Source organism: Hydra vulgaris, chromosome 08, assembly GCF_038396675.1.
Source record: "Hydra vulgaris chromosome 08, alternate assembly HydraT2T_AEP".
NCBI classification, from domain to species: Eukaryota; Metazoa; Cnidaria; class Hydrozoa; order Anthoathecata; family Hydridae; genus Hydra; species Hydra vulgaris.
Genome location: NC_088927.1, coordinates 47,461,615 through 47,533,703, shown reverse-complemented (window position 1 = coordinate 47,533,703; position 72,089 = coordinate 47,461,615). Strand labels below are relative to the sequence as shown.

The 72,089-nt window shown below is 28.0% G+C and overlaps 3 protein-coding genes and 2 long non-coding RNA genes across 7 annotated transcripts in view; 2 read left to right on the top strand and 3 right to left on the bottom strand.

Annotated features, from left to right (window-relative positions):
- Positions 1-5,968, bottom strand: part of LOC105847299 (latent-transforming growth factor beta-binding protein 2) — a 102,586-nt gene extending 96,618 nt beyond the window's left edge. The window contains exon 1 of one of the 2 annotated variants that reach the window (XM_065803835.1): positions 5,849-5,968. Coding sequence is in view for 1 of the 2 variants with exons in the window: in XM_065803834.1 (XP_065659906.1) it covers positions 5,849-5,878 (30 nt within the window). In the remaining variant the exon portion in view is untranslated. The remainder of the gene's footprint in view (positions 1-5,848) is intronic. The other variant, XM_065803834.1, reaches the window with a different exon arrangement.
- Positions 5,969-31,650: 25,682 nt separating this feature from the next.
- Positions 31,651-32,817, top strand: LOC136083377 (uncharacterized). Its single transcript, XM_065802772.1, has one exon. The coding sequence runs from the start codon at positions 31,651-31,653 to the stop codon at positions 32,815-32,817; it is 1,167 nt and encodes a 388-aa protein (XP_065658844.1).
- Positions 32,818-40,749: 7,932 nt separating this feature from the next.
- On the bottom strand, positions 40,750-41,487 carry LOC136083376 (uncharacterized). Its single transcript, XM_065802771.1, has 2 exons — positions 41,231-41,487; positions 40,750-41,170 (listed from the first exon to the last, which is right to left on the bottom strand). Exons 1-2 carry the CDS (start codon positions 41,485-41,487, stop codon positions 40,750-40,752), a joined length of 678 nt encoding a protein of 225 aa, XP_065658843.1.
- A 1,779-nt stretch (positions 41,488-43,266) lies between these two features.
- LOC136083908 (uncharacterized) lies at positions 43,267-55,818 on the bottom strand. Of its 2 annotated transcripts, XR_010640189.1 has the most exons (3): positions 54,349-55,818; positions 54,058-54,184; positions 43,267-43,552 (listed from the first exon to the last, which is right to left on the bottom strand). It is a non-coding gene; the product is annotated as an uncharacterized LOC136083908 (long non-coding RNA). The 2 variants fall into 2 exon arrangements; XR_010640190.1 differs by lacking the exon at positions 54,058-54,184 and having other exon boundaries at positions 55,357-55,776.
- Positions 55,819-59,664: 3,846 nt separating this feature from the next.
- Positions 59,665-67,256, top strand: LOC136084345 (uncharacterized). The gene is made up of 2 exons (XR_010640500.1): positions 59,665-59,740; positions 67,076-67,256. It is a non-coding gene; the product is annotated as an uncharacterized LOC136084345 (long non-coding RNA).
- The last annotated feature ends 4,833 nt before the right edge of the window (positions 67,257-72,089 follow it).

Sequence of the window (72,089 nt, the reverse complement as noted above, 5' to 3'; positions counted from 1 at the left end):
TGAACCAAGTTCTTTCTTTAGGATCTTAAAAACGCAAGCTTTTTCTTCATTGACTTCTTTAAAGTGCGGCAAATTTATATCAACGTTTGAAATTTTATTTGCATTTAATATTATTTGATTTATTCTACTATATTAACGGTTGATGCGGTATAATTAGGTTGCAGCGTGTTTCAAGTTGATTAAACCATAGTAAGTAAAAATTGGCAAGATCATTGAGACATAAATTAATTTAGCAGCGTTTATTGTTAGCAGGTTTTGTGTTTTATCTAGTAAACTAATACGCCCACTAATCTTATTACATTTAAAATTAAAATCGTTGTTAAGTGAAAGGGTTGGATCTAGATGGATTCCTAAATATTTGTATGTTTGTATGTTTGTATGTCAAGTATAAAATATAGTTATATTGTTGAAGGTAGTTCAACTTATTACTTGGGAAACCATAAGTAGTAGTATTGTTATTGACTAAATTGACTAAAAGTTGACTAATCGAAAGTCGTAATTAGTCGGCTTTGTAATATTAAATAGTCGATTAGTTCGATTATGGACTTCTTACTAATTGACTAAAAGTCGATTTAGTCGAGTAAATATTTTGAAATCCTAATATCTTTTCATTCGAATAAACTTTTAAATCTTTAGTTTTTATTTTTTCGTTTTATCTAATTCATAGCATGTTAGCATTGTTTATACCTAATTAAACTTTCGATTATGTATTTTATTCAAGTTTTTTTTTTGTTTACTCGATGATTGTGATTTTCATAAATACTTTCATACAGAGCCGCTGCAAGCTTGCTCAGGCCCCTAGGGCAAAATTAAGTTGTGAAGTTTTAAAATCTAAATGTCATTAATGTACACAATTACGTTGTGTGGATTAATATGATCGTAATGACTTTTTTAATTAAAATATGATCATAATGACTTTTTTAATATATAACAAGTATTTGAGGCGATCCCTAAATCATTGGGGTCTGGGAATAGATTGTCCCGTTGTTGGAGCAACCCTTTTCTCCTCCATTATTATTTGAATGGTTTGATATTAAAAAATAGATTGCGAATTTAAATTAGTTTATTATTTTTATCACAATTTATTTTAAGAAAATAAATTATTCCTATACTTCGACTAAATCAATTTTTAGTCGAATTAGTCAATTTCAATAATGTATTAGTCAATTTTAGTCAATTTAGTCGACAGTCGAACTATTTAATAGTCATAACAACACTAATAAGTTGTCTGAAAAATTAAAAGCAGGAAATATCATGTGTTGTGTAAAGAGGCTGTTTTTGTAAATGTTTCAGAACTCGTACTTCGTAGAATTTTTTAGGTTAAAAAATTTAGTACTATAATTAGACCACTATATATTAGGAAGGTTAAAATCATTAATAATCAGACTGCCATTGTAGGACTTCAAAGTTAAACTTTGAGCGAAATTAAAAGATTCAGCAGTATTGTTCATCAAATTAGCATCATTTGGTTTAAATATACACCCAATGAGTATACATTCGTTGTTAATTTTTACAGATAACCAAACATGTTAAAGAGGATTTATATATACTTGATTAACTTCATTAAAACTAAATAAGTCAGCAATGTAGATAATTACACCACCATTTCGGCGCTCGTCTTGGCACCCGTCTTGGCGATCTAACAATATATAAGTTGTACGTATCAATATTTGGAAACTCAGTTTCCTATACAGCAGTAACAGAATAACTAAATGTTCTACCATGACCTACTATATTTACTATATTTTGTAATTTTAGTAGGCCGTGGTTTACCAATTGCAATTAATTCTTTTATGATTATGGGTTGTTCCATTAATATAGTAAACATTAGCTGAATTTGTTTTTGGTTGAGACAAATATCAAAATACTTAAAGAGACAATATAGAATTGAATATAATCAATTTAGCAAATGCTGCAAATTGGAAAAACTGATTGAAAAAAACAAAAACAAAAACCGCAAGAAGCTACCATAAATTGGTTAAACAAGGTGCTAATCCTAAAAATACACTCGAGTTTTATATAGTGCTAAAATTGGAGAAAAATCGAAGACAGAAATGTACAAGGTTTTACGAATAAAGAAGTTATTTTAAATATATTAATATATTGAGTGCATGCTAACAAAAACTTAAAAAATTATTGTTTATACTACAAGCACTTAATGCAGTAAGAGCAATACTCACAAATAAACTATCACGTTCTTTCTAATTGAAACCCCAATCTAATTAAAAAGGGGCAAAGGAGAGTTTCTATGAACAGTGCTTTAACTGCATGAGAGCAGTTAATGAAAGTCATTTAAATGAATTAAAAAAGGGTTTAAAATTACAGGTATAATGAAGAACAAGGAAAAATCTTCAAAATGTTTATGATATGGTATAATAAACACTGAATCCAGAACGCAAATTCTTGCCTACAGTAGTCTCTCGCTTAACTGCGCACCCAATTAGTTGCGTATCCCAGTTAATTGTGCGTTTAGGCCCAAAATATCTGTGTTTCACTTTTTTACTGAGTTTTTTGTTGAAAGTGTAATTAGATCAGAAAACGTAACTATTATTTTTCTGTGTTAAGTTAAAAACTAGTTTTTATCATAAATATTTTGAGATAATGATTTTATCAGAAATCAAAAACTTGCTGCCTAGATATTCTCTGTTAATGCCTACTGAAAGCTTAGTAACTACAAGAGGTAAAAAAAAATCTAAAGAAAGAGTGACTTTAGTCGTTTGCTCCAACGCAACAGGATCTCACAAAATACCCTGTTCTATGATTGGAAAAGCTGCACGACCTGTTTGTATAGTCAGTAGAACATGGCCTATGCCGTATTTTTGAAAGAAAAATGCATGGATTGATGTCTGTATATGTTGGAAATGGTTCAATGAAGTCTTTTATCCTGAAGTTAAACGCAAAACTGGCTTGCCTGTTCTTTTATTATTAGACAATGCACCTGGTAATTTTGAGGCGTTTGAGCGAAATCTTGTAAAAGTTGTTTTCTTCCCTCCAAATTGCACAAATTGGAAGCAACCATGTGATATGGGGATTATTGCGGCTCTCAAAAAGCGATATAAATATTTATATCTCTCAGACATATTGTCATGTTACAGCCTCAATGTTAATACAAAGGAATGTCTGAAAGAAAGTAGTCTTTTGTGCAAAAGAGGTGCAGCAGGAGTTGAATACGGGAAGCCCGCACATCTTCTTGACGCTGCTAAGTATGTCGATTTGGCTTGGAAATCAATTCAACCTTCATCTCTCAAAAAATACTTCAACAAAGCAGAATTATTTCAGTTTTCCAGTCCCGTTAACACTGAACTATTCTCTGAGGAGGCTGATTTCGCATCTTTTAATATGCTCTTGCTGCTGAACGAAATTGAAGGAATAGGGAATATGATTAGTTCGGAAGATATCAGCAATTTTGAATCAATTGACTGTGAAGATTCCCCAACGTATATTGAAGCAATCAAGGAAGATGTTGAAGATTATTTGTCTCTCGAAGAAAATAATGATAATGCAGTTGCTATGGATAACAATTCTGATAAAGAAGAAGCTAATAATGATGAGATAGACAATGGCACAGATTTCTTAGGTACTGAATTTATTCATTTATCTCTGATCGATATTGGCAAGCAACTAAAATCTCAAAAAGTTAAAGCAATTTTAAAAGACGACAACGATAAATTTACGAATAGCTACGAACAACTATCATCAAACATACGGCTAGTAATTATAAAAATTAAACGAGAAAAGCTACAGAATGCATATCAGCCTACAACTCATGACTTTTTCTGTCATGCATAATATATTTCTTAATAAAGATTTTTTATATAGTTAATAATTTAGTTTGCTAAACTTTTTTCTTATCTTTTTCTTATTTGCGCACTCCTAGTTAATTGCGCACCGCAGTGTCTGTTTCAATTTGCACAATTAAGCGAGAGACTACTGTAAATCCACCGTGAAAAAGATTTGCTAATATTAACTATATTAACTATATTAAATTTATATTAGTTTATATTAACTACAGAACATGAAGTACAAGATTATAATTATCTACTCAATATTATAAATTCTTAGATACAAAGTTAACAAAGAAAAGTGTTGCGAGACATCAATATCAACAGTTAACATTTTTAGGGATGTTTATTACTTAAACTTTGTTTTATTTTTTCATCTCTGAAAAAAATTGTTTTATTATTTTCTTTGCTAATTTGAAATTTATTTGATAATGGTTCAAAAATTTATAAAAATAAATTTGAAAATGATGAAAGTGTTTTAAAAACTAAATTTACTTTTTAAAATGTAGTTCTAATGCTTTTGCTCATTAAAAGTACAACATTTAGGTCTTGTTTTTGTAACAATAAATACTTATTTTGCTATTTATTCTGGTGTTCGTCGTTATAGAATTTTCCACTAAATATAAATACAAATCTAAATCCCTATTAGCATAATAAGTATTATAATACAATACAATATATACAAATACAATACACTAACTAAAGTTATTATATACTTATTATTATATATTGGGCGTGTTTTATAAATATATGTACAAAACACACTTGCAACGTTTCTTCTGACGCATTTAAAATTGTAAAACTTAACTACAAAACAAATAAGAATATATAATTTACAGGAAAAACATTATTACTAATTAAAGTTTTGTAATTTAAACTGAAGTCTTTCTAATATTGCTCATTGCCAAATATATTTTTTAAACTTAACTCTTCATTATAAATGACAATCTTGTGTTTTAAGAAAAGAATATGGGTTTCAACTTATTTATAAAATAAACTATACAATCAAATGTCAGTGCATATTGATATATTATGAACTTGCTGTTTCATATTGTCTTATGTCTCAGCTATTTATTTGTATAGTATAAAACTTATTCAAACTTATGTGGATATACAAAAGACCAAAATTCAAATACCAGAATTTCTGGTACGCATTCATTTTGCGGTCCAAACACCGGTAACTAAATTTTATATTTGTCTGATGTCATTAGGTATTTTGCAACCTTTACGAGCCTTTTTTAGACTATAAAATAGTGCAAAACAGTCAAAAAACTATTAAGATATAAACATGTTTGGAAAAGTTTATATTTATATTTACATATAAAAAGCGATTTCGTTTGTAGGTAAATTGATATAAAAAACAAAAGAACAAATCTATAAAAATTAATAGAAACTGCAAGATGTTGTAATTACTTGTATAATTTTAATATCACGGCACTATACTTTAATATCACGGTATTATACCTTAATATCACGGTATTATACTTTAATATCATGTTATTATACATTGTATATTATAAAACGACAAAGAATGCATTTTTAAAATTGTTTGATTGAGTTAATTTAAATATTATCAAAATATATTTAGCACTCAAAAGAAATTTATGTATATTTTAAGTTGAGAACACTCTAATTTTTTGATTATTTTACAGTTTAAAAAAAAAAGGGTCAAAAAATGAAAAGGATGGTTTAAAAAGTATGAAAATAAAAAAAAAGATCGCAACTTGACGGCAAGAATATCATGTATTTTCTTTATGTCCCATTCGTTTCAGTTATTTATATGTATTCAGTTATGTTAATATTTTATTAACATCCAACTTACAATGAGAAAAAAGCTGAAAACTTTTAATAAATAGAGAAAACTTTAATAAGTGTTGTTATTTTAATCTCTAAATTTAGGTTTTTAAACATTACGAACTTTAAAAATTTAAAAAGTATTTAAATTAATATATATTTAAAAAACTTCAAATCAAAAAAAAAAAAAAAAAAAATACAAGTTTTATAAAAAATACAAAATTTATTAGAAATAATGGTAGATCCAAAAAATATTTCCATAAGAAACTTACGAAAAGGACAAATGTTTCCAAGATAATCATGTGAAAATGCAAAATGTATTATATATCTCAAATGTGTCTTTAGAACTAGTCTGGAAAAGAGTTGTTTTGAGGAAAATTAATAAACGTATCAACTTTAAGAATTTTTTTAAAATAGAAAACTGGTTTTAAAGTATAAATTATGAAGTAGAAAATAATTTATTTAAACTTTATTTCTTTTTATTTAAGCTGCTTGTCGGTGAATTTCGGTTTTTGTGAATTTTGTTAAAACGATATGAAATGTTCAAGGTTGTGCACTACAAAATAAATAATTTACAGAAAAAGGATTTTGCAAAAAAATAGAGTGCTATCATTTAATACCATTATCGTTTTGTGCGTAAAAGCTCATCTTTAATGCTTTTATTTACGGGATCACTTAGTAATTAAATCAAAATTCAACACTGCTAGAGTATATCTCGGAAATTCTTTTTGCTTAGATGTCACTAAAAGAAAATAATTTCCTTTGCTGAAACGCTTTTATGTATAAACATTTTTTAAATTGTCTTAAATAAATCAAAAATGGTTTGTTTAAAACATTTGTTTAAACAAAAGTTTGTTTGTCAGATTTGTAAAGATTATGTTATCACGATCATCTTTTTAACTAGTAACGTGTGACCAAGTACAAGTTGCTACGTCTGAAGTCGCCATAAAGAATTAGATTTTCCAAGCAAATGCAAAGTGAAAATAACTGACTTTATGAAGTCAGCTAACTTCTAAGTATCTGATACCTTATCAAAGAGCTAAAAACTTATTTTCCGACAATAAAAACGGATTTTGCTCTTCTTGTTAAACTGGTAATTTATTTACTATTATAGCAAGAGGATTTTATTGTGAACAGAGGCGATTCTAGAAGATAAAAGTTTTTATTGTAAACAGAGGCGTATCTAAAAGCAAAAAGATTTTATTGTGAACAGGGGCTATTCTAGAAACAAAAAGTTTTTATTGTGAACAAAGGTGATTCTAGAAGGAAAAAGTTAATATTGTGAAAACAGGCGACTCTAGAATCAAAAAGTTTGTATTGTTAACAAGGGCGATTTTAGAATCAAAAATTTTTATTGTTAACTGAGGCGATTCAAGTATGAAAAAGTTTTTATTGTGAAAACAGGCAATTTTAGAATCAAAAAGTTTTTATTGTTAACAAAGGCGATTCTATAATCAGAAAGTTTTTATTGTGAACAGAGGCGATTCTAGAAGCAAAAAATTTTTATTGTGAACAGAGGCGATTCTAGAATCAAAAAGTTTTTATTGTGAACAAAGGAAATTCTAGTAGTAAAAGGCTTTTATTGTGAACAGAGGAATATCTAGAAGCAAAAAGTTTTTATTGTGAACAGAGGCTAGTCTAGTAGGAAAAAGTTTTTATAGTGAAAACAGGCGTTTTTAGAATCAAAAAGTTTTTATTGTGAGCAGAGGCTATTCTGGAAAAAAAAAGTTTTTATTGTACACAGAGGAGATTCTAAAAGCAAAAAGTTTTTATTGTGAAAAGAGGCGAGTCTAGTAGGAAAAAGTTATTATTGTAAAAACAGGCAATTCTAGAATTAAAACAATATTATTCTGAGCAGAGGCTACTCTGGAAGCAAAAAGTTTTTATTGTGAACTGAGGCGAATCTAGAAGCAAAAAGTTTTTATTGTGAACAGAAGCGAGACTAGAAGCAAAAAGTTTTTATTGTGAGCAGAGGCAAATCTAGAAGCAAAAAGTTTTTATTGTAAAACAGAGGCGATTCTAATAGGAATAAGTTTTTGTTGTGAACAGAAACGATTCTAGTAGTAAAAAGTTTTTATTGTAAACAGAGGAAATTTTAGAAGCGAAAAGTTTTTATTGCGAACAGAGGCGATTCTAATGAAAAATTTTTTTTATTGTAAACAGAGGCAATTCTTGTAGCAAAAAGTTTTTATTGTGAATAGAGGCGATTCTAGAAGCAAAAAGTTTTTATTGTTAACAGAGGCTATTCTACAAGCAAAAAGTTTTTATTGTGAACAGAGGCGAATCTAGAAGCAAAAAGTGTTTGTTGTAAACAAAGGCGAGTCTAGAAGCAAAAGTTTATATTGTGAACAGAGGCAATTCTAGTAGGAAAAAGTTTTAATTGTGAACAGAGGGGATTCTAGTAGTGAAATGTTTTTTTTGTGAACAGAGGCAATACTAGAAACGAAAAGTTTTTATTGCGAACAGAGGCGATTCTAATGGTAAAAAGTTTTTATTGTGAACAGAATCGATTCTAAAAGCAAAAAGTTTCTATTGTAAACAGAGGCGATTCTAGTAGGAAAAAGTTTTTATTGTGAACAGAGGCGATTCTATTAGTAAAAAATTTTTATTGTAAGCAGAGGCTATTTTAGAAACAAAAAAATTTTACTGTAAAACATAGGCGATTCTAGAAGTAATAAGTTTTTGTTGTGAACAGAGACGACTCCAGTAGTAAAAAAATTTCATTGTGAAGAGAGGCGATTTTAAAAGCAAAAAATTTTTATTGTGAGCATAGGCTATTCTGAAAGCAAAAAGATTTTATTGTGAACAGAGGAAATTCTAGAGGCAAAAAATTTGTATTGTAAACAAAAGCTATTCTACTAGTAAAACGATTTTATTGTAAACAGAGACGATTCTAGAATCAAAAAGTTTTAATTGTAAACAGAGGCGATTATAGTAGGAAAATTTTTTATTGTGAAAACAAGCGATTCTAGAAACAGTAAGTTTTTAATGCGAAAAGAGGCCATTCTAATGGTAAAAAGATTTTATTGAGATCAGAGGCGATTTTAGAAGCAATAAGTTTTTATTGTGAACAGAGGCTATTCTAGAGGCAAAAAGTTTTTATTGTAAACAGAGGCGAGTTTTAAAGCAAAAATTTTCTATTGTGAACAGAGGCAATTCTAGAAGCAAAAAGTATTTATTGTGAATAGATGCGATTCTAGTAGTAAAAAGTTTTTATTGTGAACAGAGGCAATTCAAGAAGGGATAAGTTTTTATTGCGAACAGAGGCGATTCAAATGGTAAAAAGTTTTTATTGTAAACAGAGGCGATTATAGTAGGAAAATTTTTTATTGTGAAAACAAGCGATTCTATAAGCAAAAATTTTTATTGTGAATAGAGGTTATTCTAGAAGCAAAAAGTTTCTATTGCAAACAGAGACGATTCTAGAAGCAAAAAATTTTTATTGTAAACAGAGGCGAGTCTAGAAGCATAATGTTGCTATTGTGAACAGAAGCGATGCTAGAAGCAACAAGTATTTATTGTAAACATACGTAAATCTAAAGGTAAAAAGTTCTTATTCTAAAAAGAGGCAATTCAAAACGCGAAAAGTTTTTATTGTGAACAGAGGCAATTCAAGAAGGGATAAGTTTTTATTGCGAACAAAGGCGATTCAAATGGAAAAAAGTTTTTATTGTAAACAGAGGCGATTCTATAAGCAAAAATTTTTATTGTAAATAGAGGCTATTCTAGAAGCAAAAAATTACAATTGAAAACAGAGGCGATTCTAGAAGTAAAAAGTTTTTATTGTAAACATAAGCGTGTCTAGAAGCAAAAAGATTCTATTGTGAACATTGGCGATTCTAGAAGTAAAAAGTTTTTATTGTGAACAGAGGCGATTCTAGAAGCAAAAAGTTTTTATTGTGAACAGAGGCGAAACTAGAAGCAAACAGTTTTTATAGTGAACAGAGGCTATTCTAGAAGAAAAAAGTTTTTTTTGTGAACAGAGGCGTTTCTAGAAGCAAAAAGTTTTCATTGGGAACTAAGGCGATTCTAGAATCATAAAGTTTTTATTGTGAACAGAGGCGATTCTAGAATCATAAAGTTTTTATTGTGAATAGAGGCGATTCTAGTAAAAAACGTTTTTATTGTGAACAGAGGCGATTCTAGTAGTAAAATGTTTTTATTGTGAACAGAGGCGAAACTAGAAGCAAACAGTTTTTATAGTGAACAGAGGCTATTCTAGAAGAAAAAAGTTTTTTTTGTGAACAGAGGCGTTTCTAGAAGCAAAAAGTTTTCATTGGGAACTAAGGCGATTCTAGAATCATAAAGTTTTTATTGTGAACAGAGGCGACTCTAGAAGCATAAAGGTTTTACGGTGAACAGAGGTGATTCTAGAGGCAAAAAGTTTTTATCGTGAAGAAAGGCTATTCTTAAGCAAAATTTTTTATTTCAAACAGAGGCAAGTCTAGAAGCAAAAAGGTTCTATTGTAAACAGAGGCGATTCTAGTAGGAAAAAGATTTTATTGCAAACAGGGGCGATTCTAAACGTAAAAAGTTTTTATTGTGAACAGAAGCGATTCTAGAAGCAAAAACTTTTATTGTGAACAGAGGCTGTTCAAGAAGCAAAAAGTTTCTATTGTAAACAGAAGCAATTGTAGAAGCAAAAAAAATTTATTGTAAACAGACGCGAGTCTAGAAGCAAAAAGTTTTTATTGTGAACATCGGCGATTCTAAAAGCAAAAAGTTTTTATTGTGAACAGCGGCGATTCTAGTAGTAAAAAATTTTTATTGTGAACAGAGGTGATTCTAGAAGCAAAAAATAATTATTGTGAACAGAGGCGATTCTAGAAGCAAAATTTTTTATTTTAATTAGAGGAGATTCTAGTGGTTAAGAGTTTTTATTGCAAATAGAGGCGATTTTAGAATCAAAAAATTTTTATTTTTAACGGAGGCGATTCTAGAAGCAAAAAGTTTTTATTGTGAACAGAGGCGATTCTATAAGTATAAAGTTTTTATTGTAAACAGAGGCGATTCTAGTAGGAAAAGTATTTATTGTAAACAGAGGCGATACAATTAGGAAAATTTTTTTATTATGAACAGAGGCGATTCTAGTAGTAAAAAATTTTTATTGTTAGCAGAGGCTATTCTAGAAACAAAAAGTTTTTATTGTAAAACTGAGGCGATTCTAGTAGTAATAAGTTTTTGTTGTGAACAGAGATGATTCTAGTAGTAAAAAAATTGTATTGTGAACAAAGGCGATTCTAGAAGCAAAAAGTTTTTATTGTGGGTAGAGGCGATTCTAGAAGCAAAAAGTTTTTATTGTGAACAGAGGCGATTTTAGTAGTAAAAATTTTTTATTGTGAACAGAGGCGATTCTAGAAGCAAGAAGTTTTCATTAAAAACAGAGGCGATTCTAGTAGAAAAAAATTTTATAATGAACAGAGGCGATTCTAGATGCAAAAAGTTTTTATTGTGAACAGGGGCGAATCTAGAAAAAAAAAGTTTTATTTGTGAACAGAGGCGATTCTTGTAGTAAAAAGATTTTAATGTGAACAAAGGCAATTCTAGAATCATAAATTTTTTTTGCGATTTTTTGCCTTTATTTAGGCGATTCTAGAAGCAAAAAGCTCTTATTGTGAACAAAGCCGATTCTATTAGTAAAAAGTTTTTATTGTGAACATAGACGATTCTAGAAGTAAAATATTTTTATTGTGAACAGAGGCGATTTTAGTAGGAAAAAATTCTTATTGTGTACAAAGGCGATTCTTGTAGTAAAAAGTTTTTATTGTGAACATAGACGATTCGAGAAGCAAAAAGTTTTTATTGTTAACAGAGGCGATTCCAGTAGGAAAAAATTCTTATTGTAAACATAGGCGATCCTAGAAGTAAAATGTTTTTATTGTGAACATAGACGATTCTAAAAGCAAAAAGTTTTTATTGTGAACAGAGGCGGTTCTAGAAGCAAAAAGTTTTTATTGTAAACAGAGGCGGTTCTAGAAACAAAAAGTTTTTATTGTGAACAGGGGCGAATCTAGAAATAAAAAGTTTTTATTGTGAACAGAGGCGGTTCTAGAAGCAAAAAGTTTTTATTGTAAACAGAGGCGGTTCTAGAAACAAAAAGTTTTTATTGTGAACAGGGGCGAATCTAGAAATAAAAAGTTTTTATTGTGAACAGAGGCGATTCTTGTAGTAAAAAGATTTTAATGTGAACAGAAGCAATTATTAAATCAAAAATTTTTTATTGTAAACAGAGGCGATTCTAAAATCATAAAGTTTTTAATGTAAACAGAGGCGATTCTAGAAGCAAAAAGTTTTTATTGTGAACAGTTGCAATTCTAGAAGCAAAAAGTTTTTATTGTAAACAGAGGCGATTCTAAAAGCAAAAATTTTTTTATTGTGAACAGAGGCGATTATAGTGGGAAAAATTTTTTATTGTGAACAGAGGCGATTCTAGAAGCAAAAAGCTTTTATTGTGAACAGTGGCGATACTAGTAGGAAAAAGTTTTTATTGTAAACAGAGGCGATTCTAGTAGTAAAAAGTTTTTATTGTGAGCAGAGGCTATTTTAGAAAGAAAAAGTTTTTATTGTAAAACAGAGGCGATTCTAGTATTAATAAGTTTTTGTTGTGAACAGAGATGATTCTAGTAGTAAAAACTTTTTATTGTGAACAGAGGCGATTCTAGACGCAAAAAGTTTTTATTGTGAGCATAGGCTATTCTGAAAGCAAAAAGATTTTATTGTGAACAGAGAATATTCTAAAAGCAATTAGTTTTTATCGTAAACAAAGGCTATTCTATTAGTAAAATGTTTTTATTGTAAACAGAGGCGGTTCTAAAATCAAAAAGCTTTTATTGTGAGCAGACGCGAATCTCAAAGCAAAATGTTTTCATTGTGAACAGAGGTGATTCTAGAAGCAAAAAGATTTGATTGTGAACAGAGGCGATTCTAGAAGCAAAAAATTTTATTGTGATTAGAGGAGTTTATAGTGGTTAAAAGTTTTTATTGTGAATAGAGGCGATTTTAAAATCAAAATTTTTTTATTTCGAACAGAGACGATTCCAGAAGTAAAAAGTTTTTATTGTGAACAGAGGCGATTCTAGAAACAAAAAGTTCTTATTGTGAATAGAGGCGACTCTAGAATCATAATGTTTTTATTGTGAAAAAAGGCGATTCTAGAAGCAAAAAATTTTTTTTGTAAACAGAGGCGATTCTAGAAGTAAAAATTTTTTATTATGAACAGAGGCGATTCTAAAATCATAAAGTTTTTATTGTGAACAGCGGCAAAACTAGAAGCAAAAAGTTTATATTGTGAAAAGAGGCGTTTCTAGAAGCAAAAGGTTTTTATTGGGAACAAAGGTGATTCTACACTCATAAAGCTTTTTATTGTGAACAGAGGCGACTCTGAAAGCAGAAAGGTTTTATGGTGAGCAGAGGCGAATCTAGAAGCAAAAAGTTTTTATTGTGAATAGAGGCGTTTCTTTAAGCAAAATTTTTAATTGTAAACAGAGGCAAGTCTAGAAACAAAAAGTTTCTATTTTGAGCAGAGGCGATTCTAGTATGAAAAAAACTTTACTGCGAACAGAGGCGATTCTAAAGGTAAAAAGTTTTTATTGTGAACAAAGGCGATTCTAGAAGCAAAAATTTTTATTTTGAACAGAGGCTATTCTAGAAGCAAAAAGTTTTTATTGCGAACAGAGGCGAATCTAAAAGCAACAAGTTTTTATTGTGAACAGTGATGATTCTAGAAGAAAAAAGTTTTATTGTGAACAGAGGCGATTCTAAAAGCAAAAAGATTTTATTGTGAAGAGAGGCGATTCTAGAATCATAATGTTTTTATTGTAAACAGAGGCGATCCTAGAAGCAAAAAGTTTTTATTATAAAAAGAGGCGATTCTAGATCAAAATGTTTTTATTGTGAACAGAGGGGATTCAAGAAGCAAAAATTATTTATTGTGAACAGAGGTAATTCTGGAAGCAAATAGTTTTGATTGTGAACAGCGGCGATTCTAGAAGTAAAAAATTTTTATTGTGAACAGAGGCGATTCTAGAAGCAAAAAGTTTTTATTGTAAACAAAGGCGATGCTAGTAGAAAAAGTTTTTATTGTGAACAGGGGCGATTTTAGATACAAATAAATTTTATTGTGAACATAGGCGATTCTAAAAGCAAAAAGTTTTTATAGTGGACAGAGGCGATTCTAGAATCATAAAGTTTTTATTGTGAATAGAGGCGATTCTAGTAAGAAAAGTTTTTATTGTGAACAGAGGCGTTACTTGAAGGAAAAAGTTTTTATTGTGAACAGAGGCGATTCTAGTAGTAAAAAGTTTTTGTTGTGAACAGAGGCGATTCTGAAAGCAAAAATTTTAATTTTGAAGAGAGGCGATTCTAGAATCATAATGTTTTTATTGTAAACAAAGGCGATTCTAGAAGCAAAAATTTTTTATTATGAAAAGAGGCGATTCTAAATCAAAAAGTTTTTATTGTGAACAGAGGGGATTTAAGAAGCAAAAATTATTTATTGTGAACAGAGGTAATTCTGGAAGCAAAAAGTTTTTATTGTGAACAGCCGCGATTCTAGAAGTAAAATTTTTTATTGTGAACAGAGGCGATTCTAGAAGCAAAAAGTTTTTATTGTGAATAAAGGCGATGCTAGTAGAAAAAGTTTTAATGTGAACAGAGGTGATTTTAGATGGAAAAAGTTTTTATTGGGAACATAGGCGATTCTAGAAGCAAAATGTTTTTATTGTGAACAGAGGCGATTCAAGAAGCAAAAAGTTTTTATTGTGGACAGAGGCGACTCTAGAATCATAAAGTTTTTATTGTGAACAGAGGCGATTCTAGTAAGAAACGTTTTTATTGTGAACAGAGGCGATTCTAGTAGTAAAAAGTTTTTATTGTGAACAGAGACATTTCTAGAAGTAAAACATTTTTCTTGAAAACAGAGTCGATTATAAAAGCAAAATGTTGTTGTCGTGAGCATAGGCTTTTCTGAAAGCAAAAAGATTTTATTGCGAAAAAAGGATATTCTAGAAGTAAAAAGTTTTTATTGAACACAAAGGCTATTTAAGTAGTAAAATGTTTTCATTGTAAACAAAGGCGTTTCTAGAATCAAAAAGCTTTTATTGTGAACAGACGCGAATCTCGAAGCAAAAAGTTTTTATTGTGAACTAATGGGATTCTAAAAGCAAAAAGATTTTTTTGTTATTAGAGGTGACTCGAGAAGCAAAAAACTATAATTTAAAACAGTGGCAATCCTAGAAGTAAAAAATTTTATATTGTGATTAGAGGAGATTCTAGTGGTTAAAAGTTTTTTTTGTGAATAAAGGCTATTCTAGAATTAAAAATTTTTTTTTTGAGCAGAGGCGATTCTAAAATCAAAAATTTTTTATTGTGAACAGAAGCGATTCTAGAAGCAAAATGTTTTTATTGGGAACAGAGGCGATTTTAGAATCAAAAATTTTTTATTGTGAACATTGGCTATGCTAGAAGCAAAAAGGTTTGTTTGTGAACAGAGGCGAATCTAGTAGTAAAAAGTTTTTATTGTGAACAGAGGCTATTCTAGAAGCAAAAAGTTTTTTTTGTGAACAGAGACGATTCTAGAAGTAAAAAGTTTTTATTGTGAACAAAGGCGATTCTAGAAGTTAAAATTATTTATTGTGAACAGTGTAAATTCTAGAAGCAAAAAGTTTCTATTGTGATTTGAGTTGATTCTAGAAACAAAAAGTTTTTATTGTGAACAGAGGTGACTCTAGTAGCAAAAAGTTTTATTGCGATTATAGGCGATTCTAGTTGTAAAATATTCTTATTTCCAACAGAGGCGATTTTAGAATCGAAAAATTTTTATTTTAAACAGAGAAGAGTTTTGAAGCAAAAAGTTTTTATTGTGAACAAAGGCGATTCTAGAAGCAAAAAGTTTTTATTGTGAACAAAGGCGATTCTAGAATCAAAAAAGTTTTATTGTTAACAGAGGCTATTCTAGAAGTAAAAAGTTTTTTTGTAAACAGAGGATTTTCTTGAAGCAAAAAGTTTTTATTGTGAACAGATAAGAGTCTAGTAGGAAAAAGTTTTTATTGTGAAAACATGCGAATCTATAATCAAAAAGTTTTTATTGTGAGAAGATCTAATTTTGGAAGGAATAAGTTTTTATTGCGAACAGAGGCGATTCTAATGGTAAAAACATTTTATTGTGATGAGAGTCAATTATAAAAGGAAAAGGTTTCCATTGTAAACAAAGGCGATTATAGTAGAAAAAAGTTTTTATTGTAAACAGTGGCGATTCTATAATCAAAAAGTTTTTATTGTGATTAGAGGCGAATCTAGAAGCAGAAAGGTTTTACGGTGAACAGAGGCGATTCTAAAAGCAAAAAGTTTTTAATGTGAACAGAGGCTATTCTTAAGGCAAAAAAAATTTATATTGACCAGAGGCGACTCTTTAGGCAAAAAGTTTATATTGTAAACAGAAGCAAGTCTAAAAGCAAAAAGTTTTTATTGTGAACAGAGGCGTCACTAGAAGCAGAAAGGTTTTACGTTGAACAAAGGTGATTCTAGAAGCAAAAAGTTTTTATTGAATACAGAGGCTATACTTGAGAAAAAAAGTTTTTATTGTAAGCAAAGGCGATTCTTTGACCAAAAAGGTTTTATTGAAAACAGAGGCAAGTCTAGAAGCAATAAGTTTTTATTGTGAACAGAGGCGATTTTTGAAGGAAAAAGATTTTATTGTAAACAGAGGCAATTCTAATAGTAAATAGTTTTCATTGTTACCAGAGACAACTCAAGAAGCGAAAAGTTTTTATTGCGAGTAGAGGCAATTCTATCGGTAAAAAGTTTTTATTTTAAACAGAGGCTTTTCTAGAAGCAAAAAGTTTTCATTGTGAACAGAGGCGATTCTAGAAGGAAAAAGTTTCTATTGTGAACAAAGGCGATTCTAGAAGTAAAAAGTTTTTATTGTGAACAGAGGCGAATCTAGAAGCAAAAAGTTTCTATTGCGAACAGAGGCGATTTTAGAAGCAAAAAGGTTTTATTATGAACAGAAGCGAATCTAGAATCATAAAGTTTTTGTTGTGAACAGAGGCGATTCTAGAAGCAAAAAGATTTTATTGTGAAAAGAGGCGATTCTAGAAGCAAAAAGTTTTTATTGCGAACAGAGGCGTTTCTAGAAGCCAAATATGTTTATTGTAAACAAAGGTGATTCTAGAATTAAAAAGTTTTTATTGTGAACAGAGGCAATTTTAGAATCAAAAAATTTTTATTTTGATCAAAGGCGATTTTAGAAGCAAAAAGTTTTTATTGTGAACAGAGGCAATTTTAGAAGCAAAAAGTTTTTATTGTAAACAGAGGCGATTCTAGAAGCAAAAAGTTTTTATTGTGATAAGAGGTGATTCTTGAAGTAAAAAGTTTTTATTGCGAACAGAGGTGATTATAGAAGCAAAAAGTTTTTATTGCGATTAGAGGCGATTCTAGTTGTAAAAAGTTTTTATTATGAACAGAGGCGATTATAGAATCAAAAAATTTTTTTGTTGAACAGAGGCGACTCTAGAAGCAAAAGGTTTTTATTGTGAACAGAGGCTATTCTTTAAGCAAAAAGTTTTTATTATGAACAGAGACGAGTCTAGTAGTAAAAAGTTTTTATTGTGAAAACATGCGAATCTATAATCAAAAAGTTTTTATTGTGAGCAGATCCAATTCTGGAAGCAAAAAGTTTTTATTGCGAACAGAGGCGATTCTGATTGTAAAAACATTTTATTGTGATGAGAGTCGATTATAGAAGGAAAAAGTTTCCATTGTAAACAGAAGCGTTTATAGTCGAAAAAAGTTTTTATTGTGAACAGTGGCGAATCTATATTCAAAAACTTTTTATTGAGATTAGAGGTGACTCTAGAGGCAAAAAGGTTTTACCGTAAATAGAGGCAATTCTAGTAACAAAAATTTTTAATTTTGAACAGAGGCTATTCTAGAGACAATAAGTTTATATTGTGATTAGAGGCGACTCTTTAGTCAAAAAGTTTTTATTGTATACAGTGGCAAGTCTTGAAGCAAAAAGTTGTTATTGTGAACAGATGCGTTTCTAGTAGTAAAAATTTTTTATTGTGAACAGAGAGGATTCTAGATGCAAAAAGTTTTTATTGTGAATAGGGGAGATTCTAGAAGCGAAAAGTTTTTATTGTGAACAGAGGCAAATCCAGTAGGAAAATGTTCTTATTTTGAACAAAGGCTATACTATTAGGAAAAAGTTTTTATTGTGATCATAGACTATTCTAGTAGCAAAAAGTTATTTTTGTTGACAGAGGCGAATTTAGAAGCAAAAAGTATTTTTTGTAAACAGAGGCGACTCTAGAAGCAAACACTTTTTATTGCAAACAGAGGCGGTTATAGAATCAAAACGTTTTTATTGTAAACAGAGGTGATTCTAAAAGCAAGAAGTTTTTAATGTGAATAGAGGCGATTCTAATAGCAAAATGTTTTTATTGTTATTAGAGGCGATTCTAGTTGTAATAAGTTTTTTTTGTGAACAGAGGCGATTTTAAAATCAAAAAATTTTTATTGTGGACAGAGGCGACTCTATAATCATATAGTTTTTATGTGAACAGAGGCGATTCTATAAGCAAAAAGTTTTTATTGTGAACAGTTGCGATTCTAGAAGCAAAAAGTTTTTATTGGGAACAGAAGCGATTCTAGAAGCAAAATTTTTTTTATTGTAAACAGAGGCGATTCTAGATGGAAAAAATTTTTTTATTGTGAACAGAGGCTATTCTAAAAGCAAAAAGTTTTTATTGTGAACCGAGGCGTTTCAAGAAGCAAACAGTCTTTAACGTGAACAGAGGCGATTCTAGAATCATAAAGTTTTTATTGTGAACAAAGGCGATTCTAGAAGCAAAAAGTTTTTATTGTGAGTCGAGGCGTTTCTAGAAGCAAACAGTTTGTAACGGGAACAGAGGCGATTCTAGAATCATAAAGTTTTTATTGTGAACAGAGGCGATTCTAGAAGCAAAAAGTTTTAATTTGAACAGAGGCGATCATACAAGTATAAAGTTTTTAATGTGAACAGAGGCGATTCTAGAAGCAAAGATTATTTATTGTGAACAGAGTAAATTCGTAAAGCAAAATGTTTTTTTTGTGAACAGAGGCGAATCTAGTAGTAAAAAGTTTTTATTTTGGACAGGGGCGCTTCTAGAAGCAAAATTTATTTATTGTGAACAGAGGTGATTCTAAATTCAAAAAGTTTTTAATGTGAATAGAGGCGATTCTAATAGCAAACAGTTTTGATTGTTATTAGAGGTGATTCTAGTTGTAAAAAGTTTTATTTGTGAACAGAGGCGATTTAAAAATCGAAAAATTTTTATTGTGAACAGAGGCGACTTTATAATCATAAAGTTTTTATGTGAACAGTTGCGATTCTAGAAGCAAAAAGTTTTTATTGGGAATAGAAGCGATTCTAGAAGCAAAATTTTTTTTATTGTGAACAGAGGCGATTCTAGATGGAAAAAATTTTTATTGTGAAAAGAGGCGATTCTAGAAACAAAAAATTTTATTGTGGTTAGAGGAGATTCTAGTGGTTAAAAGTTTTTATTGTGAATAGAGGCGATTTCAGAATCAAAAAATTTTTTTTTTGAAGAGAGGCGATTCTAGAAGCAAAATGTTTTTATCGGAACAAAGGTGATTCTAAAAGTAATAATTATTTATTGTTAACAGAGGTGATTCTAGAAGCAAAAAGATTTTATTGTGAACAGAGGCGATTCTAGTAGTAAAACGTTTTTATTGTAAACAGATTCAATTCTAAAAGCGAAAAGTATTTATTGTGAACAGAGGCGATTATAGTGGGAAAAAGTTTTTATTGTGAAAAAAGGCGATTCTAATAGGAAAAAGTTTTTATTGTGAACATAGGCGGTTCTAGAAGCAAAAAGTTTTTATTGTAAACAGAGGATATTTTAGAAGCAAAAATTTTTATTATGATTAGAGGCGATTTTAGAAGCAAAAAGTTTCTATTGTGAACAGACGCGATACTAGTAGGAAAAAGTTTTTATTGTGAACAGAGGCGATTCTAGTAGGAGAAAGCTTTTAATGTGAACAGAGGCGATTCTAAAAGCAAATAGTTTTTATTGTGAACAGAGGCGATTCTAGAAGCAAAATTTTTTATTGTGAACAGAGGCGATTCTAGAATCAAAAAGTTTTTATTGTGAACAGAGGCGATTCTAGAAGCAAAAAGTTTTTATTGTTAAAAGAGGCGATTCTTGAATCAAAAAGTTTTATTGTGAGCAGAGGCGATTCTAGAAGCAAAAAGTATTTATTGTGAACAGAGGCGATTGTAGAAGGAAAAAGTTTTTATTGTGAACAGAGGCGATTCTATAATAAAAAATTTTCATAGTGAACAGAGGTTATTCTAGAAGCAAAAAGTTTTTTTGTGAACAGAGGCGATTCTAGAAACAATAAGTTTTTATTGTGATTAGAGGCGATTCTAGTTGTTAAAAGTTGTTATTGTGAACAGAGGCGATTCCAAAAGCAAAAACTTTTTATTGTGAACAGTGGCGATTCTAGAAGCAAAAAGTTTTTATTGTTAAAAGAGGCGATTCTAGAATCAAAAAGTTTTTATTGTGAACAGAGGCTATTCTGAAAGCAACAAGTTTTTATTGTGAACAGAGGCGATTCTAGAAGCAAAAAGTTTTTATTGTGAACAAAGGCGATTCTAGTAGGAAAAAGTTTTTATTGTGAACATAGGCGATTCTAGAAGCAAAAAGTTTTTATTGTAAACAGAGGATATTCTAGAAGCAAAAATTTTTATTATGATTAGAGGCGATTTTAGAAGCAAAAAGTTTCTATTGTGAACAGACGCGATACTAGTAGGAAAAAGTTTTTATTGTTAACAGAGGCGATTCTAGAAGCAAAATTTTTTATTGTGAACAGAGGCGATTCTTGATTCAAAAAGTTTTTATTGTGAACAGAGGCGATTCTAGAATCAAAAAGTTTTATTGTGAACAGAGGCGATTATAAAAGCAAAAAGTTTTTTTGTGAACAGAGGCGATTCTAGAATCAATAAGTTTTTATTGTGATTAGAGGCGATTCTAGTTGTTAAAAGTTGTTATTGTGAACAGAGGCGATTCCAAATGCAAAAGCTTTTTATTGTGAACAGAGGCGATTCTAGAAGCAAAAAGTATTTATTGTGAACAGAGGCGATTCTAGAATCAAAAAGTTTTTATTGTGAACAGAGGTTATTCTAGTGGTAAAAAGTTGTTATTGTGAACAGAGGCGGTTTTAAAATTATAAAATTTTTTATTGTGAACAGAGGCTATTTTAGAAAGAAAAAGTTTTTATTGTGAACAGAGGCGATTCTAGTAGTAAAAAAATTTTATTGTGAACAAATGCGATTCTAGAAGCAAAATGTTTTTATTGTGAACAGAGGCGATTCTGGAAGCAAAATAGAGGCAACTAAGATTAGATTTTGATTCTAGAAACAAAATGAGGGTTAGTGGGACGAATCCTCTAAAAGTATTGACTGCTTTTTTCATAAATAAAGTTCCTTAAATTTAAAAAACTCAAATGTATGTCATACTTAACTATTAAACTATATTTCTCAAAATAATGTCTTTATCTTGAAAATTGCTTTATTTAGGAGTGTGATATATACCTGTAGAATCTCCACTAATATGGAATTAGATGCAAACATCAAAGCACGAACAATAGTTATTTAAATAAAAAGCTTTCAATAAAGTATTTTGCTTTGTCTTCTCCATAGGCTCTTTACACGTTTTATCTGGGAAAGTTTATAATTTATAATTTTTGGATTGAGCCTATAAAACTGGGGTATTTTTATTTTTTATTTTTTTAGTAGTAGGGGAGACCGGGGCTAGTTTGCCGCATGGGGTAAATTGACAAATTTTGTTGTTTAATAAAATAAGTTATATAAGAGTTCCACGTTTAAAAAAAAAAAATAACACGATTTAAATAACAGAGGAAGATATTGGTATTGCCGTCTTGAATACCTTAAATTTCCATTATTTTTTTTAACCTTTTTATTTTATTGTTAAAAAATTAGAATCATTAATATCAAAAAAACTTTTGTATATTTATTTTGTCATAGACTACGGTTGCATCACTTTAAAGTCAATAATTTTTGAACTAATTACGTCAATAATTTCAGTTAACATGTCAATAATAAAGTATAAATAATAAAATTCAGTCAATAATAAATAGTCAATAATAAAATTCTGTCAATAATAAAGTCAATAACTTTTGAACTAATAACTGATCCTTAGGGACCATACATAACGAACGCCATTCTAAAAAACGAGGAGGAAGCAAAATAAAAAGGACAAAAAAGAAAATAAGGAGGGAGGGGTTTATCAGAAAAGGACATCACTTTAAACTATTTTTTAATTAATTATGATAACTTAAATATTATTATGATAAATTTAATAATATATTTTCAAATGAAATTCACTAAAGTTATTTTAATGCAATAGAAAGAAAGTTAATTAATAAAAAATAAAAAATAGCGTTTTGGAACAGCCGGTGGTAAAGAAAGAAAGGAGGTCAAAATTTGCCTAAAAAATGGTGTTGTCTTTTATGAACAGCCCCTTAAATCATTTAAAATATGCTTCATTAAAAGTGCATTTGGGAACGTCCATAAACACTGCGCACTACATTAACTTATTTTTTTAGTTAGCAAATATTTTAATGGCACCTCACCACGTGACACCTACTCGCGCTATATATATATATATATATATATATATATATATATATATATATATATATATATATATATATATATATATATATATATATATATATATATATATATATCTAGAGAGATCTGTGAAAAAATATATGGACAGTATGAAAAAGTGTGATTTTTTGATACCTTTTCTCCAAGAAATATTTCTGAAAGTATCTGTTGTATTTTAATTGTTACAAATACTGCAGGATTTACCTTAGTTACACCAAAAAAGTAAACAGATAAAAATTGACCTCATTGACGTTAAAAATTTACGTCATCTTTTTTATTCCCGTTGTAAACAACAATCTAAGTTGTAAACAAATTTTTTTTTACCGAATTATTAGATACTGTATTTGCATATAAATGACGCCAGAATTGACGCAAAAATAAGGTCTTAGCATCCGTGCAAATAGAAGGTCTTAGCATCCGTGAAATAGCTGCAAAGGGTCATGGAAAGAAGAGTGGTGTAACGAATGTGATTAAACGGTTTGCGAATACTGGTCAAAGCACACCAAAGAAGCATACTGGATGTTCCAGAATAAATTCTGGTCGCGCTAATCGTGTTTAATCTTGCATTGCAACTCTAGGTCGATTCAAGGGCTCGACTAAACTATCCAGCGATTGATTTGAAGCAACAGGAACAAAAGCCAGCTCAAGTACAGTACAGACAAGGTTGATCGCAGATGGCCTGAAATCGTATTGTCCAGCAAAGAAACCAATGCTGACCAAGTTTCAGAGGGAAAGACGTTTGGATTTTGCTAGAGCACACAAACGGTTGACTGTGGATGACTGGAAAAAGGTGCATAATGTACAGTGTTACTATGCAATTTTTTGACACAACTAATTGAGTATGTTGTAAGTATCTTTGTCCATGCGCCATTTTTATATGTTATTTTTATTTTCATTTTCTATTTTGATATTACTGCGGCACTGTACAGTATTATGACTGTAATGTTTAGATTGACCGTAATGTATTTGTTTTTTTACACTGCTTTTTGTACAATATGTGCTTTTTATGCATTTGGAGGCAGGTCATCTTTTCCGATGAAATCAAATTCAGCATCCAGGCTAACAAGACTCATTTCAGACGTTGAGCTAACGAGAGACTGCTTCCAAGTTGGATTTCTCCAACTGTTAAACACCCAAAACCGTAATGATTTGGGGTTGATTTTCATTCTATGGACCAAAGGGTCTGTACGTGGTTCCAAAGGGCACTACAGTCAACTCAGATAGGTATTTGGAAAAATTGAATACACGCATGCTACCCATATTTCAAGGCGTCTGTGCTCTTTGTCATCGCTCAAAGGTTGTAAAAGTCTGGCTTCAACAACACAGCGTGACTCAGATGCATGATTAGCCAGGCCAGTCACGAGACATAAACCTAATCAAAAATCTGTGGTGAATCTTTAAAAGGAACATCAGCAACACCAAGCTATCATGCAGAGTCACTCTGATAGAGGCAATAATACGTGCCTGGCATCACACATTTAACTTGGAGACATTGCACACTTTGGTTGAAACATACCTGTACGTATCGCTGGTGTAATATCTGCAAAGGGTTATGCAACTAAATATTAATTTTGGACATACTGCGATACCTACAGGACATTGTATGTGAAAAAATTCTTAATCAAGCACTTTTTAAGATTAATAACTATGAACAGTACAATCAAGTTTTAGAAAGTGTCAAACGTCATTTTTAATTTAAAAGACTGCGATTTAAACTAGTTTTATGTAAAAAAAAAAGTTTTTCGATGCTGTCCACATACTTTTTCACAGATTTGTATGTATATATATATATATATATATATATATATATATATATATATATATATATTATATATATATATATATATATATATATATATATATATATATATATATATGACATGTACAAATGTAGACATGTACGAAAATTTTAGAGAATATTTATTTAACTATTGTATTTCGATATTGAATGTTGTATATATTTTTAAAGTACATTTACTTATATTCTTAAATTTCACTTTAGTATATTTATGAAAATGTGTACATGAATGCATGCACTTTGCATTTTACACACGACATCAACTTTTGCACGATCTTTGGCTGAACTTTCTTAGTAGCTCTAATCAATTTATTTTTGATAATAATTTATTGACGTTAGATGCTTTAATAAAAAAATATATGTTTTAAATACTTATAATAATGTGTATTTTATTAAAAATATATCAAGAGCAGTGTATTCTAGTTTTGGATTTGTTCGTCGATTTGTTTAATACGAATGCAATCCCTGACGTAGAAACAATATGTTAAAAACTGAAAAGTGTAAAATAGAAAACTAATAAAAATGTTGAAATAGAGTTAATGCAAGAATTCAAGATTATATCGATAGTATCGATTATATCAGTAAAGCAGTGATTAACTTAGAATGTCAGAAACTCGATTCTGATAAAAGGATTGTGTATTAGTTTTCTGAAGAACAATTGTATATCAAGTATGTTTCAAATTTTTTTTTACATTAATTCTATTATAAATTAAAACTATGAATAAAAATTAAACTATTTAATTTTTTTTTTCTTAATAATTATAATGATAACAATAACAACTATAAAAATACATACTCTTTGCACGTCATTATGATAAATATGATTTAATATGTAAAATATCATTTATTTTCTCTCTCGAATTTTGACACCATTGTGTAATTCTAATATACGGTATGAACATATTATTAGCAAAACATTACAGATGAATTATTATTAGATTAAAATTGTAATGTACTTAATATTATGCTACCGTAATTCTTTTGTAATTTTCATAGAATAATATATTATAATTAGATTAAAATAAAATAAAAATATATACATTTTTGCATACAACATTTTAATCAAGTTTTCTAAGATTAATTGTAACATTTACTGAAATTATAATTACCATAAATATATTTCGTCATTTATAATAAGTTTATTGCATTTTAATAAATGTATATTTATTGTAAATTTGTAATTAAAACTACAATATATCTGTAATAATAAATGTAGGAATAACTTAAATATTGTATAAAAAAGACAAAAACAATAAATTTCTTAGTTAAATTGTAATAGTGTGATATCAAAATTTGCGTTCAACGTGATATACATTGTGGGATTTCAATTTGATACACAGTGGTATCATGAATACATAGTGGTATCAGGAATGCATTTTGGTATCATGAATACATAGTGGTATCATGAATACATAGTGATATCATGAATACACAGTGGTATCATGAATACATAGTGGTATCATAAATACATAGTGGTATCATGAATACATAGTGGAACTTCTCAGAGTATTATATTACATTTTGAGTACAAGAAGAAATCATTTTTTGATATAAATTGTTCATGTTATTATATAGAACTTTAAATTGTGTAATTTCATTTTGATATCATATGATCTCGTAAGCGTATCATGTAATGATATCATAGTGAAATAAAATCATTATTACATAATCATGATATCAAATTGCTGATTGGATTACTTTATTTATAAATCATTATTCGCTAACAAATTTATTTAATTATTAAAATTTTTTAAAATAACGATATTCAAACATATTCAAGTCTAATATATTCAAGTCAAGTTAACAAAGCATTTTTATCTTATAATAAAGCTTAAAAAAATATCGTATATCAAATTAAAAAAAAAAAATTGTTGAAAAAAGTACTTAAGTTAATAATTTTTAGTCCTGGAGCAAACAAAAATCTATTTAAAAATCTATATAAAACTTTATGTAACAAAATGGAGCCATTTTCACCACGTGACACGATCATTCTTTACATTCTCTTACAGTTCTAAATTTGCAAATGTTTCGACACTTCCCAAAACATATTTTTTCGCAATGTTGTATTAACTTCGTATAGCATATAGGTGACATACCAATGCGAGATTCTGTTTTCATTTTATTTGTTGATATGCATCCAACAAGAAAAAATAAAACTATTAAAAAAAGTAACTTCATTATTTTTTCATTTTTTTGTATATATTTGTGTTATGTTTTTTTTTATCAGCAAACAGCCACTGTATATCTTTCCAGATTATATTTCACAATGTCTTATTTATTCAATTTACTTACTTATCAATTTAAATTACAATTAACTGATAAGACGATCAATACTTTTTAAGTAATTATATTAAAATAACGTATGGTTGTCAAACTTGAGAAAAATTTCCCGCAATTACTAGAGTAAACGGTTTAGCTTCAAATTCAAATATTTTTTTAAAGAAAAAATATTATACGTTAATTTTTTTTTGTTTTAAGAGAATTTTTTTGAAGAAAAAAAACGTTTACTTTTCCCCTTATAATTGGGGAATAGCAAACGAGTTAATTTTTAATAACAATTTTTATGATATTAAGAAAATCAAAACTAAATAAAGATATCAAAAAAATAAAGCAAATATTATATCAATATATCAATGATATTAGGAAAATCAAATAAAATTAATTTAAAATAAAATCAAAACTAATCTTATTAGACGTTAAGTTTACAAAAAACTATTTTAATCAAATATATGAAAAAAACTATTTATTAGTTTAAAAAAAAAGAGTTGTTTCATCGGCAGAAGCAGGTTTGCGGCATTTTTTTATGCAAAAAAACTCTTCAACAGTTTTGTATTTTTTGGGTAAACAAAATCGACAAACCCAAGATTTGCAACTAAAAGCTTCACATTGGTACCACATTTTGTTTTGAGTTGACAATGCTTCTTCCCAAACTCTGCGACACTTTTTGCACCTCTTGATGTCTTTGTTTTGTCTCGGTTTTTTTGAACGTTGCACTTGCTGAGTTTTATCTGAAGCTTCACTGTAGTGAAATTTGCGTTTCATTAATTGCTTTGACTTTTTGGTCTCATCGTCTTTAGTTTCTCGAGCACCTCAGATGTACTTAGACACTGGCCTTTAACTCTCGGAATGCTGACTCTTTTGGGGTTTTTTTGCATGTTAATATGGTTGGCGCTGTAAAATTATTTCAAATAGCTTTCGAGTCTTTCTGTGAAGTGTTGCAACATTTGATACGTTTGAGCAGGAGACACTGGTGTCGTTGTTAAATTTTGAAGTTAACGAATTGTTGGAGTTTGATGCTGACTCATGTTTGATGATGATATATACTGAGATGAGGTTGATAAAGCAGGCTCGGTTAGGATGATGAAACAGACTTGCATGAAGATGATGAAACAGGCTCAGTTGAGGATGATGAAGCGGGCTCGGATAAAGATGATGAAGCAGGCTGAGATGGTAATTGAAATGTTTGAGCAATTTGTAATTTTTTAGATAAATAGCAAAATTTTTTAGATAAATAACAAAGGCTGCCATATTTATTTAAGTTTTAAATAGTTAATAACTATTATTAAGTTTAAACGCGTTTATTTTAATGCATAAGTGTGAGCAATTAGCATGTTTACTCTTTCCCCCAAAAATATTTATATTGGTTTTTTGTTCATAACTTTTTTCTGGAACTAGCAAATTCAATTTTGAAAAGAGAATCTTGATCGTCATAAAATTTTCTACAAAACTTTTTTATTAAGTAAAATTTATTTTTAGTTTTGGGAGTTTTAAAGTTGATTTTTTAGAAAAAAAACTTTATTTATTTACGAGGGTGAGAATGTTGAGGTTTGTTAAGGCAAAATCAAATTTTTCAAAATAATTTTTACACCTTTAGATAGAGCACAAAGATCTCTATAAAACGGTGCTTTGCATTTTCAAAGATTTTTTGTTTTAGCTTTCAATAAATGCAAAAGAAACAAAATTGTTAAACCGTTCACTTTTTTTTTTTCGTTTACTCTTACCCCCAGTTCACTCAAAATCATGACTAATAGGTTGCATAAAAAATGTATAATTTCGTTTTTTTTTTTAATACTTAGGGTATTTTTGCGGTATGCTAGTTTATGGAAAGCATCTCAAAACTAAATTTTGCTGATACTATAAAGCTAGCTCAGTTTAGATTTAGACTAAGGCAACTGACTCAATGCGGCTAACGTTTTAGATTTGCTGCTATAGTGATAATAAAGCGTTTAAACTCTTTTTAATACCCCCAAATAAATAGAACTATTGTAAATTGTAATTATGCTGATGTTTGTAAAATTTTAAATATGATTTAACACAACAGTTAATGAGTTTTGTGCTCAAAAACATAGCGTAAAATTTCTTTGGAGTACCTTAGATGGCATCTCTGTCTTTTTAGTTTCAACGCAAAGAGATCAATTTTTTAACTTGAAACTCTGCATTTTATTTGATAAGAAAAATTAAAAGTCTAAAGCATAACCGAGCCAATTTTGTATCTCTAAAAAATATAATGAAAATGTTTAAAAATCTATATAAAAGCAACTTTAGTTCAAGTATAGAACTTACTTTCAATGAAAAGCTAACTACATCTAGGAGACGTTGTCTTTTTACGATCTAAGTAATCTAACAAGACAGGAAAATATGAAATAATGCTATAGATATAAGGTGACTCTAAATTCTTTTCCTCTATAAACTTGGAAACATATGTTCGTCAAGTAAATAATATATGTGAGGTTGGATAAGTTGCAAGATTAGTTCGTAAATTAACCAATTTCTATAGGAGAAGTGGTTGGCAAAACAGGGGCAATTTTTAAAAATATTTACCTCGTACGTGTCATGCAGAGACTCAAAGTAAGCTATACTTGCACCAATATAAATAAAATGAAAATTCCTAAAAGCTTACTGTTAGAGTAGATTTTTTTTTATATTGAAAACAATTGTTTTAATGATGTTACTTTTACTTTAAAAATATGATTAAAAAAAAAAAATAGAACGAATAGTACTATTTGTTCAGCGAATAGTACTATTCGTTCAGCGAATAGTACTATTCGTTCGGCGAATAGTACTATTCGTTCGGCGAATAGTACTATTCGTTCGGCGAATAGTACTATTCGTTCGGCGAATAGTACTATTCGTTCGGCGAATAGTACTATTCGTTCGGCGAATAGTACTATTCGTTCGGCGAATAGTACTATTCGTTCGGCGAATAGTACTATTCGTTCGGCGAATAGTACTATTCGTTCGGCGAATAGTACTATTCGTTCGGCGAATAGTACTATTCGTTCGGCGAATAGTACTATTCGTTCGGCGAATAGTACTATTCGTTCGGCGAATAGTACTATTCGTTCGGCGAATAGTACTATTCGTTCGGCGAATAGTACTATTCGTTCGGCGAATAGTACTATTCGTTCGGCGAATAGTACTATTCGTTCGGCGAATAGTACTATTCGTTCGGCGAATAGTACTATTCTTTCGGCGAATAGTACTATTCGTTCGGCGAATAGTACTATTCGTTCGGCGAATAGTACTATTCGTTCGGCGAATAGTACTATTCGTTCGGCGAATAGTACTATTCGTTCGGCGAATAGTACTATTCGTTCGGCGAATAGTACTATTCGTTCGGCGAATAGTACTATTCGTTCGGCGAATAGTACTATTCGTTCGGCGAATAGTACTATTCGTTCGGCGAATAGTACTATTCGTTCGGCGAATAGAACTTTTTTCTTAGGTACGTAAACTGAGATTTTTAAATTGATCAAATACAATATTATACATTATTACAAATGTGCATATTATTTAAAAAACCCCTCTATAAAGTATTTAAAGGTCAAAAAAAAAATAGATAAAGGTGAAGGATTGCAAATCGTTTAATATTATCTATGTTTTATTTTTTTTTTATTATTATAATTCAGTGATCAAATACAAATACAATAACCTATTTATAATTTGATAAAGAGGTTCTACACCAGCCCCCCCTCGCCTCCTATGCTGACAAACATGGAGATACAGAAGCTACAGACAAAGCAGCAATTGTATCTATAAAGTTACTTTCTTATGTTGTTTTTGAAAGCGTTGATGGATTGAGCGTTCACTGCTTCTTGCGAAAGCGCATTCCATGGGCGACAATTCTATTTGAAAAAAAGTTATACCGCTCCTCGCAGTTTTTTACCATCTGACGTTCTAGTTTATGGTTATGGCCTCTTAGAATATATGGGAGAGTTGCCGAAATTGGAACAGCTCCTTAATTGGAACACTTAGCTTTATTTAGAAACTGGAACTTATTCTACTTTCATGAATATTTTTTCTTGTATTAATATTTGTTCTTTATTTTTTGAAACTTCTAGTATTTAAACTTAAAAACTGCACGTATGTGAACAAAATTACTTTTTTTTAAAGAAAAAATTTTTTGCGATCTAATTTTATCGTTGCATTTAAACGATTACAGAAGCTTAACGGTATTGAGTTTGATGATAATTTTTTTTAAATTTTAAATTTTAAGGGTTTCAAGTCTATGTGATATTAAGAGCTTATATCGTAAGTTGTTACTTGTATGTAAATATTTTGCTACAACACCATGGTCCTATGTTGCCCAGAATGGAACTTCAAAAGTTGCCGTAATTGAAACGATGTCATCTCATAACACGCTACTTGACGTCCGAATTATCAGAAAATTTCATTAGTCCGACTGTATAATATTTTTTAAAGCGAATTTCTTTTATAGACATAGTATTATTGTTAGACATTTGTTGCTTTTTTGGAATTGGTATTTAGTCTTGCTTTAAAGTATGAAATGATTTTTCACAAAATTTTTTTCATAGTCTAAAGTCTAGTCATAGTCTAAGGATATAAAGTTGATTGTAAACATCGTATACTTTAATTAACAAATCATTTTATCTTTTAGTAAAAAATAAAATGTAAAAGTTTTACAAAAGTTATACATTTCTATTTAACGGATAAACTTGTAAGACAACATAAAGTATATACCCAGCATAAGTTTTTTACTGTATATAGAAGTTAATATATAAAGTTGCAAACTTTATATAGTTTATATAGATTTTGATCTATATAGTTAATGATTAACTAAACAAAAATGATGAAAAATAATGATTATATAATGAGTATATAATTAACTTAATAATATATGAATAACAAATAAATATATGAAAAAATAAGCCTGTAATAAGATTATAAAACTCTCCTTACGTATCTTCATAGTAATTTGCTTTTATTTTAGATGCAAACACCACGAAAATATGGAAAATGGAAAGTAGAAAACTTGAAAAAGGCTGTTGAAGCAATAAAACAAGAAGAAATCAGCTTAAATGAAGCCGCTTATGAATTTTGTATTCCAAAAGCAACTTTGTCAAGGCATATAAATGAAAAAAACAAAGTTGCTGTTGCAAATGTGAAATTTCATGGTCGACTTACCACCTTACCTAATGAAATTGAAACAGAACTAGCTGATCATTGTTTATTATTAGAATCGATGTACTTTGGATTAAGGATTGATGATCTTCGTTGTCTAGCATTTTAATATTGCTGAAGCTAACAACATCACACATAATTTTAACAAACAAACACGAATGGCAGGAAAAAAGTGGTATTATGCATTTATGCAAAGGCACCCACAACTGTGGTTTCGTGGGCCTGAATCAACATCAATTGCACGTGCACAAGGTTTTAATAAAGAGCGAGTGCAATCTTTCTTTAATTTACTTTCAAAGTTATACATGGAAGAAAAGTTAACTCCAGACAGACTTTATAATATGGATGAAACTAGTTTATCAACAGTACAAGATGGTCAGATAAAAATTATTAGTGCAAGGGGCAAAAAACGAGTTGGAATTATGACTAGTAGTGAACTTGGAAATTCAATAACAGCTGTAGTTTGTGTATCTGCAGCAGGATTTTATGTTCCACCAATGTTAATATATAAACGCAAAAGAATGAAGCCAGAAATAACAAATGGTGCACCTCCAGGAACTGTATTTAGTACTCAAGAGAAAGGATGGATGTCAAATGAAGGTTTTTTAGATTGGCTCAATCATTTCATTAAAGTTGTTAAACCTTTAAAACAATCAAAAGTTTTGTTGATACTTGATGGTCATGTTACACATTCAAAAAATTTGGCAGCGATATATCTAGCAAGAAATGCTGGAGTGCGTATGGTATCACTACCTTCCCATACTACACACAGACTGCAACCATTAGACGTTGCGTTCTTTGGACCAATTGGTACATACTATGATGAAGCTATGCGAAAATGGATGCGGTCACATGTATCACAACCAGTAACAACTTGGCAAGTTGCAGAATTATTTGGTGACGCATATAGTCAGGCAGCATCATTGAGAATTGCTATGAAAGGATTTCAGGCTAGTGGGTTGTGGCCTTTGGACATAAATGTATTCACTGATTCTGATTTTACAGCCTCTTCATTTACTGATGTTGGTTCTTCAAACAATCTTCAGTCATCTGAAAGTATAGATGGGATGACAAAACTATCTACAGATAAATCAAGTGAAAAAAAATTAAAATGTCATGTTTCAGTTTCAACTTTGTCTCTTTTGCCAGTGGTTTCACTTAAAGTAAAAAACAAAAAAAGAAGATCACGAACAACTCAGGCGGCTGATCTTACAAGCTCCCCATATAGACGTGCTCTAGAAATTACACCAAGAAATCAAAAGCACACACTAAATCAAATAGCTTCCAAACAAATTAAAAAATCTACAAAAAAAAGCTCACACTAAATCCAATAACTGCCAAACTATTGCAAAAACCACAGGAAAGCAAAGTAGCACTTGACTCAATCACCATGGACCAAATGAAATTGAGCACATCAAATAAAATCACCATCGCCACCACAGCACACCGCATATCACCACTACCATCCCAAGTGCAGAAGCTGCAAGAAAAAAAGAATTATGAAAAAAAGACTTATGAATTTGCGAAAAAAGGATTAAATATTTGTTGTAATTTTTATTTGTTATTATATCTTTTAAATATCTTTTATTAAAAAGCTAATCAATTAATTTTTCCTTTGAGCCATAAGTTTTATAGCTGTAATTATTCAAATATTAGAACTGTTCTAATTAAAGAATATATGTGTTCCATTCAAGGAGACCAGTTGCCTTTATTGGAACAAAATGGTGCCTTGAAAAATCAAAGTTTATATCCAATAAGGGTGCGATCAATAGAGTCGAATCATTAATAAAAGCATAGTAGGGTTGTATATCTATATTATTTAATTCATAAGTATTTTCATAGTTAAGCCATCTTTGGTTAATAAATATTTTTTCCTAAAGTGTTCCAATTAAGGCAACTCTCCCCTACTTATCTTTACTTTTAGAAATTTTTTGCGGGACGGCAAAACTAACAAGCTCGAGTTTACGAATGATTTTGAATTGCTCGATAAGATCTACCCTTTTGCGGCGTTCTTCAAAAGTTGTTAAACCGAGCCGTTGGAGTCGATATTCATAGGTCATGTGTTTAATAGTCGATATTGTTTTTGTTGCTCGATGTTGGACTTGCTCGAGAATGGCAATGTCTGATTTTAAATGCGGTGACCAGGCTTGTACAGCAAACTCAAGATGGGGGCGAATGTAAGTGAGATACAGAGTGCGCCATAGATAAAAACTATAGTTTTATACTTCTCCAGTAAAAAAAAATCTACTGTAGATACGCGGTATTATCCATATTGTCGAGTATAGTTAACACTATCCCCTACGATATGGATTTGTTGAAGAAACTATAGTCGCCTATGTTTTTTCTTTACTTTAATTGTTATAACTTTATTCAAGGCGTTTGCAACCTCAGTTACATATAATAACTTCGTTTTAACATGCAGTTACAATATATAATGCATAGTTTTATTTTCTTATGGTATTTTAAACTTATCAATTCATTAATAAACTTGTCTTAATTCCCATATAAATATATCTATCCCAGTTTTTTCATAAAATACTTTTCATTTAGTATATTTATTTATTTAACTTATTTAGTATATTTATTTAACTTATTTAGTATATTTATTTAACTTATTTATTTAGATTTTTTTAAGATAGTTAGTATCATTTAAAAAAAAATGTTTTTGATAATATTTTTGATTTTTCAAAAGTCATATTTGAAAATAAGCGAACATATCAATTTTTTGACTAAATTCTCTGTGATAAAATAATGGGTCACATAGCATAAATATTTTATTAAGAAGGCTTATGGTAAAATTAATATTTTGTGTGACCTCTCTTAGAAAAAATCTTTAAAAAGATACAGATTAATAATTTCGAGTGATTAAAAAACGGTTAACAGACGGCAAAATTAATGTAAAATTTTTCATATTCCTTTTAGTAAATTGCCGTTCCAAACTATTTTTCTAAAGAGTTGCTCAAATACTTTGTTAATATAACGAAGAGATGTAACGGCTGATTGTAAGTATAACGAAGAGATGTACGGCTACTGAGATCATTACTGGATTTTGTTCATAAATTATAATTTCCGAATCAATCTATTTAGCTATCAATAGGCACTGCGAAGTTTTTTTATATATAAAGAAGACTTTTTCAGATTAAATTTAGACCGATTTTGTTAATCTATTATGCCATAGTAAAACGTTTTACGAAAAGTAAAATGATTCTTTCATAAAACATCTGCTAGAATTTTCAATATCAGTTTATCTGGCTGTAGGAGCGGTTTTAATTTAGTTTTTGTAATTGTTTTAGCGTGAAGTTATTTTATTTGCATTCTAGCATCCTTTAAAATAATATATAACTATTTTTCTTTGTTTCTATTTTTTTTTTTTGGTTTTGTGATGAATAAGTTGGTCTAAAATAACTTTAAAAAAACTAAGTTTTTGCTAATATTTGGGTATTCAATTTAATTTTTTAATTTAAGTTAAACCTGCTAAATCCCGTCCTCTTCTTCCTTTTAATCCGTCTTCGTTTCCGGTTTTATTTCAAAAATTATTTCGGTAACTAATTTGCAAAAACAATATAATAATTTAAATGTATAATACAGTATTTGTATAAAATTAGCCTTATCATAATGAATAATAAAGAATTATATGATTGGTATCTATGCTTGAGTGATAAATCTTTGAAAATGGTGTGCTCGAATTTCAGAAGCCGATTCTCCAATTTGTTTTCAGTAACTGAAAATGATTGAAGCTTGTACAACAAAATTAAAATTGTTGTAGATAAATTTAAATCGTCAAAAAAAAAAACAATATAAAAAGAGATATATATAAGCTGATGCTCTTTAAACCGCCTATTTTGGAAACTAGTTGTGAATTATGCATATCAAGTAAAAAAAAAAAAACGAAGGGTTTAAAAAGAAAATTGAACCAACAAACCTCGAAAAATTGTTTGAAAAATTGAAACTTGCTTCATCTGGTTGTATAAGTAAGTTCAAATCTGCTAATGTTCGTATTAGTAATATGAAAAAAAAAAATTTACATCTAACGATCCTATAAGGACATATAAACTATTACATGCAAGTAATAAAGCGAAGGTTCATCATTTAAAAAAGAAACAAAATAAGAAAGTATAAGAATTAAAAGATTTTTATAATAAAGTCATTAAAAATCTTAATAAAAGAGTTAAACTTTTGTCAGTTAAGCTTGAAAAAAGTGACAAAGTTGCACTCCTTCATAAAAAAAAGAATTACATGCAAAAATTGTATTATGTAAACAAGAAGTTTAGCATGGTAATAAATAAGCATGAAAATTTGTCTTCTTACAGTTTAAATAATCCTGAAAAGGATACCGACTCTCCTAACACAAGAATATTAAGCAAAGAAAATAAAGATTTTAGTTTAAGTTGTCTTCTCCATGATCACCGAATAATAACATTTCAAAATGGAAGGTATTCTAATGATATAAGAGAAGTTATAATGGAGTTAGTTTCTTTGAATGTCAGCATGAACAAAGTTAATGAAATTATCACAATTGTTTTAAAAAAACTAGCAAAGATAGATATAGAGAAGCTTGCATTAATTGGTACAAAATCTTGATTTATGACTGAGGCTTTAGCACTTGCTTAACTTCAAGTTGCAGAAGAAATGATAAACACTGTAGAAATTAATTCGGGCAATTGTCTTCGCAGTGATGGTACCACTAAACATCATAGGCATTTTCAAAATTTCCAAATTACTACCCCAAATAAAAGTACTTTATCTTTTGGATTGTGTGAAATAGCTGGCAGTAATGCAGATTGTACTATTAATGTGTTAACCAAAACATTACATGATGTATGTGACATTTTAGAAAGTAGCAGCAAGGAAAACGATTTTTCTAACCTTGTATTTTTTTTTAAAACTATCGTGTCTGATCTTGGGCCAGTTAATTCACTGTTAAATTTAAAGCTTAAAGATATGAGGAAAAAGTTACTGCCTAAAGTTATAAAGAACTGGGAAGGTTTAAAAAAAGGCGAGCAAGCAGATTTTATTGAAATATCTAATTTTTTTTTGTAAATTGCATTTATTATCTAACTTTGCAACAGAAACTAATAAAACAATTAACTCATTTGAAAAGTTAGTTTTAAGTAGTAGTTATGAAAATATTTTTGCATTCAATATTATTGAATAATGTGCCACTAGATTAATAAGAACTGCATGTAAAGCTTTTTATGTAAGGGAAAGTGATGAAGCTGGAGTTGCTGGGTATTTTAATGCATTTCTTGCTGGTTAAGGACAAAGTAAGTGTATGCTTGCACCTTTTGTTGGTAACAGATTTAATATACTATATTATAATGCTGCAGCTTTGTATTTTCATTCAAAAGATATTTTCGAGTTTCTTCAAAATTGGCCAAATTAAAATAATATTTTACTCGCGCATCTAAAGTCTTTTTGGATAAAAAGACTTTAGATGAGCGTGACTAATTGCTAAAAAAAGCTTCAACAAACTTTAATAAAATGAAAGATAAATACAAACAACGTCATTTAGAATTAAAGTTTGCATAAAGCTAAAAAAACGGCTGAAGATAAAGCCTTCTTAAAAAAAGCTAAATTGGTTAATGAGTTGTTAAAATTGAGGACGAAGGTGTGGTTGACCTCAAAAGAAGCAGATTGTATTTGCCGATTGAAAATAATTTACACTCGTAATTTATAAAAACAAATATTTACATGACTGGGGCTTGAAGAAGACAAAATTCATCTTATCATTAAGCCCCCCCCCTAAAAAAATGCATATTCATCAAATAAAATGTTTTAACAAAATGCAAAAAATAAAATATATAACGTTTAAAATATTTAGTAATTCAAAGAGTATTTATATTTAAGAACTGATTAGTAAAATAAGATGATATATAAATATTAATATTACAAAAAGAATTTACAATAACTCTTTTTAATAAAAATTGAAATTATAAAATTTTACAATATTTTTAGTAATTAGTATTTCAAATAATAAATTTTAAAAAAAATCGTTTGTAAATTCAAAACTTATAAGATAAGAAATACATTTACAATAGCAGACTATTGTTTAGAATATTAAATATAATATTAAAGAGTAATTAGTAGGTTAATTTTTGTTTTTGTTTGCTAGTTTAAAAAGCTTTTTAGAAGAACTTTAATTCATTTTTATGTATCATCAGTAATTGCTTAAGTTTTGTTTTAAACTGGTTTAAAGAATAATTAGATTTCAGCTCATTATTTAATATTGTATTCCACAGCTTAGGACCTCGGTTAGCAATTGAGAATTTGGTTGCTGAATAATGTGTTTTGGATTGAATGTAATTGTTTTTTGAAAATCTGGTAGGGTATATGTGGTTTATTTTTTCAAAAAGTGAATTAAATAACATTGGTGATATTTTTTTATCAAGTTTAAACATGAAGATAAGAATATGGTAAAGGTTTAGTTTATATACATTTAGAATATTAAGTTTATTAAATAATGTTTGAGTGTGAGAGAAACGGTCTACGTTTGTAATTATCCTTATAGCCTGTTTTTGTTTACTAAACAGTTTTTTTACTTTTGTTGCGTTTGTGCTGCACCAAGCAACGTTTGCATAATTTAAGTAGCAATGAATTAAAGAAAATATAAGTTTTTTAAACAAGATAGATTTAAAAACTGCTTGGCTTTATACAAAACACCTATATTTTTTGATATTATATTTTCAATTAGACCTATGTGGTCGCTCCAGGTTAAATTTTCATCCAGAACCACACCTAAAAATTTTATTGATTGCTCTCTTTTTAATAATGCGTTATCAATAAAAAGATCAGGAAGTTTTAATGGAATATCTTGTTTTTTATGAAGACGATGGAACAAAGTGTATTTGGATTTATTGATGTTCAAAGATAGTTTGTTTGATTTGAACCATTGGGTTAATTTTTCAAGTTCTTTGTTTACTGTTTAAAATAATTTACTGATATCTTTACTAGAATAAAACAAGTTTGTATCATCTGCAAACAAAATTAAGTTTAAAATGTTAGAAAATTTATATAAGTCGTTAATATAAACGAGAAATAAAAGTGGTCCTAAAATTGATCCTTGAGGAACACCACAGGTGATTGACTTATATTCCGTTTTTCCGCTATCATATGAAATAAACTGCTTTCTATTAGACAAGTAACTATCAAACCAGGACAATTTAGTATTTGTTATACCATAACTTTTCAGTTTGGATAGAAGGATTTGATGATTGACAGTGTCAAAAGCTTTACTTAAATCGATAAATACACCTAGGGTATACTTGTCTTCATCAAACCCTTTAAATATATCATGAACAAGGTGAGTGATTGCATGATCAGTTGAATGACCAGATTTAAATCCAAACTGTTTATGAAAAAGAATATTATTAACATTTAAAAAGGAATATAGTCTATTATACATAACCCGCTCTAATATTTTAGAAAAACAAGAAAGAATTGAGATTGGTCTATAATTCGTAACATCGGAAGGATCACCTGATTTTAACACTGGAATGACTTTTGCAATTTTTAGGTTATCTGGAAAAACGCCTTGTTTTAGAGATAAGTTAAAAATATGTAGTAATGGAATTGTAATTTGTTTTTTTGATTTGATAATGACATTACTACTTATATCATCAAATCCTAAACTTTTATTGGGTTTTAATAAAGAGACTGCGTCTAGTAATTCTTTTTCTGTAAGTTTATAATTAGACATAACATTAAGGTTGGTTGAGGTTAAGTACGAACTAAAGTGTGATTGAGTAGTTGCTATATTAGATGATAAAGTAGGACCTATATTTACAAAAAACTGGTTACGTGTTTCAGCGACTAAGGATTTATTTACAATTTGTTTGTTATTAAATTTAAGATTTAGAGGAAGTAAATTTCTGTATAAGCTTTTTTTTCCAATTACCTCCTTAATTTTAGAATCATTTTTGTGCTTTATTAATTGTTCAGAATAGTAACGTTTCTTTGAGCGTTTTAAAATTGACTCAAATAGCCGTTTATAGTTTTTATAGGTAGTTTCATTTTTAAGAATTCTTTTTTTAAGAAACTTGTTATATAAGCGTTGTTTTTTTTTTGAAGATTTAAGAATGCCCTTCGTGATCCAAGGGTTTAAAAGTGTTTTTGTTTTGATTACTTTAGTAACTTCTGGGAATGCCTTGTTATAAAGATTAAGAAACTCTGTTAGAAAAATATCATACGCTTTATTGGCGTTTAGATTTAGTTTTAGGGTGTCCCAGTTAACACAGGATAGAAGCTTATAAAAATGACTAATAGAAGTGTCGGTTGTTAAACGTGTTTTAATTATTTTTTCCCGTTCATTTTGGGCATTATATATGCATTTTTGCGATAGGATAAAAATTGGAAAGTGATCAGACACGTCAGTTGTAAATATTCCTGTTCTTATATTTTCATTTATAAATTCATTTGTTATAATTTGATCTAGGGATGTTGAACTTTCCTTAGTTATTCGCGTTGGTTTATTGATTAGTGGAATATAGCTATTTTGAAAAATGGTGTTAAAAAATTTTTTAATATATATATTATTTTCATAATCTAATATATTGAGATTGATATCACCAATAAAATATACAGCTTTATTCATAGACGATTTATTTTTAATTATTTTTTTAATGTGGTTTTCAAATACCTTAATGCTTCCTGAAGGCGGTCTGTATAAACCATGAATGACGATATTTTTTGAGGTTTTGTTAATAATTTCTATACATAACGATTCGTAATCGGTAGTAGTTGAACTTAAATTTGGTTTAACTTTGAATAATATTGAGTTTTTTATGTATATACACAAACCCCCACCTTCCTTATTAGATGCTCTAACTTGATGAATTACTTTATAATTAGGTAATTGAAAATTAGAATTGTTTTCAATGTTTTTATCTTTACACCATGTCTCACTTAGACAAATTATTTGAAATTTAATGCCAATTTTATATAAAACTTGTTTTAATGACTCAAAAACTTTTTGAATACTTCTAATATTAATATGAAGCATTGAAAAATAGTTATCCTCCATTCCATTAGCAATTTTTTTAGAATTTGGGTCATAATATAAAGGGTTAATATTTTTAATTATTTCATCATTATTATAAAAATTAATATCAGGATCCGAATAGTTGTTTAATAGTATTGACTTTTTTGATACAAATGAATTAAAATTTATGTTTGTTAAAACAGTTTCATCAGCCATTTTAAATCAGAAATAACTTAAAGCAATATTAAAATTCAAAAAGTAATATAAAAACGTAAGAAAATCATTTATCATTATTTTTTTTTTTTATAAATTCTCTAACAATAAGCTTATCGTATATAACAACGGAATACTTACCATTTATCCTGTGCAATTTGCTTTCTTCAAGAAGTTTCTTTCTTATTGTGGAAGTTTCCAGCGAAAAATCCTCGTTGATATAAATTCCGGATCCTTTCAGTTTATTGGCATTTTTTAGGATTTTTACTTTGTCTTTATGGTTAAGTAACTTAATTACAATTGTTCTTGGATTTTTTTTTTCAATAATGCCAGTTCTATGCGCTCTTTCTATGATTACCCCATTTACATTGAGATTATTTTCAAAAATGTTTATTATTATTTTTTCCGTATCATCCCAACTTTCGTTGTCATTTTCTTTAACTCCTTCAATTCGAAGATTATTTCGCCTTTGTCGATCTTCCAGCTGTCTAAATTTATTTTTTTCATTCTCACCTATATTTGCATTCGATGACTTTTTTTTTTCCTACTCGCTCATTTTTTTGTCATTGCAATCTTGATAAAACGTTAGACTTTCCTCAATGTCTTTTTGTGTTTTTTCAAACTTTATCAACTGCTTGTTAGTTTTATTTTGATCAGCATTTCGGTTTACGTTATCTTTTTTTAACATTTCACAAGTTTCCTTTAATGTACTAATTTCTTTCAGCAATCCATCGATTCGATCATTAGTCAGTTTTAAATTTGCACTTATTAACGATAGTATATCATTTTGTTGTTTTTGGAACATTTCTTGAAAAATTTCCCTAACTAATTTTATCGAGACGTCAGTGATTTGTTTTGAACTCATTTTCGATAAAGTATGTACATAAAATGCTTCGACTAAGTTTCAGAAGTTTGTATTATAAAAAAAAAAAAAAATTTCTTCGATCAATAAAAACACGTCTGTTCAAAAGTAAATGCGGAAGTTGATTGATGGAAGATGATGAATATGTTTTGTTAGTTGACACATTTAAAAGCAAAAAAATATTAAGAGCACAGTTGGTTTTTTATAGGTATGTTATAGAAGTTAAATATGAACCTAAATATTTTTACAAAACTAAAATGCATGGTAGTAAGCGAATAGACTTAACAATCTATGAGTTGTTCAGTAATTTGCAATCAGTTATTAGAACAAGGACTTTTCCAGAGCCCATTGAGAGAAGAGTTTTTCTTATTGAAAGAAAAGAACGAGAAATTTTGATTGCAAAACAGAAAGAAGAGTTAAGTGAAAAATTAAAGAATGCAAGACTGTCTCAATTCTGTCATTCTAGTGTTTAACTAATTTAAAAATTTTGTCACGTACCTAGAATATAGTTACTATATATCATTAGTAATATTATATTATAAATATATTATAAATTATATAATATTATTATTAATTAGTCGTATATATTAATCTATATTATTTATAATGTTCAAATATATATATATATATATATATATATATATATATATATATATATATATATACATTTATATAAATTTATATATATATATATATATATATATATATATATATATATATATATATATATATATACATATATATATATATACATATATATATATATATATATATATATATATATATATATATATATATATATATATATATATATATATATATATATCATGCATGTATAGATATATATCGTTTATATTGATCTATAATATTTATAATATCGTATCTATAATATTTGAGAAAATTTAAAATTAGGCAACCTTGTGTTTTATTTTTTCACAAGTTAATGTTGTAACAGAGTTATGACTAAATTAATGTGGGCGCTATTGCAGTTTCTCCCCCCTCCCCCTTTTTTTTTTATTGCTGAATATGATAGAGAATTTTATGCTGATTAAGAATCGTATAAAAACATAGGTCTGAAAATCAACAAAAAATGCTCTAATTCGCTGTTTAAGCTTTAAAAATTACACTAAAAAACGCTAATATTTGCCATTTTCTTAAAACGTTTTACATCTAAGTTTACCTTTTTGAAATCAATCGCTGAGAAAATCTTTTTTTAATTACTGCAAAAAAACTGCAGTAGCGCCATTAATGTGTAATGTGTCTTTATTAATATAAAGATTTTTCTGCTATACATATTTTTTCTGTATATATATTTTTTCTAAAGATTAGTTGTGAACTGAAAGTTGTTTTATTTGTATATTGTTTAATAATAACAGATAGATTATTGCCTAAAGTCGTTGTGTAAAATTTTTACGCAGTTATAATGATAAAAAAAAAAAATGTTAAAAAAAAACTAAAATAAAAAAACACATTTTTTTGTCTAAAAAAATGTCAAATTAGGTAATATAAAAATGCAAATTTCTTGACAACCAGAAGTGCTACAAAATTGGTTAAACCCATTTTAAAACAAGATTAACATTTTAAATGCAATAAAATTAAAATTACATTTTAGCTTAATTATATTACAAGATCATAAAATGGACTGAAGTGCCTACTATCAAACGCTTTATTTAAATATATTAATTTATTAAACAACATTCCTAAATTGAAAAAGAAAACAAGTTAACAAGAAAATCATTTTTTATATTAAAAAATTTATCGTATAGTTTTTAGTCATTTTTAGTGGTTTTTAGATGGAAACAAAAATCTGTTAAAAAATCAACTTGTCTGTAACAAAATGGAGTCATTTGAGCCATTTAACACTATCAGCTGACACAATCTTTAACAGGTATAAGTTTGCAGATTTTTCGACACTTCCGAAAGCATACAGTTACGCACCGTTGTATTGACTTGGTTCTGCAAATAGGCGACATGCCAAGGCGACTAGTTATTTTCACGAAGTCTGACTCTATACATTCAACAAGAAAAAATAAAATTATTAAAAAAACTAACTTCATTGCTGCTTCTTTTGTTTTTTATATATTCAGTTTTTTATTTTTGTGTTATTTCCCAACAGCCGCAGTATAATTTTTTTTTCAAATTATATTTTAAAATGCCTAAAAATAAAGGTTTCAAGTTACGGGTATTTAAATAACATATAACTGATAAGATGGTGTATGCGTAAAAGTTGATTAAAATGGCTTTTTGTTGTTATGCTTGAGATAAAATCACAATCAATGTCAATAAATGATGGCAAGTAAATTTTTCTGAACTTGGGTGAGTTTGCATTTGATAATGAAAGTTGAAAAAATTTCACTTTTCATTTTTCTCTTATTTGCGGTTAGTTTAGTGGTAAGGTATTTAATGGGAACCAGGTATATCAAAACGATAACAAAAATTTTATTTTTATATCAGTCAATATATTGACTAACACAGCGCCGGACAGAATTTTTGACGCGTGAGCAGGATATAAACCTTTACGAGAACCGAAGATTGGCAATAAATATATCGCTATGCAAAAATTTATTTTACAAAAATATAAATTTAGTATTTTTACAGAAATATTGAGATTTTTTTTTAAAGGGAATTTTTCTTTTATAAATAAACTTAGAATGAGAAAAAAAATATATTTAGTATCTTGATTTTGTAAAATAGAAAAAAAAAATTAAAAATAAAAACGATTCTTTAAATGTATATTTGGGTAAATCAAATCCGATCCAAACCACACATTCTAAAAAAGAGTCCGTGGAAATCATAACAATGTTTGTCGGTAACTCATTGGGAAACAGAATAATCCGTTAACTTAAGGTGGTCCTATAGTTAAAAAAATAATTTCTGCATTTTAGAGGTAAATGTAAAAAAACATTTCTGTAAAAAACACATTTAAAAAACATATAATAATATTTTCTAATATTTTCCTGGAGAAAAAGATTTTCCACTTTCAACATCCTTTTTTTTATTAATAAATCCCTTTTTGACACCTCTCAGCATTTTACTGTCTTTTTTAAAAGCTTCAGAAGATTTTCTTTTTAAATGGCGCTGACGGTGGCTATCTATTTTACACGAACCATAATTACCAAGATATCCGATTTTGAGATTTAGAATCTCAAAAACTTTTCAAAAACCAGACATTCCATCATTGAAATGAATAACAGCTAAAGCTATACCAATATCTAAAACTTCTTTGCAAAAAAGTACATTTACAATGTATTTTTTTGCAAAGAATTTTTACCTTTCCCTTTACACCTTTACCAAATGATTAGATTAAACGCTTCTTTTGGAAGTACCATGTCGACATCGTTTTAATAAATTTTAAGAGCATAAGTTAATAAAAACCGGTTTTATTGCATTATGAATAACTAATGGTATGTTTACAGAAGATATTTAGTGAGATTTATTTTCACCCAAAAATGTACACCAACTAAAAACCTGACTAAAAAGACAGGAAATCACCGTTGCTGGGGTTGCTGCTATAGAAGCTGAAAAGACTATGCCTTAAAAAAACGGATATTACTCATAATATTAAGTTTGAATGTATATAAAGATATACATTTTCTGAATCTAGAATAAGTTTCAAATAATATAACATAATTTTTTTTTTGATTTTTAAGTGTTTTTTAACCATATAGCCACCTTAAGTAAGCTTTCCGTTCATTTAAAAAAATAAGTTTTTAAGTTTTTTAAACGGACGTGCGTATTAAGCAGTAGAAATAAGGAAAAACTATAATAAAAAAAAGATGGCTTCGAGAGAAATTAAAGAATTTCAACTTTGAGTTCAGATAATAATATTTTTAAATAATATTTAAATAATGTCGCGGAAATATGTTCTCATCCAAAAGATGTTATCATTCAAGGGTTTTCGCTTAAATTAAGAGAAGTTGATATTTTTAATCTGAGACTAGCATTTTTCACCAAAAGTTTACAAAGTTTTGATATGGATCAGTTCTCTTCTATCAACATTACTCTTGAGGCTGAAAAGGTGCGGGACTTTTATATCTTTGTAGGAGGGGTCTGGACCCCTCATACAAAAATATAAAATTGCCGGTTGGTAACAATAGTAACAATAACTCAGCTGGTAACAATATTTACAGAAGTTATTAGCATCAATATATCAACTGTACCTATTGGGACACATTAATCGTTGACTTTGAGGGACTTTGAGGGCTTTTGTAAAACTAAAAACTAATATTAACAATATTAATTTTTAGTTTTGCAAAAGTTTTGCAATTAGTTTACTTATTATTATGTAAAATATATTTTTTTAATTATCTTATTTTAAAATTTTTTTTGTTAATTTTCAGAACTTCAAATGGTTATTTATTGAAAAAAAAAACAGACAGATTTGCTATACCATGTGATACAATGAAAGTAGTTGTTGATGAAGTTTTGGGGGCCAGTGAATGCTGTAGCTTGCAAGTTTAATGACTTTCAAAAGTTTCGAAAATATTCATAAAAAGGTCAATTGCAGGGAATTATTGGTTGCAAGGTTTTAAGAAAAGACAACCAAAGTTGTCTTTACAAACACCTGAAGCAACTAGCTTTGCTCAATCAACTGCCTTTAATCGACACACTGTAGGAGAATTTTTTCAAAATCTAAAAACATTATGGAAGCGATATAAATTTGATCCTCATTGCATATATAACATTGATGAAACTGGTTTAACAACAGTACAAAAGCCAGTTAAAGTGTTAACAGGTAAAGGAAGTAAACAAGTAGGAAGAATCACATCTGCAGAACAAAAAACATTGATAACTGTATGTTGTGCTTCAAATGCAATTGGAAACTCTATTCCTCCACAATTTGCTTTTCCTTTGGTCAAATTTCATAATTACATGATAAAGAAAGGTCCTCGTGGATGCGTGGAATTTGAAAATCCTTCTGGTTAGATGAATTTGGACATTTTTATAGAATGGATAAAACATTTTTTGAGGTATTTAAACTGTACTCATGAATTTCCAGTTTTGTTACTTCTGGACAACCATAAAAGTCATATTTCTGTTAGACCTTTGGATCTTGCAATTCAACATGGAATTACAATGCTAAGTTTTTTCTTCCCATTGCGCCTATAAATTGCAACCATTGGATCGAATTTTTTTCAAACCTTTGAAAAGGTTCTACAAATCCAAGGCCAATAACAATTTACAAAATTTTTTCAATAGTTCGCGAAACATATACAAAAGTTTTCTCACCAGCTAATATACATCGAGGTTTTCAGGTAACTGGCATTGAACCATTTAATCCAGAAATTTTTGAAGATGATGAGTATTTACCATCATCAGTTACAGATTGTGCTGCTCCAAATGCAGCAAATACGATTCTTGTGGAACTTGAAATGACTGTAGCATATGTTGATGATATTGAGCCTGAAATGTCTGAAGTAGATCATGAAGCAAGTTTTTGAACAAAGTGTCACCAAGCATTACTCTCACCTGAAGTTTTGAAATCTTACCAAAAAGCATCTGCTTGAAAAAGAAGTGTTAAAAATAAGCAACTAAAAACAAGGACCTTGACTAATACTTTTATCAGAAATGAAATTCGTTTGTCAGAAGAAAATAAAACCCTAAACTAAACTAACCAACGAAAAGAAACTTAAAAGTCTTGCATGAATTATATAGAGGCTTTAGTGCATGCGTAGCGCAGTGGTTGCGCACTTGCCGCAGCGTGATAAGACACTAAGGACTTCTAAAGGGCACCTAAATAAAATTTGAAAAAATGTATATATTCTTAAACTTAAAGTACTGTTAATCTTATATAGTCTATAAATTTAAAATACTGTATTCTTATAGACTTTATAAGCTTCAAGTTTCATAAAACTTTACACATATATATGTTAGTGGAAAATAACGGGCTTATTTTCATATATAACACACAACTGTGGTTTTAAAATAAATTTTCATTCTTCTAATGAAAATTAATTTCAAAACTTTATACAATGGTGTGCATTAGGTTGTAATGATATATACTTTTTATAAAAGTTTTACTTTTTTTAAGATGTGTTATATAATATACACAAACGAATGTAATTTCAACTGAAGCATTTATAAAATTAGATATAGTAGTATTAAACATGTCATTAATGTTACTCATGATCAAAGCGCCTCAAGTCGAAGATCATAGTACCACATTGCATGGGGTATCTTTTGCAAGGGTTGTTGTAATGTTGTAATGTAAAAGTATATCATGTTCATCATTTTTTTTATTAAAACATTTATTTTTACTTAAAGACAGATTGTTCTAGTTTAGTTTAGTAATTAATAAGTTTTATATCGATATCTGGTTGTTTGGAGTTTACAAAATAACAATATGGCAATCAATGCGCCCCCTGTACCCTACCTTACATCATGTAGAAGCAACGAGGAACCTCTTACAAAGGGTATGCAACAATTAAATCTTATTACGTCAATTTCAAAAAATCATGAAGATTTTAGAGAATGTATATTTTACATATGTATATTGCTAAATATTTTCAGTCATATCCTGAAAATATTTACGAACCTAAGTACGTTAAAACAAATTATATTAGATATTTATAAGACAATAAATTCTCTAAGCCTCTCCCTACTTTTATTGAATCAAATAAAATCTCGCTTATCGATAAATCAGTAGCAATGGTCCAGCATACACCTATACATATATAGTTATATACATAAATATGCATATAACTATGTAAGTAACTAAAATGTAAACTATGTAAAAAAATAAAAAACTCAATATGCATATATAATATAAGCATAAAACTCTCTCTAACTTATCTTATATTGATCACATTGGAGCACTAAAAGAGTCATCCTTTATAAATACCAAAGTTATTTCTCTTTCGCCATTTAACTTAAGTGTTCACTTACCAAAGCAACGAGTATTGCTATTACACATACTAAATTGTAAACCATATTAAGTAGCATAACATAAAAATACAGTTATGTTCCAAAATTTGCTTGGAATAACGAAAATTCCATTTAGTTATCTAATCAAAATCTATCTTAAGCTTTCAATAACTACACGATCAATGCAGAAAAAATCGAACACGAGTTAATGCAAACAAATTAAAAATGCTGCTTAAATAGCTTGGATAAGTGCTGAACATCTTAAAAACTGTCATAACAAAAACCTCCTTTTGTATCTCTCTAAATTTTATAACAGTATTTAAACAAACGTGAAGGTCCTAAAAGATCTATCAGTTTCAATAACTACTTCACTTGTTAAATCATATAAAAAGTCTCTTAATAATCAAAATAATTACTTTAAATAAGTATTTTACTTACCTTTAATAAAATTTTAGAATATCTAGTCTTACTTATATATCCTAGTATAACAGATAGTCATTCCCACCAGTTTGGGTTTAAAAAAAACACTCTACTCTCCGCGCAGAGTTTCTATTGACTGAAACTATATAGCACTATAAAGATAATAACGCGCCTCTATATCTCTGCAGATTAGATTTCAATAAAACTTTTAAGACTTGCAACTGGAGTCTGATTTTTGAGAAGCTCTATTTCCGAAAAAACCTTTACTATCTATAGTACACACAATTTCATCGTTTTGTCTGGTACTGCAAACATATCCTATCAAGGACTTACATCAAATCAATTTAGTCTCTCTCAAGAAGAGCGGCAAAGTTCTATTCTATTGCCGCATTTATATAACATTTATACTGAAAACATTCTAAATGAAATAGTTTAAGAATGCAAAGTAGGATCGACAGTAAATATATAGGTATCATTGTATACGCAGATTATATAATCTTGCTAAGTCCTATAATTTCTGGTCTTCAAGAACTAATTGACCAATTTCAAATCTATAGAGTGGCTAATTTTATCAAGCTAAACACTAAGAAAATACAATTTCTATTTTCTGGAACAAGCTCTATTTTAAATAACGTTATTCAAATTAACGGAACTTTAGTATATTTTCAAAATAAAATTAAAACATTTAAGTTTTCATTGGGATAATATTACTAATAAGAAAAAGGTTGCAACACTTCAAAAAACAAACTTAAATGAGCGTATAACTCAGTTTCAATAGTTACAATAGCTCTAATCGACAGTAGAGTTCCTTTTTGCCAGCCGGCGACAATTATATATCTATGCAACACATTAACACTTCCTTAGCCTACATATGGACTTTAGATACGCAAATTTAGCACCAGTTCTCTTTGCAACATGGATGCTGTCGGGTGAGCACTTAAAATATTTTTTTTTGTATCTCAAAATATAGTCAAAACTACCTGCATTCGTTTTTAAAATAGAGAATACTTTAACTATTCTACTATGAAATAAAGTAAATCTATTTATCAGGCTGTTTAAAAATCAAACTTGCTATTTACTGATATTGAAACAGTTATTGGTAACACGAAAAAATATCTTTTACAAATAAAGTGATTGCTACATGTATTACTCTTGATTTAAACTTCTTCAAGCGTATAGAAAGGAAAAAATATAGAATATAGATAGAAAGGAAAAAAATTAAATTTACACAAAATATGGAAGAACTGCCAGCGGATGTTGCAATAGGATTAAGAAAATTGTTCCAGTTATGGAACTTAAAAGAACAAAAAATGATTTTCAAATTTTGAGGGAAGAAAATCTTTTGAAAATACTAAACCAATTAAGTGTGGAAAACATATTAGTATTTAAGACATATTTGTGTGGAAACATATTAGTATTTAAGGCTAAGAACTTTGAAAGTCGTTTTGTTTTACTGGTCGTAATTTAATAAAGTAACTTTAATGTAGTTTATTTTACCTGTAACTTCATTTACTGAGTGGTGAAGAGAAAATAATTTAAGAAGGTTTTTTTTCATTAAATCATTTAAATTTTTCAGTAAAATAAAGAATAATTTAAATTAATTTGTAGTGAGAGTTAATAAAGGTTATTTTCTTATTCTCAAAGGTTACTGAATGTTTGGCTAGTGAATGATAGTCTTTCAAATTACGTGGTAGTACAACTTCCACTGAAGATGTTTCGCTGACTACAAAAGAGTAGAAGTGGCAATCAAGTGTTAGCAATAAACCAAAAGATGAAATAATATATTTTTTAAAATAATTTCACTTAACAAAACAAAACTACCAAAAAAATGTGTTTGAAGAAAAATCTGCAATTAAGCATCATAAAATTAAATGTCCATGCAATATAAAATTGAATCAAGTAAAAACGTTAAAAATAGAACCGAAAAAATTTGAAATAAAAGTTCAAGAATCAATTGAAATTCAGTTTAACAAATGCTGACTTAAGAATGGAGATATGAACTAAGATGATGGTCAATATGTAAAAACGCAATTCTAGGCGCCATATTTTTTTTATACATATGTAACATTAAAAAAGCCCAATTAATACGAACTTTAATAAAGCCATTAAAAAGAGAAGTTACCGCTTATTTGTAATTAAATATAATTAATATATATATATATATATATATATATATATATATATATATATATATATATATATATATATATATATATATATATATATATATGTACATATATATATGTACATATATATATATATATATATATATATATATATATATATATATATATATATATATATATATATATATATTTAAATATATATATATATATATATATATATATATATATATATATATATATATATATATATATATATATAAACTGTTGTTATATACATATGTAACATTTTTGATGAAAAAAGAGCTCGTTCGCCCAAACTGGATAGCAAATTTTTGCACCATAATATTCCTAAACTTTTTTAAAATTCTTACATAAGTGATTACTGCAAATAAAATTAGGCAACGTTTCAGTTAAGCGGTCTAAAATAATTTTATTTTTTCGCTAACTGTGCTTGCTCAAAGTGGTGACTTTTTAATATAAACGTAGAGAATATTTACTCACCTTAGTACACACATTGACTACCTTATATCCTTCTGCTACAAGAGAGTACTGGAACGGAGTTCCGGTACATCCCTAGTTTTAACGGACTTGTATGCAACTTATATCCTTCTGCTACAAGAGAGTACTGGAACGGAGTTCCAGTACATCCCTAGTTTTAACGGACTTGTATGCAAACTTTGCGTAATGTTCCGTAAGAATAATTTAACGGACTGACTCTGTTATATTAAGAAGGTATAATAGACTGGAAGAAGAACGAAGTCAAAATACGTTATTTCTCAAAGAACTGTCTCAGTAGTAACATAATTTTTTATTTAAGACCGTGAAATTATCATAATTTAAAGTTAAATAAACACATTCCACTTTCAACAAAAATTATTCAATGATATTGTTTCAATGCGTCATAAGCAATTGAAGTATTGCAAGTAAAAGCATTGCAAATAAAAGTTTGTTGTTACTTTATCATGTTGTACTTTTTGAACAACTAATAATAAGTTTATAGATTTGAATTGATTTAATAAATGTCTAGATAAGAACCGGTAGTATTTTCGCCGGATTTACAAAAAGGTATTTTATATCTCTATATTTAGATTATTGCAATTTGTTTTTAAATCTAGCTAAAATACAATAACACAAAACAAAATTCTGGAGAGATAAAAAGTTCCTTGCCAAAAAAACGTTCTTTAAGACTATAACAAACCTGTAGCTAAACGGGAAAGTAAAAGATAAGGTTCAAACAAGTAGTAGAGATTGTCTAAAATTGGATATTTATACCATTGGGTATTTAAAAAACGATTACTTTACGGAGATCATGATTTTTGTTGTGATTACTACTTAATAATAGGAAAATTTGTTAAAAATTTATCCAGTCAACTTTTAAAGGAGTAATTCATTTTGATTGCAGCTTAGAAAGGTTACAAACTACATTTCAAAATTTTCTTTTTTCAACGCAAAGGTGCTATTTTGGTTTGTCGCTGGAATATTTACACAACAAAGACTGTATTACAATTTTAAACAACTTTTGACTTCGTTCTCCCTCCATTCTTATATACCTCCTTGGCTATATATTCAATCTGAAATATGAAAATGAATAGAAGCAAGGTTTTTAAATCAGAGCTTAAGATATGAACCCAGTAAAAAAATTGACGTTATTCCAACGTTGTTTCGACGTCTTCCATCGAAATGGAAAGACGTTGGTAAAAACGTTATATTGCTAACGTATTGGAACGTTGTAAAAATGACATTGTATCAATGTTATTTTTGTAAAGCATTATACCAATGTTACTTTTAAGTTAAACAACGTTCTAAAGACTTTAGGAAGACGTTACATTTTAAGCTAAATGAAGTTGAAACAATGTCTATTCCATCGTTGAATAAACGTGGAATAATGGAAGAAATGAAACATAGGCCGACATCATTTTTAGGATGTTCACATATGTTTTTCTAAAATTTTCACGGTATTGTTTCTACCCTGCAAAAATCAATAAAAAACGGTGTTACAGAGTGAAACATCGTGCTGTGCAACATCTTTATTGTTCTTTTTTTATTATTAATTAAAGTCATACATACAATTATATTCAGCGAATTAATTACATACATAAATTGAAGACTCGAAAAAAAACTTTGCCACACCTCTAGATTATATATTTCAACTTTTCAAAATTATATAGAAATTTTTTAAATTATATATAAAAATTATTTAGATCGAAATAAGATTTTTACTTTCATTTCAATTTTCAACCACATCTCAAAGAACCCGCATGTTCTTTTGTTTGAAACAAAAGATGAAAGCATATAAAGTAACATAAGTTACAAACAAGTTCAACTATATGCGTTTTCAAGAACGTAATAAAAAAACATCTAGAAAGGAAAAATATATATATCACAAATACCAGAAAAAGGACTAAATTTTGTCCTTTGATGCTCACTTGAGTTTTCCTTTTTTTGGAAATTTATTGTCTTCAAACATTTTAGCAAAGTCTTCAGAAATAGAAAAATAAACATAACTTTAAATATATAGCAAACTTTTAAAAAACATGATGGTTTTAACATCCCAATTAAACATTCAAACTTGCAAATTTATAAATTTATTTAAAAATAAATAAAATTTAACAAAATTAGTTTTTAAATATATTATATTTAACTCATTTGGTGTGAAATATATCTATCATATAATATATTGCTTAACTAATGATCCTCAATGAACTGAAAATCTAATGAAACTGCAATCAAAAAATATTGTAGTTTAGACTCCTTTACTGTTTTCCTTTTTACAGGAGTATATTTTGGCAATATTTTGTTATAACCTAAATTGAATATTACAATAAAGAAGTCACTAAAAATGCGAAATGGAGTAGTTTCTCAAGTAAAGAATCAAACATCATTTTAATAATAAATAGCTATTTTTACCACCAGGGACTACTTTTGTTGGGTGTTTTTTCTTGCAATATTTATTATCCAAACTATTATTTCACTGCTTGACAATAGAAATATAATTATTGTCATCTAATACACGGATACCAAAAAGACAAAAAATGTATATAAAGAACTGTCTTTTAGTACAAACCAAATATAATAACAAAACCTTTGCAATAGGTCATAATACCTGTAGAGTTCTGGATGTGAATGTTACATGTAAAAATATCATTGAAGAAATGCAAAAATTATTTCCGAGTTAAGTCCTTAACTACATGTTTATATAACTTTCCACCTACACGTGATAGTTATCTGACCTAAAAAAAAGTAGTATTCAGCACATTTGTATTTGTTATTTTTTCTTTTTTTATTAATGCATTTACCAGGGTCAAGTCTTGAAAGACACAAACTAACTCAATAAATAGTTAAAATTGAATAAGTAGCTGTTACCATTAGTTACCATTACTTTTTTATATCTTACCATTACATCGAAGCAATTGCATTCACTTTTCTCTGTTTTACCCTTCTTTCTTTAAGCCAAGGCATAGCACAAAATAAAAAAAAAATGAAAATCAAGTAAAGATACACAAAATAAATAAACATAATACATAATGTTTTTTGTTTTTTAAACTGATTTAAAAAAAATTTAGTTTCCCCTTCAAAATTGATTTAACAATAAATGTCTCCTATAAATGACTATTCCTATTTCTCTGAAACTGTGAAGATCAAAATCGTCCTGAACTTTTTTGAGTTTTAACATTAAAAAAAAGCAAGTAACACGCCAAACATAAGAAAATCTCACGAAGAGTTCAGAAAATGTGCAAGAAAAAGTGCGATAAAAAATTAACTGAAAATTGAATAGACAAAGTTTGTTAACTCATCAGCACCGTCAACTTTAATGGCGATAAGGTACCCATGGTCATCTACATAAAAGGCATATATCTGCTTCGGAAACGCGACTCTTCATCAAAATTTCTTCCTCCTCTCTACAACTTTAGTTTTTTTGCGGTCCTTTCACAAGATCTACTCAAAAGCAATTAGACTAAGTCAATTTGGGCAATTAGACTAAGTCAAGAAATAAGCAACGACTTCCAGTGAGAAAAGGAATAAAAAAATCGTATTCATTTGTTTTTTAATTTTAAAATTTTCAATTATGCACTATTCTAAACCATATACCAAAAAAGATTTTTTCCTAAAGAAATTGCAAAAGAGCCAAAGACTAATAACTTCAGCACAAGTGCCGAAAAAATATTTAAATGAAGCTAAACTTTGTGGCCGTGTGTCTGTGGGGGTGTAGCTAGAAAAAAACAATTTGTTTTAAAGATTAATCTTTCTAAGTGGTTTACATTTGCTAGAGAACAGACATGGACACAAGTTTCGACAATTGTTTGGTAGGAAAAAAAAAACTTTAACTAAAAATAATAAAACGTTGCCAAATGGAGTGGACAAGGTAAGGAGAAGAATACAAAAGTTCAGTTATAAAACCTACCTTAAAACATGGTTGCTCTGTTATTGTTTTAATCTGCTTTTCGGTGTAGGTAATTTACCATTAGTAAATTATAGGTCACCAAAAATAAATGCAAATAATGTTCCCACCTCCTTTCTAACCATACTTTAACAAAGCATTAGAACTAAGTAGCATTATATTTGCCGATGATACAAATTTATTCTAATTAAACACTAACGTCGAGGAACTATTTCCGATGTAAACAAAGAATTTAAACACATACTAAACTGGTTTAAATGCAATAAATTAACCATGAATGTTAATAAAGCAAAGTATATTTTGTTTCACTCTTTAACGAAAAAAAAATTCATATTGCTCAAAGCCTTATCTAAGTTATTTATAAACAAAATTGAAATAGATTTTTCCACAAAGTTTTTAAGTTTATCTTGATGAAAATGTTGAAACTACTTACGTCAGCTCTAAAATTGCTCGACAATTTTATTTAAAACTGGATGTTATTTAAACTAAAAAAAAATTTAACGCAAATTTACAACTCACTTATACAAACTTATACAACTCACTTATACAAACTTATACAACTCACTTATACAAACTTATACTAACTATGCAAATGTTGTCCTGGAAAAAATTATGATGGGTCAACTGTTGTCACACCGTCTTATGCAAAAACTCGTGAACTAATAAGCCTTTCATTGAGTTGTATTTTGTCTAGAAATTTTTGTTAATTGCAGAAACCCGTCAAGTGAAATTACAGAATTTGTAACTTCCATTTAACGAACAAATGAAGCTAATAAATATTAGATTATTTGAAAACTGAATTCCAAGTTTAATTATTCAAATGTTATAATAGACAAGAGGCAGTACAAAATCCTTCCGTATATTTCTAAAAGATGAATTGTTGATTTGAAATATTTCGTTCGAATTGTTTGTAAAAAAAAAAAGTTTTTTTAGAAAATTAATGAGTTTTTATTAAACAAAGCTTACATGTCAAAAGACGTTAAAAATTAAAATGCGCTTAGAGTTTCAGTAAATGGCGGCGCCTCTATAGCAGTCTATATCAATAAGTTAAACGTCCATCTTTGTCATTTATCTTTAGACTCGATGAAAACAAACAAACAAACAAGCCCAAAATGTTTACTGACGCAGTAAAAAATTGAATTTAAACTAGTAAATCAAATAAAAATTCTTTTTTCAAATCCATGCTTTATGCAAGCAGAATTCTATTGGGCCTAGAAATTCTTTTAAAGTATGGAAAAAACAATAGGTTTTGAATCGCTGCGCTTTAATGTCTTCGAAACTGCAAATAATTTGCAAATCAATTATTTTTGTGACGTAATACGCAATTCATATCAAATAAATAAAATGTATGGGGAAATACAAATTAAATTTTTGTTAACTTAATTAACTTTTTTTGGTCAAATTTTTCCATTTCCTTGTATTGTCATCGAAAATGATTAAGTGTGCAAAATTTGAGCAAAATTGGTTGAGAAAAAAGCTTTCAAAAATTGATTTCAAATTTTGTGGCACACAAACATATATATATAGAAAGTAACCTTATATAAAGCATGGAAAAAAGTTAACCAATTGTTTAGAAAATGTTAAAATTAAAGTAGAACATATCATCTTCACTGAAATATTTTGTTAATATAAGTAAATATCAAAATACGGCTTTTGATATTTACTTAACCATTACTGCATTTTAGGGTTGTCAAAATCCAGTTATTTATGTAGGAAAACGCGGGACAAATTCTAAATATAAATAAGTTTTGGCTTGCCCTCTTTTCTATAAATAATTGTGTTTCGACAACCCTACTACATTTATGTATCAACCATTATTTGCAGACCAATCTGAGTACTAAACGCTTTATCTAAATATACAAATTATTAAAATAAATCAAATAAAAAAAGTCAAGTTAACAAGGAAATTATATCTTACAATTAAATCTTACAATTTTTTTTTATAATTTTATCTACATTTTAATATAATTATATACTTTTTTGACTAAAACTTTTAAATAATGTATCAAGTACTAAACAAAAATCTGTCCAAAATTCGAAAACCAAATTGTTTGTTTCAAAACGGAGCCGTTTGCACCGTCATCTGACACATTCATTCTTCACATTCTTGAATAGTTATGAACTTGCAGATGTTTCGACACTTCCAAATACATATTTTTTCGCAACGTTCTTTAGACTTGGTAATGCATATAGTTGGCATCCCCATGCGAGAATTTATAGCTTTACTTTCAACAAGTAAAAATAAAATTACTAAAAAAACTAACTTCATTGTTGTTCAATAAATTACGCAACGCAAAATATATTTTAAAAACGTAAGTAAAATATTAAGCTCTTTTGCGCTGCGATTTTCATTAAACCTAACGGACTATTTTGATTATTTATTTAGATTAAGACTGTGCAAGGGAAAAATTTTTAGCCTAGGATTTTAGGAAGTAGTGGCGCCTCTGTTCGTTAACAATAAGTCGAACGTCATCTATTATTACGTCCTTGGTGTAATTGATTAACAAATAACTGATAAGATGAAAAATAGTGTGACAGAAGAATTAGTTACTTAAATAACTAAAAATATCGTAACTAAAGTTAGTCGTGTAACTTTTTATCTATTACTTCATTTTAACTTATTGGAACATAGCCTATGATAAGAAAAGAACAGATATTTCATTGATAAAGTATTTGTAATGATAATCTCTATCCAGGGGCGAATCCTGACCATCTAGTTAGGGGGCGGTATTTTTTATTTTATTTAATAAAAGCTTTTCTCACATAAATCCATGGCAAAAATTGTCCAAATTTTTTATTTAAACTCAATGACTCCATTAAAACTTTCAAAAAATTGCATATTCAGGAAAATTGTAGAAGGTTTTAGTCGTTACAACTGATATGTAACAATTTTTCTTTTCGAAAATTCATACTTTAATGTTATTTTTTATGCGTTGCAAGTATTTTTGTTCATTCATAAAGAGAAAAAAAGATAAATATCTTTTGTACATTTTGAAACAAAATTATTTAGTTGATGCCTCAAATAATGTTTTAAGTGAACTAGATTAAACCTTTCCTAATATACTATTTACTGTCCGGCTATTTAATCCATTTACTGGTTTATTATTTATTATATTTATATTTATTATATTTATAATCATGGCCAATAAATGCTATCAAGTATATAAGTATTTAGTTTAAAACTTTTATATAGGGTTTTCTCACACTTTGTTATTTTTCATGTGTAAGAAAAGTTAAGTTAGATATTAAACCGATAGTTAACTTTTGAACAACTTCGACATTTTAAATTAATTTCTAACCAATGGCCAATAAATGGTTAAGATGGTTAAGAAGTATAATTGTTAATCTTTATTATCTGCTTTATATATATTTTTGTGTTATTATATTACCAAAATTTTTAAATTTGAATGACAAAGCTTTTAATCCTCTAAAAATTGATATATGATATGTAAAATATACTTGAGTATTTTTCTGTAACGGGCGTTGAAAAAGTGTGGCCAGTAATTGGCGTAATTTCCCTATTAGTCTTGCACAGTTTTAATCTAAGTATATATGAAAATACGTCATATTGAAATTCCAACATTATAGTTTTTTTTTGCACAAATTTATTAAAATTTATTAAAATTTTTTATCGCTTGTAAACAGCCTCCCTAATTTTCATTCATTTTCAAAAACATACTTTGTTAAACATATAAATGTGCAAAAAAAAAAATTATTTAATTTGTATGAGAGGTTAAGGAGGAAGGGTATCGCCCCCAACGCCCTATGGATCTCGCTTCTATGGATCCACCTTTGCCTTGATTTTTTTTTAAATTTAGAGGAAGATAGGGATTGCAAATATTTTAGTCTCTGTATCTATATATAACTCTAGATAGATAACTAATAAAAATAGGTTATAAGTCATAATTACACATACATTATTACTATTTTTATTATTGCTATCATTATTATTATTATTATTATTATTATTATTATTATTATTATTATTATTATTATTATTATTATTATTATTATGATTAGTCTGTTTACAGTTATTTAAAATTAGTGTAAAATATAGTGCATAACACTTCATGTCTTTTTTAAAAATATCTTTTTTCTTTTAAAAATTTTACGACTTGACTCTTGAATTCCTTCATGTAAAGAGATTTAAATTCATTTGCCAAATGATTTGGCAATTTGTTGTACAACTTATCCCATTGCAAAAGATAGAATTTATTCCGCTTTCCTTGTTTTAAGTGATAATTATTTCTTGTAAAATAATCTTGTACGTCATTGTTTTTTATTCAAAATCTATGAAAGACATTCATTTTCTGTAGTTGAATAGTATTGTATACAAATGTATATACTTTCATTTTTAAATTCAATTAAATCATTGGGAAATTTATCAGTAAGTTTTATCATTTTGTAAGTTACACTGTAAATTGCTCAAATAACAATTTACAGCGTGTATGTTATTTAAAAACTTGTGTTGTTTTGATAAATAAATAACTAAACTATTAAACTTTGAAAATTAGAATGTAATTGATTTTATTTATTGTAGGGTATTTAAACTGATTTAAATTTATGTATTTATTTGGTTTGACTTCTGGAAAATTGTATATTTATTTAGATAAAATGTTTAATAAAGAATTTATCATTGGTATTAAACATTGAAAGTTACCTCACACAGTGCTGTATATTTTATGACGTTTGTAATGTTCAACTGCTTTGCTGTAAAAAAATTATTAGCATCTTTATGGCTACATAAAGATGCCAATGATTACAATATTTTTGCGTTGCTTCTTTTACTTTCTGATGTTATCAACTCAACTAGTTGGTAACATGGCAACTAGTTGGTAACATGGTAACTAGTTGGTAACATCAGAAAGAAGCAAAAATAAAGCAAAGTTATATAAAATTGGCATTGTTATTTATTGGTACGCATTAAACAAATGCAAGTATTCAAACTTTTTAGGCTTTGACAGTGTGGTCTCAGAATCAAAGATAAGAACCGCTAAATAGTAAAACTGATGAAGTAAGAAAAGAATTACTTGGTTTTTCAAGAACCAATGATAAAAAAATAAATATGGTTAAAGGAAAGACGTTCTCAAAAAAGATAAGGCAATGTGCCTTATAACAAAGTAAGAACAAAAAAATATAGAAAAAATTTATACCAAAAAAAATAAAACAAAGGTTGTAATGAATTAATAAATTTAAATATAAGAGCATGGATTTCATAGGAAGAAGCTGTAAAAAAATTTGTAATATGAAAGAATAAAAATACTCCTTGCTCAACTTAATTTTCATTTTGTCATCTCCGGTGTGGAATGTGACAAAAAAAAATTTTTTAAAACAAAGTTAGAAGAACAAAAAAAAAAATTTGACTTGGGAGGAATTATACGAAAATCTTCCTTTGTCATTTGAGCAAATTTAATACCAAACAAAGTATCTTTGGAATGTACACAAGTAGTACAAATTGATATGTGGAAAACGAACCGCATTTTATGTCAAGTATGATAAAAAACCTGATGAACTATAATCATTCTTATTTATTAATTGATTTTGAAAAAGGTAATTATATTCTTTATAGCAAGGATCATAAAGTTTTTTTTTATTAAATATAATTTTATGTTATAAAATTATATTTAAGTAAGTTAGACAAGTGTTAACGCCTAACTTAATAATGAAATATATATATATATATATATATATATATATATATATATATATATATATATATATATATATATATATATATATATCTATATATATATATGTATATATATATATATATATATATATATATATATATGTATATATTTATATATTTACATTGTATATATGTATATTGTATATAATGTACTATCTCTGTGTAAATGAATTAGATTGTGAGTCATTATGCATTGAATTAATAAACAAAACTATCAAAAAAATAATTATAAATGCCACATATAAACCTCCGTCTACTAGCTTAAAAAAATTTAATACTCATCTTAAACCATTCTTAACAAATACAAATAAAACCCGAAGTCATGCCTACTTAGTTGGGGATTTTAACATTGACCTAACAAACCATGCTTCCAATAATAATGTTAACAATTTTATAAATACTCTTCTTCAAAATAATTTAATTTCGACAATAAACAAGCCAACGAGAGTGACTAAAAACTCTTCTTCACTTCTTGATGATATAATAACTAATAGCCATCTTAATAACCGTCTTTACACAGGCATAATCAAAACTGACTTATCGGATCATTTTCCAACATTCCTTGTTACTAACAATATATTATTTAACAGTATTCCTTCTCAATCCACTATATGTAGGCGACAGATCAATAAAAACTCGGTAAAAAAATTTCAAAATCTTTTAAGAGGCAACGTTGATTGGGACCTGGTATTGCAGTCATATGACGTTAACAACTCATATAATCTATTTTTTAATCAATTCTGAAAGCAATATGATCCAGCATTTCCTGAAAAAATTATTGTAAAAATCAAAACTGTTTTAACTCCATGGATGTCTAACGGGTAACTAAAATCTTCAAAAAGAAAACAATATGATATAATATGATAAGTACTTGAATTATAGTAATATGATAAGTACTTGAAAAAAAAAATTATAAAAACGAAATGACATATAATAATTAGAAAATATATATGAAAAAACAAAAAGGAACTCAAAACAGCTTCATTACTCAAAGCTATTAAGTAAAGCCACCGGAAGCACTAAAAAAACACGGAGTGTAGTTAAAGAAAAAATCAAAAAAAACAATGATGCGAGAAACATTCTGCCAAAAAAAATACCGATTGATAAAAACACAATTTATGATAAATCAATTATTGCTAAAAAACTAAACAGCTTCTTTACTAATGCTGGTCCGAATTTGTCGGTAAAAATTCCTATGAATTCAACACCATTTGAATCTTATTTAAAAAAATACGATAAAGTTATGGATGAACCTAATTTAAAACTAATTGAATTGCAAAACGCCTTTTTTTTACCTTAACTAAACTAACAAAACCAACAAACTAACAATTTAAACTAATAAAAGTGCTGGATTTGATAAAATTAACCTTAATGTTGTAAAATCAGTATATAATATAATAGAATATAATTTCACATATTTAATCTTTCGTTTAAAACAGATATTGTCCCTGAAAAGCTAAAAATTGCACGAATCACGCCGATACCTAAGTCCGGAGATGACTCAAATATCTCTAATTATAGGCCTATATCTATTTTACCTTGTTTTTCAAAATTACTTGAGAGAATAATGTACAATAGACTTTTAATCACTTATCAGAAAACAACATGTGTATTCAAAACAACTTGGTTTCAAAAAAAAAATTCAACGGAACATGCAGTGGTTGAACTAATCAATCAAATATCAAGTGGATTACTTGTAATCCACTTGATATATATATATATCAGTAGTAACTACTTTACCTTTAGAGTTTTCATTGATTTGTCAAAAGCTTTCGATACCGTTAATCATAATATACTAATAAAAAACTTGAACACTATGGAATATAAAATAACAATTTACTTTGGTTTAAAAGTTATTTGACCGATAGAAAACAATTTATAGTGCATGAACAAAAACAAACATTCCTGACTGCCGTAACTTGTGGAGTTCCCCATGGCTCTATTTTAGGACCACTGTTGTTCCTTATGTACATCAATGATTTAAATTTAGCTACTGACCTATTAAATTGTCTTTTTGCAGATGATTCCAATCTTTTTTATTCCCAGAGAGATATTAATGCACTATTTGAAACAACAAACGAACAGTTATTGAAAGTTAATGAGTGGTTTAAAAGTAATAAACTTTCTCTAAATGTGGATAAAACCAAATTTATTTTGTTCCACAAAGTGAATAAATCAAAAAAATATTCCCATCAAATTGCCTAATCTAATAATCAATAACACTAACATTAAAAGAGAAAACTCAGTAAACTTTCTAGGCGTAATCTTAGATGAACATTTACGTTGGAGTTTACATATAAAAAGTATCGAAAATAAAATATCAAAAATTTAGCAATTATATATAGGACTAAACCATTTTTAAAAAATAGTTCTTTAAAAAGTTTATATTTCTCTTTTATTCATTGTTATTTAATTTATTGTAATATTGAATAGGCAAGTTCAAACCATACAAAATTAAAAAAATTGTACTGTAAAAAAAAACACGCGGGCAGAATAATTTTTGGAGCTGATAGAACTGTACCTTGAGGGCCTTTTCTGCGTATACTTGGAGCATTAAATTATATATAAAATCAACTTACACCAATTTTTAATGTTCATGTTTAAAACAATATAGGATTATCTCCTAAAGTATTTCATTCCTATTTTGACAAAATAGTTCATAAATATCCAACAAAATTTTCAAATAAAAACTTTGTTGTCCCACAAAATATAATGCAAAACTAACTTCATATTCAGTTCTTTATCGTGGACCTAACTTGTGGTAAATGTTTCCCAAAAATGTAAATACAGTATAGAGCAGTTTAAAAATGAATCAAAACAGTTATTCTTATTTATGGATTTTAATATATCCAATTTTTTCTTTAATAAAAACTCAAGTACAAAAAAATAATTTATACAAAATAATGTCACTGAGTGTATCAACATTTTTTTTATTACCTTAATTATGGTATTGCCTCTGTGGCGTTTGCTAATTTATTTACGTTATTTATATGAAGTATAATAATTTATTTATGTTATTTCTATGGTGTATATTAATTTATTTACTTTTTATCTATAAATTCTAGTTTAAATTTTTAAGTTTTAAGCAAATGATAATATCTTATTTATTTTTTCTTATTCACTTGATCTTATTCTTTCCTTAAATTTTGATTCTTTAAATTTTTCTTTAAAAGACAACGAATTGTTATCTATTTTACTTTTATATATTTTTTAATAAACAGTTTGTTAACTATAAATATTTAAACATGACGGTTTTTGTAAATACGTGAGAATGGGGCTTGGTGATAAATAAGTCTTCTTGGCAAAATAAATATTTACGGGGCAAGAAGAAGACTTATTTAGCCCCATTCTCGTGAGAATGGGGATAAATAAGTATTCTTCTTGCCCCGCAAATATTTATTTTTATTCATATGCTTCAAAACTGTATAACTATTGAACGGCAAAAAAAAAAAAAAATATATATATATATATTTTTAAATTTACAATGTATATATATATATATATATATATATATATATATATATATATATATATATATATATATATATATATATATATATATATATATATATATGTATATCTACATATATATATGTATATATATATATATATCTATATATATATATATATATATATATATATATATATATATCTATATATATATATATATATATATATATATATATATATATATATATATATATATATATATATATATATATATATACACAGAGCCACCCACAGGATTGTTTGATGTTTCAGATATGATACTTCCACGTATTGTGCTAACTCTAAACTTAAGTATGTTCATGTTCATGGCAGATGATGAGGCTTTTTAAAAAACTGCGATGATGGAAGCCTGGGAACAAAAATACCCTAAAGTTTTCGGCCCATCCTTTTGCCCAAAGGCGAGAGCTTTTATGTAGTCAAATTTTCAACTTTACTATTTTATACTAAATTTAAATTCATCGACAGGTTGTAAATGCATATTTGAAACTGCTTAACTCCTAATCTATAAGTATATTTAGCGATTTAGTAAAACATATCGTAGCGCTGTACATGGGGTAGCTAATGTTATGTGCCTTGGTGGTATCACCAAAGTATACACTTGCATGATTTTGTAAATACTATTATGAGTTATACTTGATATGAAAGTATGTTTTTAAAGTGATATGTTGTCATAGTTTATTATAATTTTTTGTTTGTCTGTTAAGACTTTCTTTAGTATATTATGATGTGTGTATTTCTTTAGTATATTATGATGTGTGTATTTTAAAAAGTTGTAACCCATTTAGCAGGAGCTCCAAGATGGTGTTTAAGCGTTTGCCTAAAATGTCCGGAGACATACAAGTACTTAAGCAAGTCAGAATTTATGTATCTTGTTTGTAAAAAGCTTTTATGAGGCACACAAATTTTATCAATCCATATAATACTAATACTAATGTTATTTTAAAAACATTAGTATTAATATTATATGGAATGATAAAATAATAACTTTAGATGAAAATATTGAAAATATATAAAAAATGATATAAGATATATAAGAAATATATAAACCATAAGAAATTTTTGTTTTGTGTTTGTTAAAATGAAAATCAAGAGTTTTCTTGTATTTAATACAACTAAAAAAGTTGACCTTAATGAAATGGGATTTTTAAATGACACTTTTGATAAGTTTCAAAACAAAATCAAAAGTTTGTCAAAGTATGTAATTGTTTATTAGAGACATGTTTCATCATCCTGATATGCATTTGGACCTTTTGCTTCTTGTAAAGAGATTCCAAAGTACTACTGACATATTCTTGATAAAAAAAATAATTTTTTAAATTAAATTTTACTCTATAGTAGCAGAATATTTATTTATTTGTATGCTTCTTGAAATTCAACAGCATGTTGAATCTATTATGAGCACAAGTTAATAACAGTTTCGTAATATTCATAGAGATCAGAGTTTTATAATATCCGTATATTTATCAAGCTTGTTCTTCAAGATTTTTACACTTTTTGCGGAAATGATTTCTTCTGATAGTTTTTTCCACCATTTTGCAACTCTGTCAGAAAATTTTCCATTGTTAATCCTTTATAATTCATCTTGTTAAAAATTACAAAAATGTCAAGAATAATAGTGTTTATTGAGGATGCATTATATGATGTTTAGGTTAATATTTCAATTCCCTTTTTTTTTTAGAGATTTTTTCATCTTTATAAATTTTGATGTTGTTTATCAACAACATTTTGTCCAAAAATATTTTTGTTTATTAACATAAATTAAAGTATTATTGAAAAAAGTTTAAGAAAAAATTGTTTTTATATATATTTTTAGTTCGCTTAGTCACGAAATTTTTTTGAGATGTCATTATTTTGTGACGTCATTTTTTTGTGATGTCATTTTTTTGTGATGTCTCTCATTTAATCAAAACTAATCAAATAAATTTTAAAAATTGGAACCAAAATTCTCGAAATCTTGTAGTAAGTTTGATGATGACGGTGATGATGATGATGATGACGATGATGATGATGAGGATAATGATGATGATGACGATGATGATAGCAATGATTTTTATTATGATAATAATGGTGGTGATGACAATTATGATGATGATCATTATTTGTTATCTTAATTGTTATCTAAATGAATTTAACTGTTATCTTAAATGAATATAACTGTTATCTTAAATGAATATAACTGTTATCTTAAATTAATATAACTGTTATCTTAAATGATCATTATTATCTTAAATGAATATAGTTTTAGGAATTTTAAAGTTATAAGTCTTTAAAACCCTTTTTAGGTTAAAAATCTTGTGATGTCATGTGAGGTCACAAATTTTAAATGTATATGAATGGATCTTGTCATGTTTTATGATAATATTTGTCTTTAAATTGGGTATAAACTTAGAGAAGAGCGTATTCAATTCAATCACAGTCAAAATTGCTTCTAAATTTAGCTACAGAAGTAAGGGTGCAGACTTTTTTAAATTAAAAAGAATAAAAAGTATTTTCTTTAATAATCTTGATATTTGAAATTTTTAGGTTTGAATATTGCTGTTGATTGACTTAATTACGGAAATTCATCATCAAATTCAAAAATCATGGAAGAATGCAGAAAGTTTGAAAAATTGATACTACTGACAAACTCTGTTTTGCCAAGGAAAAACCACGCCAATTATTTAGAAATTTAAATAGAATTTTGAAGTTTTGCTTTTTATTTTTATTAATCTTGTTCTTTATTGGGCATCTCTGGTAGCTGGTTCTTAAAACAAAATTTTTGAATAATATTAGTTGGCACCTCATTAATGCGTTCTAAATAGTAAAATTTAAAAATGTTTTGAATAAAAAATATTTTTTTAAATATTTTTAGATCTGTAGCAAACAGACCCTTGAACATTAAATGGGTCCCTAATATTTAAAAAAAAAAAAAATCATAAAGCTAGAACTCTAAAATTTCGACTTGAAATAATAGAGCAAATTTTTAGAGTTTTTATCTCCAATTTGCCCCAATTTGAAACAACTGATCCAAAGAATCTTAAGAAAAAAAAAAAACGCAATTAATAACAATCTTTATTATTTTTTTTAAATATGAATTTTGATTTTCGCTGTTCACATATAAAACAGACAGGGGCTCAAAGAAGATACGGATGACTGGTGCCACTACAATCTTTTCATTGAGCCCCTTTACAATAACATTTAAAGCCCACATGGCTTTAGTAAATTTACAATAAAGTATTTTTTTCAAAAAATACTACGTGAAGAATATATAAATATATAAATATATATATATATATATATATATATATATATATATATATATATATTAGGGTCTCCCAGAAAAAAAAAATTTTTGAATTTAATATTTTGCACTATGTCAATCCTCCTTATTTGGTCTCAGTAGACCACCATAAAAATATCCGGGCTCAAAGTCACTGTTTAGCTGAAGAAGATATTTTAGAAAAAACTTGCATATAAATTTTAATGAGGTTTTTTTCCATTTATTTATTGAAATTCCGGTCGTATTCAATATTTTATAAAAAATTCAAATAAAATTAAAGTTGATCATCCAAATTATTCTGACTGCTATACTTACTGCAACTTTGAAAAATTTTTATAATTATTTAATTTTTTATTATAATTGCATTGTTTTAAAATGTTTTTTAAAATAAAATACTAAAAAATACAAAAAAAAAAAAAAATTGGTGGTGCAAAAATTATTAAACTTTTTTGTTGGAAAAAATATATTTCAAAAATAAAAATATAAGCATAACGTGCTTTTTTTTATCTAAATATTCTTCAAGTCTTGTTTAGTGGCATATTTAGACACCTTCTGCCGGTTGTCTAAAACCACCATCATCGTGTCTTGGAGCCTGTCTTCAGAATGTGTCCTTCCAATGAAATTCTGCACCAATTTGATGTGTCTTTCAGCTCTGTCATTAACAATTGCTAATTGACCTACACTGGACACAAATGTCTTGAAATATTTATTGTTGAAATTTTTCTTAAAATTTGACATTCCTTCTTCCTTCCATGAGAGAATGTCATCTTTGGTTATACCAAGATGAAGAAAAAAGAGATAAGACTCCTGAGAAACAAATTCTGATAGCTTTGAGAGGAGACAGACCTGTGTAAAAGGTTCTGATTTTTCTTTGTCAAAGCTCTTCATCTCTGGAACATCATATTTTAATAATTCTACAAGAATATCCGTCCTCTCTTTCTCCTTTAAGTGCTGGTCAGCTAAAGCAAAGATAACACACTGTGGTGTAAAATACCAAGTGTGTCTGAGAACACTAAGATTAAGAGCTTTGCCAATCTTTCCGTACTTCTTAGAATAAAGTGAGTCTTTCATAATCTGCAATGAAATCTTGAATGCTCTAAGATCATTGGATGGAGCCTGTGCTGCCATCGGACTCTTCAGAAAGAATAAACAGTGAAAGATCAGTATATAATCTGTTGCATCCTGTATCATCTTAATCTCATTTATAATGAGTTGCTTGTTGTAATTCTTGGTCATTTGCATTGCTAACAGATACAATGAATTAGCCATAAATCTTGCTTCGTGATGAGCACCTGCTTGTAGAAATCTGAAGTTCAACAAATCTGCTCCAAGGTAAAAAGCTACCAGTTGACATAAATACTTGTAATCCCCTCTGTAAAAAATATTCGCTTTAAGTGCAGAACTCAATTGTTTCATTTGCAAGATTGTAAAAGAGAGTTCGAAAAGCAAACTCAGGTCTGTTCCAATCAAATTTCTCAATGTTGGTTAATGTACTCACGTCTTTTTTAATTTTAGACCAAAGATCTTGATATTTTTTGTATAAAGATCGACTGGGTCCCTTTTTTTTTATCCCTGTAATTCCATCATAACATGATGAACATGTCTTTCCATTATATGGTGCCTAAATTTATTATTATCTTTTTCTGTCATTTCTCTCAGAAAAAAGAAAAGAAAAAATTGCCTGTAATTTATATAGTAAAGCTGCACATTAGCCAAAGAATTGGACAAGGTAGAGAATAAACTACAATATTTCTAATTGCACCATTATGTTTTCCAGTGTTTGAGCGAGTTGTGTCAGCACAACAAGCTATGATCTGGTCTTTTAAGTCATAATATTCCACAAGACTTTGGATAGCCAGTGCCTGATCTTTCCCTTTGGAGGAGGGTACTTCAAGTATTCCCAGAAGAAAGTCAAGTGAGCGGGTCTCTGGAGAGGAAACACTAATTGCCAACCTTTATGATACCTTTATTTGTCAAGCAAACTGCACAAGTACACATTTTAAATTCTGTCGCCATGTTGGAAAATGATAATTATATCTGGAAAGAAGCCGTAAATAATTTATTTTGAATGCCATAATGGCTGACTATATTTAAAATATAGTAAAAAAAAAGCAAAAAATGATATGTTTTAATTTTTAAAATTTACCTACTTAGCACTTCGTTCAGATTTTTTTGGCAACATAAATTGTGTTTACTATTGCATATGATTGATATAATGCAAAAAAATTGGGAGTGGGGAGAGTTTCAACCTGGTGGTCAATTTGGAGAACAGTGTATATAGATCATTGAAAAATTGACAAATTATACATCATTGGAAAGGTTGCAATATAAACTATTAAAATTAAAAATAAAAAATTTCCTGAAAAAGTAGGTACTACAATTTTTAGGATTGAAAGTTAAAAATTCATCACAAAAGTATTAAACTTTAACTTTGATGAAGAATTTTTGATATTTTGATATTTTTTATTCTATAGTTGACACTAGCTATCCTAAGAAATGTGGCTGCGATCATCCGCGATATTGAGGGCTAAGTAATTTTGATAAACTGATGTTTTTTAAGCAAATTAAAAACTTCGAATAAAGATAGTTTTTTTCATTCATTATTAAAAGTAAAAAAAAAAACTACTTTAATGCATGAAAGACTAAAGTAAATTTATTTTGTGTTGATCTTAAAATAATAAAAAAAAATTTTAATTTTAATTTCACTTGTTTATGGTTTTAAAACACATAATTAAATTAGGAAAAAATAATTCTAAAGTGCAATTTCGATGTCTCTCAATTGACTAAAAACCACATGAACTTCTAAATGTAAAAAAAAAAAAAAGTTTCTTTTTATTTTGAAAGTTTATTGTTGTGAACTAATATAATGGAGGAAATCGAATTAAGACAAATAGTGCAATGTTAGTAGGTTTCAAAAAATACTTTTTATAAAGTAAATTGTGGGTTTAAATACAATATTATTAGGATTCAAGTCAGAGAAGACAAAGTAAATTTATTAAGAAAGAGATTCTTGCAAAGAATGTTTTATTATGGCATGCATCATATCAAAAAAAAAAGAGAAACGTTTGATAGAACAGCATTTAATAAACGTTACTTTAATTTAGACAAATTTCTTAGTGTCGTTACAAAGAGACATCTATGAAGTTCATCTGAAAAAAGACCAAAGTTAAAATACAAGATCTTAGGGATCACACATCCAAGAGATTTGTGAAACTACAGTAAAAGGAAACTTTAAAACATTAGGATGATAAAAAAAAAGACTTTGATGAATTAATACAAATTAGTAGTTGGGGTTTGGACGGAACATCAAGTCTCTCAAAATACCACTAACGCTTTTATAATTCTAATCCGAATAATCTTTAAGTTTCGGATTACATAACATTTTAATTGCAAAGACCCGGAAAAAAATTGATCCGGAAAAAAATGATAAATATTGCAATGTTACAATAAAAAGCTGTTAGAGACATGATTGGTTCAAGGTCCTAATTTCCATTCACAAAGTATTAGCACATGCTGGGAAAATTATTATTAAATCACCAGTTCCACTTGGTTTAGTTGGAGAGGAAGCAGTTGAATCTCGACGCAGAATTTATAAATTTGATCATGAATATAATGCAAGAAAAAATAGTAGAGAAACAAACTTATTTGACATTTTCATTTGAGGTAGGCATACTTCTGATCCCCTAATTAGTTCAATCTCATTAACTAAAAGATTGAAAAGTATGAAAATATTGCGCCTATTGGAAAAGGTTAAAAGTTTCTTAGCAGTTTATAGCGGTGATAGAGAAAATTCATCTGAAATAGAACCATATAAAATTAATGACTTATAAATTAATGAATTATATTTAAATGTTGACAACGCTGAAGAAAATCTAGAATAAGATATAAATGTAGTAAAATAAAATTCTAAACTGTATAATCTGTTTAATTTATAACTTTAAATTTGTTTGCTTACTATATAAATTTATTAAATTTATAAAAAATATTAAATAAAATATTAAAAATTTTGCAGCGACTCGGTTCAAATCATTAAAATTTGGAAACAAGATTATCCCAAAAGTTTATTTATTAGTTGTTTTTTTACTATAAGTTTTATTATTATTATTTATTATTAATTGAGGATTAAAGCGACAGACTTGAATTCTTTTTTAATAATCTGTTAAAGTTTAAAAGATATAAGTGTAGTAACTATAATTAAGTTTTCACCCTCCCCAAAATGAGGGGGTTGTAAACTTTATATGATCATAACTTTCAGAGAATAAAAGATTGTTCGATGAA

Bases quoted from the DNA above. Each gene is read 5' to 3' on its own strand.
- LOC136083377 (XM_065802772.1), top strand. From the start codon at position 31,651: ATGGCAGGAAAAAAGTGGTATTATGCATTTATGCAAAGGCACCCACAA.
- LOC136083376 (XM_065802771.1), bottom strand. From the start codon at position 41,487: ATGTTCCAAAAACAACAAAATGATATACTATCGTTAATAAGTGCAAAT. The intron at 41,171-41,230 runs GTAGGAAAAAAA...AAATAAATTTAG, and splicing joins AATGACAAAAAAATGAGCGA to ACAGCTGGAAGATCGACAAA.